Raw genomic sequence first — 70,714 nt, forward strand, 5'->3', positions numbered from 1 at the left:
AAACCTATCTTATTATTCTCAGATGTTAATAGAGAGAGAGTTGAACTCACAACCTCTCCGATTTTTTTTTCTAACTTTATCACTAAGTCACCTTATAATTTCTATGTAAATTAACTACTTGTTTGATGTGAGATTATGTTTGTTTCTAACAATTAGACATTTTTTCTTAGGTAAGAGAACACGTTCATGGAGTCGTGAGATTCCTAGAAAGAAACGTTCAGTGATGTTGCGAGAGAAGATGACATTGAAGAGGTTTCATATATTGCTTTTGAAGATGTCAGAAAATGAGGGGAACCTAGATGAATCATCCACAGAAGATGTTTTGTTGTTGAATGACGCAAGTAACTTCATAGCTACTAATGAAATAGGGCTTGGTGGAGTTCTTCTTAAACCATCTGATAATGTTTATGCATAAAAGGCTTCATTTATGTATTATTCTTAATGTGTTAAAATGACTAGATTCATAAGTGATAATGCTATGTATGAATTTGATCGTATTGCTTTTAAGAAAATTTTGTTGACATTAATAAAAAAATCTTCATGACATTATGAAGTTGACATGAAATGTGTTAGAACATGGAAGGAAGAAACGTAAATGAAGCTTATAAGTTTTAGATTTATTTTGGAATGTGAACATAATTTAATTTAGTGAATGTTCAGCTAACAAAAGTGTAAAGTTATGATTATCTTTATAATTAAAAAATCAATGTATACTTAAACTCATTGTTAGATTCTTAACTATTAAAGACTTTATTTTGTTGTTTTGTATGTTTTAAGAGTGCAAAGGTGATGATTTTATTGTGGTGATATGTAACAAACTCAATCAATTAACAACTAAATATTTTGTTGAATTTAGGTATAATACATATAACAATTTCACCAATTTAAAATTCAATTCATCCACTTTGAATTTCACCAATCAACTAAAGGATAGTATAATATAATATTCACCAACTTCATATGTTAATATGCAACTTTTTCCTCAATACAAAAATAAATATTCAACATTTTCAAAACACCCTCAAAAAGAGTAATCACTCCATAGGATTGTAAATTGATAAACTTATACATCCATTCTAACTCGATTACAATAGTTAACAAGGATAACTTTTCTTGTTTGGAAAATCTTGTAGCTTAAGAAGTCATAATGAGAAATAGGATAACTAGATAGATTATAGGAATCTAAAATAAAGTAAATAATTAAACTTCAGGAAAAGATAAAGCTTAAACATAAAAAAAAAAAAAAGAAGAAGAAGAAGAGAGAATTACAATATTTTTAGAGAAAGAAGACACTTGCTTGAAGTTAGAATATTATAAAGAAAGAGAAAAAAAAACTTAAAAAAGAGAGAGAAAACATGTTTTTCTATTATTTTCCTTTTTATTTATTTATTTTATTAAAATCTTCATGGTATGGGAATGTTGCTGATATAAACTTATTTGAAAACAAAAAATTAATTAAATGCAGGAAAAGAAAAGAGATTTTACAATTAACATGTAAATTTAAATTTTATAATAGTAATTAATATATTCAAAATTAACTTTTTTTTATTTGAAAACTTTTTAATATTAATTTTGTTAAACTTATATAATTTATTTGTTTAAATTTTTAAAAAATTGTGACAATAAATTTAAATTATATTATTTATAAGAGTAATAGAATTAAATAAATAATTATTTAAATATTTTTAATATATTAATTATAATTTGAAATATTATATATTTATACAAATGGATATATAAATAAAATGTAATGTTATATATTTTACTTAAAATTATAAATTTTTTCATAATTTATAAATATATAAAGAAAAGTCAACTTTCAGTACCTGTTATCTACCAACATTGAATATAGTTAGAACTTATCTTGTTCTATTTTATCGTCATTCACTTTCTTATCCTATCCTATCTTAGTTATTAAACGAAGCTAATATAAAGAGTGGATTAAAAAACCCTACTAAACTACTTTTGAAGCCTTAAATTCGAAAATAATTTAATATATTAGTGAATTCAGATGTAAAATTGTAAATCGATATTTAAAAGCTTTAAAGTTAAAGAGAATCTCATTTTCTAAATTATAATATATTTTACAATCTTTTAAAAATAAACAAGTACAAAATAGTAATTCTCTTGGAACTAAATTTTGAAGTCAAACAAAGAGACAAATATAAAATAAATGGAATATAGATGACTCGAATAAGAGAGTAAAAGATATCACTGTTATTAAAAAAACATTTTTATTGAATAAAAATAACACGAATTTGTGGGTGGTTGTGACCATCGCTGTCTACCTCATTACCTCCGCTTCAACACCTTTAAGTTATGCGAGGATTTTTCACAAACATGTGTTATGTGAATGTCATCAAGTGTTGCAAACTAACAATGCAATTTCAAACACTAACTTCGAAGTTCTTGCATGTTTTCTTTTATTGTCTTCCATTTTACATTTATAATATTTACTATTAATTAAGTTTAAGCTTAGTTTATTTTCACAAAATTGATTTATAAATAAAAGAAATAAACACAGGTTTTCTAAATAATGATTCTAATATATATCATGTTAGAAGTGAAATTTAAGCTTAACTTAATCCCACATAATCGACTTATAATATGAGGTTTGCACATGCCACTTATATACTATGAAATTGTCTTATCTTTAGTCGATGTGAGACTTTCAACACAAATACACTTAATAACTTCCTGTAATAGTAGTTTAAGGAAGTTAAAACACTTACAGACTACAAAAACTTCTTGTAATTAAAATAGACGCAAAAAATGAATAATGGTATAAGTAAGTGGTACAATGTGAGACTTAGACTCATATTTGTATTTCCAACAAAACACAAAAATTACAAGACAAACTAATGTACGAAATAAATAAATAAAATACAACAACACTAAAAATAAAATAAGAATTATTCATATTTTATATACGGTAAATTGATCTTTACACGATACATCTAACAAATTTTGATAAAATAAACTCTGATATCATATTAGAAAATTAATTTAAGTCTAACACATCTTTACAAAAAAAGTAAAGATTATTCTCACGGATGGGTCTTTCGAGAGAGAATCACAAGAAGATAAAATACTAATAAAACATAAGTCTAACCCACACATAAGAGATTGACATTATTTCCGACCAAAAAATCCTAAAACAATAAATTTATGAGTATTTATTTTTATATATGGTGTTCAACTCTCTCGTTTATTTAAACTCATATTTAAATTCTCTAACATTATATTATAACTTAACTTTATCTCTTAACTGGTGTGAATCTCAACCAAATAAAATAATATTTAAAAAAATGTTAACACTTATTTTATTTTATTTTTGAACTATTGAACCAACCATCTTAAAGGTGGCTCCCCCACCACCATTTGACTATCTTATGATAAACGTTCTGATTGAAAAACTTGAGACTTTTATCATTTCTTTTTTCTTGAATTCTTGGTCTCAAAGGAGTAAATATGAGATGAAATTCAGCCGAAATTGTGGACTGTAAATTAGAAGTAGGTAGAATTTGTTGGTTGTGAATTATGATGAATTAATTAATGTAGGGTTGTAGGATATTCATGTTAGGAAATGCGTTAGGCACACTTCAAATGGAGAGTTAAAGTTCACGACTTGAACAAAATGAAGTCAACAATGAGTGACAATTTGGAACTTAGTATAGTGGAGTTTAACTTTAACCACTATATCACATTTTCTACATATCAAATTATGGTTCAAGAAACATCTTCTTAACAACATCCTTAACAACTTGAATTAGGGACAAAAACACGGACATAAATCCACAACAATTACGCATCGTGTAGAATACTTCATTGATTTCTGACATGAAACTGGATTTTTTAATGCTGGGATTCAAATATTGGTTAATTTAATCAATTTATCACATGAGACTTTATCGTGTGAAGTTTATGTTAGTGTAAAAAGAAAGTTTATAAACTCAGAACGAATGAAAAAAAAAATAGTAAAAGTAAAGTTATCCAGATTAATAGATTCGTTATACCTATTATGATTATGATTATAGAAATATTATAACGTAACCATACTAAAATAAATTTTTAGAAAAATATTTGATATAGATAATAAATAAATGTTGTATGTAATGTTTAATAACAATAAAAATTTTGTTGGTAAAATATTTATTGATAAATTTAACTGATAGATCGAAAATATGTCTATAATTATCAATCAATAGTTCATGTTTTCAGACTTTAGACCGTACTTTTTAATTTTATCTCACATTTTGTAAAGGTTATATTTAAATAAATGTGACATAAAATATTTATGATTTTAAAACAGTAGGTTTCGAAATTCTTTAAATCACATGTATAAATTTGTATTTTTTTTTACGTTTAGGTTACAGTTTTTTATGTGTCCAAGTTTAGTTTGATTAAAGCAAAAAATGTTGTAATGCGATAAAAAAAAGTTAGTAATTACTGACCATTTAAATTCATCAATAACATGAATAAATATTTGTTGATAATTATTGATGATTTTTTTTATTAGTAAATTATGCAATTTGGTGTTCATCTTTTTCATTTTTTTTTTATTTTTCTTCTTCCACTTCTTCTTCTTCTCTCACCATTGTTGCTGTTGCTATTATGTTCAACACTTTTTATCGACAAAAATATTTATCGATAATTAAAATCTTAAAATTTATTGGTAAAATTTTTTATAAATTTATTTTATTAACAAATATTTTTCTATCAACAAAATTTGAAAATAAATATTATTTGACGAATTCTTTTGATCATTAAAATTTCATCATGTAATATTTTCTTGTTATAATATATAAGAAAACATGAATAAGAGTTTTAATCTCTATAAAAAAACTATTTCATTTACAACCAACATTATAAATTCAGATAGTTACTCATCTTAAACTGAAAGCATACGTAATTAATAAGAACAAAAAATGCCTTATTTTATTGAATTAAAGATTAAAATGTATAAACTTTTATAAAGATACACCTAAAATCTTAGAATGGTCACTCTATTATTCCATTTTGTATTTGGAAATAAAAGTCTCACTAAATTTAGATAAAATTGACCATGTTTCTCCGCAAATGTTTTCAGATCTTGATATTGGAAAAAGGGAGGATATTTTTACTTTTGGACCACTCACATTAACTTTTATAAATTTTTATTCTTGTTGGAATAAAACATGAACTTCTACACGAGATTGGTTTTCTAAAATTGAAGAAATTTTTTGACAACTTTTTTCATTCTTCTTTTAATTCACTCTCTATATGCTAAGTTGGTTCTCTTTCCTACTAGAAGCATGTGTTAATTTTACCATTCAAACCTTTTGTGAACCAGATTTATTTATTAAAGCAAATTTTATATATTTTGTTTGTAGCAATGGGTAAGTATACATGAAATTTATTAATAAATATTTTCAAAACTCTTCTTTCCATTGAAGTAACAATACCCAAATTGTTAATATTAATCCAACTTGTTTTTTTTTTTGTTATTCTTCAATCAAATTTAACTTTTTATTTCAAATAATTTATTTACCTAATAAATATTTGTTAAATGCAATCTAAACTATTAAAAGTGTATATATATATATATATATATATATATATATATATATATATATATATATATATATATATAATATGTGCTATTTCCATATATAAAAGAAGAATTTTGAGATAGAGAAATATGGGATGTGGCAGTTTTTGGTAAGTTTCAACTACCTCTTATTTTTTAAAATTGAAATTTCTTCTTTCTATTCTTTTCATAATTAATGATACATTATACTGTTAAATAAGAATAAATCAGCTTATTTTTTATTTCTCAAAATTTAAATTTTTCATTCTCTTTATATGGTCAATGATAAATGACTTATTAAGTAATATAATATATAATTTTTATATTAGTACAAATTTTGCAATGTTATTTGTTAGATTATGATTGTTTCATGCACTTTTATATAATATACATAATTTGTATAATTTCACAATTTAATATAACCTTCTAATTTTTGGGTAAAAATATATAATTTTATAATTATGGCCCATGATTTGTTTATTGGGTGTGTTAAACTTTTAATTACGGCGACAGTTATACTTATGGCCATTGATTATAATTACTGTTTCAAGTTTAAAGTTTCCAATTAGTTTGGATATGTGTTTTTTATTAAATGGTGCAAATTACAAATTTCTATAATTTTAAAAAAATTATTTAAAATATATTATAAACTTTTTAATGTATATTGAGTTTCTTACAAAATTTGTATGAAATGAGAAAAAAAAGGTAATAACTACACTCAAAATCACATGTCTAGGTTTAAACTTGCATTACGATGAGAAACTGAAAATTTTAACGTGAATGTCAAGTTTTAACTGAAAGTAAAACTCATTATACCATTTGGTTACAAATAATTAAATATTATTTATTAAATTAAAAGAATAAAGATAATTTCCTCTGATCATATATATTTTATTATGAAAATAATCAAGTATATATATATATATATATATATATATATATATATATATTTTTTATGAGTTGTATGTTGCACTAAAAAGGTAAAAGCAGACAAAGACTTTTCATACTTCTTTTTCAATTATGATTATTTAAATACAAATTGTACTATCAATGTGATTTATCATGACATGTGAAAATTTACAATAACTGTATTAAATACAATTTACAAGGTTGAACTTTAGTCGGTTTATCATATTTTAAATTGTATAGGTTATACTTCTTCAATAATTGTATTTTTTTTTATGTTATTAGTTATATTAATTTAATTATTTTTTAATAATTCCAGATAATATTATTTATCTTTATTCATTAATTTTTTTTTATTGTACAAAACACTTTATCCAAGTAGTTCCTATAGTATTTTTGAGATACTACAGTAAATTAAGTATGATAATCATTCAATAACTCAAGTAAAATAAGTAAATTGTGAAATAACTATGGTTTGTTTGAAAGAGAGAGGGTAAGAAAAGAATAAAGATAAAGGAGTAGAAACTAGGATTTATAGATTAAATAAAAGGAGTGAAAATAAATAAAAAGGTCACAGATTTGATACGATAAAATATTTTTTACTATATATTACTATATATTAATATAGCAATGGTAAATTATGTACTTAATTTTTGTTGAGTATAGTAACCATAATGAGGTTTTGCAGAGACATGTAGGTTTGGTGACAGATTGTGGGACAAAGGAGTCTGCTACGCTATTTATTTATGAGTAATGATACATTGACACCCCATTTTTACCACTTTCATGACTACCTGACGTGGCAGCAACATTTGGAATTTTATTTTCTTATTTTTTAACAGAAAAATGAAATTGGCATTCAGAGGCGTAATTTCTCGCACAAGTGCGTGTTGTCACAGCCTTTTCCCACTCTTCACACACCAGCGCAAACGATAACATTTTTCATTTTTGAAAACTCTCCACCACTCCACCGCTTCTCCACTCTCCCCAAATCTCGCAGTTCCTTTCCCCAGTTCGTCGAAAGTGCCCAGTTCCAGTTCCCTTCCCTGCACCCGTCACTCGCGACTGACAGGGAACACTGAATGGAGAGGCCAGTTCCCTTCCCCGCACCACACAGACACGAAACCGGCGCCCCACAACCATCGTCCCGCACACCCACACCTCTGGTGGACGTGATCCCGCAACCGCCGCCATACATAACCCTTCCCGCACCAGACACAGTTCTGCTCCACGACTTCAAATCCCTTACCGCTCCACAAATCCCCTCCCGCACCTGAACCCCAAACATTGGTGGACTTTTTGGAATTTATCATGCGACTCAGTGAAATATAAGTTGTAACCCAGCATAGACTTTTTGGACAAATTACTTGTAGGATATTTTTAATAAAATAATAATCCCAGGGCATTGGTGGACCCCAGTTTGTTTCCCCCTTTCAAGGCAGACAATATTTAATTTCTTTGACTCAGTGCATATATGTTATAAGTGAACCCCAAACATTGGTGGACATTTGTGTGACAAATGCTGCTCCACTCAAACTATATAAATCTGTTAGAATGTGTGTGTTCAAAAAGTGTATCATGCGTTACAGCTTATATTTCACTGAGTCGCATGATAAATTTCAAAAAGTCCACCAATGTTTGGGGTTCACTTATAACATATGCACTGAGTCAAAGAAATTAAATATTGTCTGCCTTGAAAGGGGGAAACAAACTAGGGTCCACCAATGCCATGGGATTATTATTTTATTAAAAATATCCTACAAGTAATTTGTCCAAAAAGTCTATGCTGGGTTACAACTTATATTTCACTGAGTCGCATGATAAATTCCAAAAAGTCCACCAATGTTTGGGGTTCACTTATAACATATGCACTGAGTCAAAGAAATTAAATATTGTCTGCCTTGAAAGGGGGAAACAAACTGGGGTCCACCAATGCCCTGAGATTATTATTTTATTAAAAATATCCTACAAGTAATTTGTCCAAAAAGTCTATGCTGGGTTACAGCTTATATTTCACTGAGTCGCATGATAAATTCCAAAAAGTCCACCAATGTTTGGGGTTCACTTATAACATATGCACTGAGTCAAAGAAATTAAATATTGTCTGCCTTGAAAGGGGGAAACAAACTGAGGTCCACCAATGCCCTGGAATTATTATTTTATTAAAAATATCCTACAAGTAATTTGTCCAAAAAGTCTATGCTGGGTTACAACTTATATTTCACTGAGTCGCATGATAAATTCCAAAAAGTCCACCAATGTTTGGGGTTCAGGTGCGGGAGGGGATTTGTGGAGCGGTAAGGGATTTGAAGTCGTGGAGCAGAACTGTGTCTGGTGCGGGAAGGGTTATGTACGGCGGCGGTTGCGGGATCACGTCCACCAGAGGTGTGTGGGTGTGCGGGACGATGGTTGTGGGGCGCCGGTTTCTTGTCTATGTGGTGCGGGGAAGGGAACTGGCCTCTCCATTCGGTGTTCCCTGTCAGTCGCGAGTGATGGGTGCGGGGAAGGGAACTGGAACTGGGTGCTTTCGACGAACTGGGGAAAGGAACTGCGAGATTTGGGGAGAGTGGAGAAGCGGTGGAGCGGTGGAGAGTTTTCAAAAACGAAAAATGTTAACATTTGCGCTGGTGTGTGAGGAGTGGGAAAAGGCTGTGACAACACGCGCTTGTGCGGGAAATTACGCCTCTAAATGCCAATTTCATTTTTCTGTTAAAAAATAAAAAAATAAAATCCAAATGCTGCTGCCACCTCAGGTAATTATGAAAGTGGTAAAAATGGGATGTCAATGTATCATTACTCTTTATTTATTTACTATGTAACCAACCACCCATTAAGTGTGTGTGGCCCTCACTCCTCCATTATAAAACCACCCTTTCTTCTTTCCATTCCCACTCACTCACCACAAAATTAATCAAGAGATGGCTCTGGGAAGAGGCAGTGCAGTGGTTCTCCTACTCTCTCTCTGTTTCTTGCTGCTTCACTCTCACATGGCTCATGCTGCCACCTACACAGTCGGAGGTACCGGTGGTTGGACCTTCAACACTGTTGCCTGGCCCAAAGGCAAACGCTTTAAGGCCGGTGACACACTTGGTTCGTTTCCCACCTTCCAATTCTCTACACCAGATTCGTCTCTGCATATTTCAGACAGTTTTTTTTCTTAAAGTTTTGTGTGAAACATGAAGCACCGACAACCTTTTATGCATGTTTTGTTTTTTTGTGTGGATGATGCAGTGTTCAGATATAGCCCTACGCTTCATAATGTGGTGGCAGTAAACAGGGGTGGGTATGATGGTTGCACAACTCCAAGAGGGTCGAAAGTGTATACTTCGGGGAACGATCAGATCAGACTCGCTAAGGGACAGAACTACTTCATCTGCAACTTTGTGGGTCACTGTCAAGCTGGGATGAAAATTGCCGTCACTGCTGCTTGAGTTTGTGTTAACTTTTCGATAACTATATATCTCAGTGCTTTCCTACTCCTACAATTTGTAATGTAATGCAAATTGGAACTTATCTCATAACATAGGTATGTGTTCGAAGAAAAAGGGTAGCTATCTCTGTGCTCTCTTTTGTGTATCTTTTACTTATTATCTGTTTCAGAATAATGAATCATGTCGCCAATATCATATATATCTCAAAACACCTTTTAAATAGATATACTTATTCAATCCTTTGATGAGGTAAGATTATATAGTTGTGACTCTGGCCTTTTTAGAAGGTTGACCAGCCCATTTTTTTTCAATGATTTTTAAGATAGTTATATTATAAAATTTAACATGTTTTTTTTTTTTTTATCTTATATTGAAATTTATGATTAAACAAAAATATCAAATACATTTATGTTGTCGGTGCACTTTTTCAGATATTTATAGATCATGTAATTCAATTCTGTCTGAAATGTGAATTTATATATGTTCTTGAAAAACAGTTTTAGATAAGTCTAATTTAATATTTGACCATTTCGATGAGCATATCCAGTATGGTAATCTGGACCCTGTTGACACCGCATAAATTTTATTTTCTATTCTACTCTATAAATCATTTTTTTTTCATATTCAATCATTTAATATATATTTAAATTAAAAATTTTAATTTCATTTTAACTAAACAATTTACTTTAAATATAATATTATTAGTATTCAAGGTTGTTACATGAACCTAAGAAAGAGTAAATATTAAGGGGTGGTTCGATAGCGGATGCAATAATAAATTCAACATCTAGTAAATTTCGTTCTATAAACTATTATTTTTGAAGATGATATCATGTTAAGAAGTGAATTTTAAATCTAACTCAACTTTAATATACCGATTTATAAAATAAGGAATGCACTTACTTATATAACTTACTTATTTATATATATATATATATATATATATATATATATATATATATATATTGTAAATTAACCTTATCTTTGGTTGATATGAAACTTCAAACACTAAAATCAAGAAAAAATCAAGAAAGATTGAAAGAGATAAAAATTCACATTTAAAGAAGATATTATTAAAAATTCAATGTAAGTTAAACATCACAAATTAAATAAAAATAAAAAAATAAATAATATATTTGGATTAAAAATGGTGTACTAAATTATTCTATATATTTATTCCCATCTCATTGTTATTGTATCAAATCTCCTTGTTGAAAAAACTTACATTAAAGATTTTGTTGATACAAACACGGATATGTGACACTCATCGTCATGTGATATCAATACTGTCATGTGACACAAACACTCACATGTGATACTGACACTCAGTGGTGGATCTTCACTACAAAATTTGGAGGGGCCAAAACAATATAGTTATTTGATTATTAGATTGGATCAATAATATAATACTTCAAAAAATAATTTATCTAACTGAACAATTTGATCATTAGTACAATACTTCAAAATATGTAAAGAAGTAAAATCTATCTTATTTTCATCTTCACCAACAACTTCTCTTCTATCATTTTTAAAGAATGAATTTATGGTCTTATTCCTCGTCAATATACTTTTAAAAAAATTAATATTAAAAAATAATTTATCATAATCTAATGAGAAATTGAGAGTCATAATTATTTTATAATCAAGTCATAAAATGGGTTTGAAAAAACACATAATACATTATTTTTTCTTCTATATTCATAAAAAAATGAATATACAAGGTTCATGAAATAAAAAATAATGTTAATAACTATTAAACTAATAGTTCATTATCAAGTGAGACAAAAGAGTTACCTTTTTGTCTTCAAGGAAGGAAGAAAATAAATGACAAATGAGAGCAAAAGTAATGAGTTTGTATTTAACTTCTTTTTTTTCTTCAAAAACAAAAAGGAAATATATGAGGCTCAAAAATGAGTACAAGTTTAAGAAAACCTAAAAGTATAATGAGAAATAAAATAAATATCTTAATAAATATTTGTTTTAATTACTATTTTGATTTTTGTTTCCAAAAATGTAAGTTCGTCCTCAAATTGATTTAGTCTTAATTTGGTTTCGATTTTTTAGTCAAAATTTGACAGTTTTTTACAAAAATAAAAAATAAAAAAATAATTAAACCTAAATATTTTTACTCTTTATTATATTTAATTTTATATTTTATTATTTATTAACATTAAGTATTATACTTTATAAAAAAATTAAAAAGACATAATTTAAATTTCTATCAATTTTTAAAATACATTATTTATAATTTAAAAAATTTCAAAATTTCAAAAATATATAATTAAAAAAAATCATAAAATATATACATAATTAAAAAAAAATCAAAAATATTTTGGAGGACCAAGGCCCTCCCTGTTACATATATAATTCGTCACTGCTGACATTGTCATATGACACCATCATTGTCAAGTAACATAACAATAACTTGACAAATGGTAAAAAAAATGAAAATAATCAAAAGCTAAATAAAAAGTAAAAAATATAAATATAAATAAATTGGAACTACTACAACATGTGACATGTACACATAACATTAATAATGTTAATATAACAAAAATAACCTAATTAGATTATTTTTGCAAATGGAAGAACTTAATTAAATCAAATAAAAATTTGGAACCTAATTAAATAATTCAAACAAATATGAGGATATTTAAGCCTAAAATAAGAAAAGAAATCTTTAATTAAGCAACACTAATTACTCTTTATAAAATTTAAATCAATTATATTCACCAATAAATCTTCATAAAATATTTTGTGATATCAAGATAGATGTATAAAATTTGGAAAATGATACTATGACTTCCATTTTTTTGATTCTTATCATTCATTCTCTGATATGATTTAATGTGAACCATTGATTACTGTCTTTTTTTTTTTAAAGAATCAATGACTCATACTCGATCACGTTAAGAAATAAAAGAAGTCAAGAAATAGAAATTATAATATCACTTTTCACACAATTTTTTAAAATATATTAAAATTAAAAAAATAAAAATATTGGGGAGGGGGGAAGCCGTCGTATGACCCTTTTAAGCTCCACCATTGATTATGTTTTTTGCCAATATTTTTCGTTGTTGTTCCTTATCTCCGTTTTAGATCAGGATAACCACAGTATAGTTTGTGGGAACTTTCAATCAACATTTTCTTTTTCATGAACATGATGATTAGGATTCAGTTTTTTTTTTTATTGTGTATGGAGAAGCCTTTAATAAAGAAAATATAAATTATACTTTTCTTATCTCTATTATTTAAAAAAAACAAGTCGTTGGCAATACAACAAAAATATAAATTAACATTTCAATCATGAGGTACAATTTTTTAATTTACACTTTTGAGAAGAGTCAAAACACACAATTATAACTGTAAGTGGATATGTTTGTCTTAAAGTTCATCGTATATTCACATAATAAAGATCGTGTTTTTAAAGCCTTGGTGGGTTATATATATTAACCCTAAAACTTGGAATTTATGTGAATCAACTCACATCACAACTTAATTTTAGGCTCAACCCTACATTTTTTCACATTACACGGATCCACCTGTGATTGAAGCACATGTATCTAACTATAATGATAACTAAATTAAAATCATTATGACTCTATAGGGCCAAGTCTATTATTTCTCTCCCAAATCAAAACCATTATGACTCTGCTCCAATCCATGTTCTTGAGTCATCATTTTGAGCCATAATAAAGGCCCCAGCATTTCTCAACCACCCCATTACAATTTCCATCATCTTTTGCTATAAAACCATGTTCTTAATTCTTATTATTAACACTAAGTGTTCTTCTTTCTTAACCTTTAGAGTTATATTGCAGTTAAAAAATGGCCCTGGGAAGAGGCAGTGTAATTGTTGCTCTAACACTGTCATTTTGGTCGGTGCTTCACTGTGAGATGGCTCACTCAGCCACCTACACAGTTGGAGATGCAAATGGTTGGACCTTTAACACTGTGGCTTGGCCTAAAGGGAAACGATTCAGAGCTGGTGATACACTTGGTTAGTTTCTTTCGATCTTATTTTTTTCTGTGAAATAAAATGTCCAAAAAAATTCGTTGGGATAGACTCTAACCTGATTCTGATACTATGTTAGAAGTGAGTTTTAGCATAATTAATCAACTGAAATAAGAACTTTTCATCACAATATTACGTTCTAACTATGCATATATGTGTATTGTAGTTTTCAACTACAGCCCTGGGACTCACAATGTGGTGGCTGTAAATAATGGTGGCTACAAAGCATGCAAGACCCCAAAGGGTGCCAAAACCTATAATTCAGGAACTGATCAGATCAAGCTTGCGAAGGGACCAAACTACTTAATCTGCAATTTCGTTGGTCACTGCGAGTCTGGCACCAAAATTGCCATTAATGCTCTCTGATTTACCATTCCACAAAACTGCACTATCTTATGTGCTTTCAGTACTGTTGTCCAATTAAAATCTCAGGTTTTACTTGACAGACAGCACAAGATAACAAGTATTTTATGCTTTATATTTGAGTTTTATCTTTTTTAATTTCAGATTTCATCTTCTGCTCCTTTTCGATTTAGTTATCGTTCACTGCAGTTTGATACTTACTTCACTGTCTGATTTCATAAAGGTTTTACTTTGTTTGCCTTGATTATTAAGCACTTTAAATACTTTTTTTTATTAAATACGTTTTTATCTCTTAACTTTTAAGTAAATTTTGAAATTAGTCCATTTCGAAACTTTGGACTAATTTAGTCTTCTATCTCTCGAAATACGTAGATTTAGTCATTTTAATCAAATTTTGTTAGGTTTATTTGATGTTTCGTACACATTTCAGAATTGTATTTGAGTTGTTTATGCTGTTTGACACATTTTGACTTTAATGTTAAGTCAAATATTATTATGAAACGCGTTTGAATTGTCAAATAAACTTAACAAAATTTGATTAAAATGACTAAATCCACGTATTTCGAAAGATAAAAAACTAAATTGGTTCAAAATTTTAAAATAAATTAATTCCAAAATTTATTAAAAGTCGACGGACAAAAACATATTTAGCCATTTTTTTTTCAATAACTTTACTCATCTAATGTATAAAATAAGCTCACAACAGTTAAGTTGAAAAAGCAAAAAAAGAAATTAAATCGGTTAGCACATAGTTAATCGAATTATAGTCACACCTTGTTTTTTAAAATTTTGGCACTCCTTGAGCTAAGTTTGATAATAAATTTGTTGATATATCTATTTTCCTTAAAAATGGACTAATTTCTGTATCTATTCACTTGTAAAAGCTATATTATTAGATAATAATATGACTTTTTTTTAAGATACTTACAGTAAAAATTGAAAATTTTATTTGGATAAAACCATTTATAGTTGAATGGCACTGCAAATTTCGTTTACACAACCTACACATTAATTATTTCCCACAAAAAATTAGTTAAATTAAAGGCTCAAACAGTTTCGTCCAAATTTTTTTAATTTGCTTGACGTTATTTTCTTTTTCTTGATGGAAAAAATCCCACCCTATAATATTGGGAACCTTTACGTTTTACCACCAAATTTTATATAAAAAAAATAACATATGGTATTCATACACGAGAAATATTTCAAAATACAATAAAATTTGACTAAATCTTGATAATTAAATTTAATTAGAACGTAAGGACTAAAAATACAATAATACAATTAATGCAGACTATGAATATTTGCAAAAAACAAAGTTACACGAAACAATATAAGTTAATTGGCACATCCAATGTTAAATATAAAGAGATTGACCAATGGGCCCAAAACCCAATAACTAGCTTGATCTTTTACGGATACTTCTTCCTGCACCTCCATATGTTATTCCTGTGCCTCGCAATGCAAACTGAAAAGATAAATTTGCCCTCATCGTCTTCACTCCTTGTATTAAGAATCCAAAACTTTGTTTTCGGCACTCGAACAGTGACTTTTGCTTTTCACACCTCCATAATTTTATTTTACACCTACATTGACCAAACTACCGTTAATAATGTTTAAAAGTTGTTTTGTAACACAAGATTAATAATTGACTCATTCTAAAGATATTTCACGATGAATAAATATTTATATATGTAGCTAATTTATAATCCTTGATTTTTTTTTTTCACATACACTCTCCTTTTTCATGCACCTTCCTTTTACATTTAATAGTAAGAGCATTTTGTATTGAACAGAGGGTAGTTTTTTTTTTTTTTTATGTAGAAGGGAAAATAGTTTATGTATCACCAAAATAAATAAAAAAATGTTTAAATATATTTCTAGTTCTTTTAAGTTGGGATATTTTTTCTTTTGATATAATTGTAAATATGAATTTATTAGTCCGGTGTATAATTTACTAAAAGAAATCAATAAATACTCAATTAAAGGGAATAAATAAAAGTCATAGTCCAATTATAATCAAATCACGTCACGCTTAATCAAAGTCATTTCGAACCAATGTCCTTTGTGAGACAATGAAACAATTACTACCATAAGTAATTAACCGTAGCAATATAAATTCATGAGACGTTTTGGGACAGAAAATGGGATGTTTTTCTCTACTCTTTGCAAACAATAAATTTTACAAAGTTTTTTAGTATTTTACCTAAAATGCCTTTTAAAAATAAATAAAAAATACTATATTTGTTTCCTCAAATATAGAATTGTCTTTAGAGTTTAAAATAATATTAATTATCTTTTTGTTGATTATATTCTTAGTATTAACAGTCAATTTTTTGAAAAGAAAAAGCGTATACAACTCTATAAATCTATAAATGCTGATTTTTTTTTTAAAAGGTAAACTTTATATATATCGAAAAAATGTGATTTTTTTTTCAAAAAAAGAAGGTAATATTTCTTTAAGGATTAATAATTAATAAAATAAACTATAATAAACGAAATCATGACTCTAAAGATAAGCTGAATGGGGACTATTGTGGTCATTTGAAAATTGGTACCTAATATAAAATTCATGAACCTGCTAGTGGGGACCAACTTAGAATATCTTTGAGAAGAAAATTGGCAATTGCATAATCAAGTAATCATTTTAAACTTTAACATAAGGAACTTCCTGCCATTAATTTCTTTCAGGCCTGACCCCAGTGTCCATCAAAATGAAAGATGAAGGGTTGGCCCCGCCAAAACAAATTAAATCATAATATCAAATGTAAAGTCATGCATATGCAGAATAAAATAAAAAAACTAGGTAGGGTTCATCTATACATTACTGTTATTATTACACCGTTTAAGAATTGAAGTTTATAACGATTTAAATATATATATTTTTTTTTATTTATTCAAACGTCTTTTAAAGATAAAATCGTAACAATTTATCCGCACTTTAAAAGAGACGATAGTTTGAACGTACATCAGATTTTGAGTGCATTGCCTTGTATTTTTTTTGTGTAAGTTGAAGTGCACTGTATAATATTATAAGTAAATATATGTACTGGTATATATATATATATATATATATAGCTATAATGAGAAATGAAAACTGTTTATTTCTGGTTTGGAAGAGTGAACAGTGATTCATTGTTGCATGATATGATGATGATATGTGTCAGGTCCAAAGGGCACTAATAGATTCCTCTCCCATTGACAAAGAATTGGTGGTTGGTGCTGCTATGCTATGTGAGTGCAGGAATTTGGTTTCCATTTGAAAACACTACAACTCATAATGGTGGCCTCAGAACAGCATTGCCAAGTCTAAATTAATCATACCCTAATGCTTCTAGGAATCCAATGCTGCAACTGCTACAACCCAATGGAGTTTCAACAACTGGAACCGCATGCAAATATCCACAACACTTTTTCAGTTTAGACCATTGAAAAGGTCCAACATTGCCATCAAAGCCAAGACAAAAGTTTAGGACACTAACAAAAGGGGAACTTAAATAAAACATTTACTTATTCACGTTCAACTTCACCTTTGCTGGTTGACTTAAGCTAACACCAAACAAATAAGTTAAGTCACTTACTTCCACCCCTATAGATCCTCTTTACTGGGAAAAATAAAAGCAAAAACTAAGTACCTTATGTTGTTCCTTGTAGAAAAGTTGCATGTTTCAGATAAAGAAGGAATAATCTGCAAAAATGTAAACGGAAACTCATTAGGCTGAGACATATAAGAAGTTGCAGACTGCAGATATTCTGAGAACAAAGTTAAAGGAATCATGCTATGAGTGTAAGTGAATTAACATGTGCATGATGAGAAAAACTATGATCATGCAGAACTCAGAAGGAATAATATGATGGAGAATTGAGCCTCCAGGGTTTCTTAGATACGGATTCACATAGCCCGTTTGGCTTTCTGGCCACCTCCGATTATTAACACTGATGGAGGTGGACAGAATGCCAAAATGGCTATGGAACAAGACCTCTGAGAAACCCTAGAAGCTATATAGAGCAAAGAAAAGCAGAGGGAATGGAAATTCTGGGTGATATTTGAAGATGATGAGATGAGAGATAGGTTTTGACTAAGCAATGAGGAAGGAATAGTTTTGTATGATGAGTTTTGAAATGGGAGTGGCCTTTTGTAGAAAGGTGTAGCATGCATGGATCTGTTGGAATATTTTGGCCTTTGGGTGCTTCTGTTGCTTTCAAAGACTTTGAATCCCTTGGTTTTCTTTAGAGAAGTTTAAATTGCTGCTATATATATATATATATATATATCTGCTTAGGTGTTGTACATTTATGACAAAAATATGGTCTACTCTTTTTGAATTAAGACTTTTGTGCCCTTAGAATGCAACACTCTTTGCTTCTAATTATATCTTGAAAATGGTTAATTCTTTGACCTTGGTTGTTATGTTGTAATTTGCTTGCACTGTGATTTCACTATGCTTTTTTGACTTGCTTCCAAAGGAGGAAGCAAAATGGGCTCGCCATGTCCCCCACTCAGTTTCTAATTATTTAATTTGTCACACACTAATTTTTTACTAGTTTTTGTATCATTTATGTTGTAATTTTTGAATATAATGAGTTTAGTATATATTTTGAAATATGTTAAAAACTTTTTTAATATATCAATGCAACAAAAATAACATCAAATATCTAATAAAGAATCTATAATTCTTAATGTCAATATAGTTTAAATAATTTATATTAAGGAAAATTATACTTTCACTTTCATCCTTTATCATCCTTTATTTCTTGACATGATTTAGTGTGAATCGTTGATCGTATCAAAAATAAAATGATATATTAATTAATGATTCACATCAAACCACATAAAAAAAAGTAAAAAGTGAAAATAAAAAAATTGAAGTCATATTATATTTTTTTATGTATTAAAGTTTTTACTATAAATACGTCAGTTAAACTATTAAATTGGCTTGATTGAATGATATTTGGTCAGTTTTTGGAGTCTGAATGTCTAGACATAATGATAAGAAGTGTTCGGTTGGTATATATATAAAATAAAATATCAACCATGGAAAGAGCATGCACATATATATTCAAAAGATATATTAATGTGAATGATTTAAATTTTGTTGTAGTAAATTTTCTTTTAGTTTTAAAATTGTCTCATAATCATTTTTTCTATTACATAATCATGACACACTTTTATGGAGTGTAAAACATTCTCATTCGTTTGAATCATATCCCTTTACGGCTAATTTTACTCGTTCAAAGGAAAAACTAAACAAGGTTTTTGTCTGAAATGCTGGTTCACCAAAAATGTCTCGTGGTTTTTCAAAACAGATTGGTTGCCCAGCTCTTAATATTAATGGGTAACAAAATAAGACAATTAGATTAATAAGATTAATATATATGTTATGTTATCGATTTTCCTTTAATTATAATACCTTAAACAAGTTTTTTTATAGTCACTTCTAAGACAAAAATAAAAATTGAAATGGATTTATGCATTAATTCAAATTAATTTATGTGTTACGTTATAAAAAACTTTTATATAACTTTTTAAAAGTTTTATGTTTAACTTAAAAAATTCTAGTTTGACGAAATACATTCAAAATATCAATTTTATTCTTTAAAATATAATTATTTATTAAATATTTTAAAATTGATAGTTACTTTTACAAATTTTTTTAAAAATCGTCTATCTCTACTTCTTTTCTTCTTCTTTATTTATCGACAGTTATTCTTTCATATTTATTTTTATATATTTCACTTTATTTTTAATAAATATAATTTTATTTATATTAATTATCATCACCTACTACTATAATATCACACATATTTAAAAAATACATACACACAAACACAATAATGTTTGTGTTTATGCTAGTATAATATAATATGAATAGAATGAGATCATTTTTATTTTACATATTCCTTTTTTAATTATGAATATAATATCGGATTGCAAGTCATATTTACTTTTTTATTCATTCCTAAATATTAGTTTTAAATTGTATAACATTATATAATATCTTATTTAATTTAAAATACTTTATTTAATATTTTAAATTATATTGGTAACTTATGAATTACATCATAATCTATTGTAGAATTAAAGTTTCTTTAAACTTAAGTAGGTTCAGCAATTTGATATGGCTACTTTGGAGAACAACCTTTTGGATCTTTTCCCAGTATTTCTTGAAACAACATTGAGCATTGTTCATTGTTTTTATGAAAATCAGGGTTATAAACTGAACCATATCACATAATGAAAGTGTTACCCTATGGAAGACAACAAAATGTGGTAACAGATCTTAGTTCATAAGGTTGCTTCCCCACCAATGTCTTTTTTTTCTCTCTTTTATTGCAGGTCCCATCCCATGATAAAAGATGCGTGATGTTCCATTTCATTAAATATTGCATTTCTTTTGAAGTCTGAATTAAAGAGAAAGGTATCTTCGTAAGTTTAACTCTGAGTATGCTACTTTTGTATATGCAGTGTTATGGTATTGTAGATGCGGAAGCACAAGATCGTAAGAATGGAAAATTAAAGAAAAGTAAGTAAAAGAACAAGAGAGAAATAACACACAAGAATTTACGTGGAAAACCTCTTTTGAGTGTAAGAGAAAAAATCACATGACGATAATGAACAAAGTTCCACTATGAAAAGAAGAGTACAAAACTCTTGAATGGGAACAAGAATTCTCATCAAAATACACTCAAGAGTATATTACAAAGTGTGTCTCTCTAAATATTTTTTTATATATTTCTTCAAGTCATGGAGATGTTATTTATAGGCTTCAAAACTGAACCAGTTAATAAGTCATATGAAAAGTTTTCAAAAACTGTACTAGTAAATAGGTCATCTGAAGAGTCTTCAAAACTTAAGCAGAGTAATGATTAATAATCAGTGCTTAAATAACTAAGTAACGTGTGGTAATAGGAATTGAATGAGAACCACATATTCTAACATTCATATTAGCTTCACATACATCCATGAATATACAAATTGAACTTTTTAGAAATTGTTTTAGTATCACCTTTTTTAAGTAATTGAAATAAAATTCAATAGTTTTCTTAACTTATTCTAATTAATACCTTGTTATATGGAATGCCAGAGATAGGAAGTTATAGCAATTTTATGTGGTTAATATTTTGGATCTTTTTCCAAAATGTGGTACTATGGCTTGAAGCAATTGAACATTGTTAATTCTTTCCAATGAAACGAGGGTTATAAATGGAACTCTTCTACATATTCAAAGTGTTACCCCAATGGAGACAACAAAATGTGACAACACATCTTAGTTCATAAGGTTGCTTCGCCACCCAATGCCCTTTTCCCTCTTTTCTTTGCAACTGCAGGTCCCATCCCATGATAAAAGATAGCTGATGTTCCACTGCACTCAAAATATTGCATTTCATTTGAAGTCTGATTTAAAGAGAAAGGTATCTCCCCATAAGCTGAATTTTGATATATGCTTCTTTTCTGTATGTGACTCAAGTCTAATTCATATAAGATATTGACACTATTTTTAATTTAATAGCTCGAGACATTGAGTTTACACCACTGTAGTTTGTTGTTATGGTTGTGTTACTAATGTTGTTTTTATTAATTATCTCGAAACATTGAATTTATGGAATTTTTTATATGGTGTTTCATTTTGCTATTTGTATTTCATGTAAGATTTAGACTCACTTTTATTTTAGTAGTACACAAATAGTTCCACATGCATCCATGAGTATACAAATTTTTAAATAAATTTATCAGGTTTTATAGTGTGATTGGTGTCGCCAATTTCATTCAATTGTCTTTTTCTGTTACAACTCGGTTATTAGGTGGCTTCTATTTCAGTATTCTTACAAGAACTGGAAAAATAAGTGATAAAAAATTTGAAGATTCAGATAAGAAATTCTTTACATCATTCATGTGTTAATGCATGAGGAGATTCTCATGTGTTTAGGTGGAAGAAATTACAGTGAGAAGCATCTTCTCTTTTTGTGCTTACAGCTCAAAGAAAATCAATGAGTATAAGAAGTTGTTAAACTGAACTAGTTGATTGCAACAACAAAAAATTCACGCATGCAAAAGAATTTTACAAAGAAAAAGGCCTTCAATCACATAATTGGCTAAGGCATGATCCATAAAGTGAACATGTATGTGAATGGTAACATCAGGATCCACCAGCTCTGTGGTATGGCTTTATAACCTTTTGATCGATTACATGCAACCTGTTTGTCGTGATAGGAGCATGTGGTTTGATTCCTGCATTCAACAACAATAATCAAAAGAAATATGAAAAACATCATGTATAATCCTATGATGTGTTGAAACATTTAACTGTCAAAACCAAACCTACCTCGATCCACAGAATATGACAACAAAATCTGCTTTCGAACATGTTATCAGACTCGTAGGATCATCAAGTGCAAAACTATACGCTGCAGGACACACTTGTTTGAAAATTTTGGAGTAGTTTGAAGGCAAACATGTTGCAGGGTTTCCATAAGTCCCTCTGCAGCAATACTCATCAGTGTTGAAGACATCACACGCACTCCGACAACCAATAACTTTGTCACTGTCCTTCGAAGCCAACTCTGAGGGGCAATTCTGCCTCAAATCTCCATCACACCCAACAGTGCTGCAGTTTCCTGTGCCATTCATAGCTTTCACTACTATCGGTAAGTTGAAGCCATTCACAAGACTAACATCATAGTAATCAATTTCACCAAGGCTGAAGTCAGCACTTGTTGCAGGAGGGTTTCCAGGGCCAGAACAGTTCATGCTGCTGCCACACCCACCAGTTTGGCACTTTCCATTGCCGCCACTGTCAAAGTTGCATCCTGTTCTGGCCCATATCCTCCCACTCCATCCATCAGGAGCAGTATAAACAGTTGATTGTCCTGATTTCAATGTGAATCCATCGCCACTGTGGTTGTCACTGCGTGTTACTCCAGGCCATATTGTTTCCTTGCAGTAATTTACCAAGGTGAATGTCTTGCTGCTTCCACCAAGTTTAGGTGCTGCCAACCAAAACATCAAAACAACCGTAAAAAATGGATTTTAAATCTAACTTAGCCTCACGAAATCGACTTATAGAATAAGGTTTATAGCTATTTATATACTGTAAATCTGCTCGATCTGCTCGATGTAGGATCTTCGACATGTAATAAAAGTTTTTTACCAAGTGATATAAGTGGAACTTCAATCGGAAAACATCATGAGAAACATTTCAGGAATTGTATTTAAGGTCTACAGTATTTGGTGGGAAACGCATAAAGCTTGAAGAAGGAAATACCTGAGGCAATGAAAATGAAGATGGAGGTGAGTTTGAGCAGTGCAGTGTGTGGATTAGCCATGCTCCTTGTGTGTGTGACATTTGATGTGGTGTGAAGGGTTGTTATTTAAGAGGACAGTGAAAGAATACGTGAGGAAGAGAGTTTGTGAACAATACTGACAACCTAAACAAGCTTCCTTGCTTAATCAGACCAAAAATACCTTGCCCGCTTATGTAACACTGATATCTTCAAATTTCATGTTATGCACCTTTACGCACTTTTCACTAATCTTACAAGCATTTCCTTTTCTTTTTTTTCTTTAATTTTCTCCTGTTTTAAGAGAATCAAAGTAACTGAGATATCTCATTTAGAGGATCATGTTTTAACTGACATGGTTGGTCAGATAAAGATGGATTATCTTTTCCTTTTTCAACTGTTTCGTTCAAATTATGGGAAAATGACACCACTTAAGATGCAGAACAATATATAACGCATATACTGCAGAATCGCAGAATTGACATGAAAAAAATTAACAATGTTCAAAATCGAATTGCCCTGAGGGATGCTTGTTTCTGAAGTGCACGTAGGACCTTTTCTTCCTCCGAAAGGAACTTTTCCAGTTAGAACATAGAATCTCAAAGCAAAGCATTGCAAAACTGTGCACGTCATGGATCTATTTGTTCACTCACATTCTATAGCTGAGGTTTCTCAAGGACTTTCTATATAGCTCAATTATAAGAAATCCAAGAAAACTCTCAAGGACTGTTCTGGAACCTTCCATTTCCCTTTTTCTCTCCAAATTTCAGGTTCTGCATAACATTAACTGCAATATAATAGAATCAGTAATGTGCAAAGCTTTTTAAATCGTTCCATAACTTTGATTTTGATCTGAAACGGTTCCTGTAAAGAAAGATCAAGAAAAGGTTACAGTGATGCCTCTATTTTATAGTTTATTGATACAGATAGCTAGATTACAAAATTTTGTGTTCTCAACAATTCATACTTAAATGTTTCAATTTTCGTTAATTTTGTTTAATTTGGTCATTTTTGTTAATATCGTTTAAATAATTAACAGTAATAAATCGTGACGGTCACGTGTTATTTCGTGATTATTATTATTATTATTTTAAAAAATTATTTATTTTTGAAAAAAATGTCTATGTGTCAATCTTATGTCATATATCAAAGTTAATATTTTATATTCAATTTGGTGCAAATATTCGTTATTTTTGTTTAATTTAGTCTCATTTTTTTTAAATAAACCAATTTTGTCCTTCTTCCTATTAAAACTAAATTTAATTTTTATATAAATGTTATAATAATGTTTTTATTAAAATTCACATTTTTGTTAAATATTTTGGTTGAGGGTTATAATTAGTTTAAAGTTAGAACAAAAATTTTAAAGTTTAAATTAAATACAATATTAGTCCCAATTTTCATCTAGTTTGGTCAATATGGTCCTCATTTTTTTTTGTTCAATAAAATCCTAATTTTGGTCAATTTGGTCCTTTTTTTGTAACAATGTTTAAATCATTAATGGAACACTACAGCCTGACACTGTTTGCATTGTGTGTCCAGTATTTATTACGAGACTCATTAATGTATTGTATGAGACAAATTTTAATTTATTTTGAAATGAAAATTGGGGATAAATAGGGAAATAGGGTTTGCAATGCATGAAAGATAGTGGATGTGGGTTTTTTCGTGGCTTGAAGAAAGTGGTTCTGCAAAGTCCTTCATCCCCCTATGTGCGTTGTTTCGGGAGGTATGTCTCTTTTTCAATCTTTTTCTCTTATCGTAATAGTTGGGGGTAGCATTGTTGTAAGAGTTCCTCTCCTGGTGGTGGTTCAAAGGGAATCTGCTTAACCTGATTTGTAGTTGGAGAGCTGGTAACCATGAGAATAATGAAAATTTCAAAGAACATTGGTAAACAATTTTGGGGTCGTCCTAATTACAAGTTCCAACTAATAATATCATTTAATAGAAATATCTATTATTTTGTGTTGAATAACAAAGTGGTTCTTCTAATGTGGTGTGGTGCAACTAATTTAAATTGTGTTGTGAAAAAAATGTTTATGAAAGGATGCTATTATCGCCAGACAAAAGAGGAAGATATTTGATATGGAGAATTCAACTTAGGGTTTCGAAAAAAAGGATCCAATTATTAGTAGGGGTGGGTTGTATTGTTAATGCAATGAACATAGTCTTGGTGTCTTTAATGTTCAAAATTTGAGGTGTTCATGTTTGCAATCTTCATTTTGTTTTGTTATATATGTTAAAAAATGAATAAATGAATTAATGTTTATGTTTTGTTCAAATAAATTTCAATTTTCGTAAAATTGTTATGGTAATCCTTGTTTATGTAGTTCATTGTACAAAACTTGTGAATTAATATATAATAACAATACACCAAATAATTTGCTAAATAGTAAATAACATTAATGTTTGACAAAAATAATACAAAGTGCTTAATGTATTTGACCACAAATGCCTAAGTACATGCAACATTTCCTCAATTAGGTGTCATTCTTCCTTAACTCCCGATCTTCAAACCTTTTTTATTTTCTTTGGTCTTCCCGACAATCTTATTTTAAGTGGGAGTTGAACATCAGGAAAATAAGTTGTTCCCCATATAAGGTGGTCATTTACTCGATAAATGATGGACCCATATGTTTATTGATATATGGATCGTATGAACCAAATTGGTATGTAGTCTTTTGTATTCAAATTTAAGAATTTCATAGCTACAATTGCATTGTAACAAGGCATGGCAGTGATGAGCCATTTCTTGCAATTGTAGTCTTAAGTGTCTATGTTGAGTGTATATTTATCTCCAATCATGGAGATGTGCCTTACTTCAAACACTTTTTGTCCTGACCAGCTGTCAAATATAATAAGTACACATTAAGTAAAAAAGAAGAAGTCAAAGGTGGAATATTTAAAAAAATGTAAAAAATTACATATATAGCTACCTCGGGATCCAATATTTTGTTATATGTGATTCTTTTTGAAATATGTTATGAATCTTTAAGGAGATAGAACCTTATAAAGTTGTGACCTTCAATTTTTTGGTAGCCCACATTTTCATCATATAAAGCCTATTTTCGTTTGGTATGATTATAAAGAGTTTACTTCTTGCATTACCAATGATACTATTGAAAGTTTCATTCATATTGTTGACAAATGTGTCACATATGACATGACCAGTAAACCTAGATCTAGACCAAAACTTGCATAAATGATTAACAGAAATGTTTAAAGGAGAAAGACAAATAATAAGTAAAGTAGTTAATGTCTTGCTGAGTTTAAAAGACTATATTGAGAGAATAACTATGAAATATTTATAATTATCAACATTTACTTCTTTTATATTTCTTATTTATCTTTCTCAAATCCGAGGATGTGTTTGTAGTCACCCTTCATATAAGATTCTTCAATTTTTTGCTAGAATTTTTTTCTTCTAAAATTTACATACAAATATTGCATGCAAAATCTTTTATAAGATATTTTTTGATAAAAAAAGTGTTTTCAATTATTTAATCTATAACATGTTTCACAGAATTTTCCGATCCAAGCATTAATATTTCTGACATTTTCAATAACTCCACAAAAGTTCAATAAAAAACCATGGGGTTAAAAAAAATAATCACCCTTGAAAATTTATGCAATACATAAATAGGTAAATAACAGACCAACATGATTCAATCTAATAATAGAGTTTTACAGAAATGGAAGATCAGATTTATATTTTATTGCCACAATTATTTTAAAGTAAAGGAATATACATATGTAACAATTTTGTTTATTTTATTATTATGTGGAAACAATATAGTAAGAAGAATCGATAAAAATTATTAACTGTCATGATGTGATTTTTAAATAGGTTGATAAGGACAAATTATTTTTAAAAAATTTTATGTATTTTTTAAAATATATTTATGAATATTGATTTTAATATTTTAAAATATATTAACAAAATAATAATATACCAATGTCAACGTATTTTAAATGCTTAACACAGAAAATGATGTGAGGAAATCCGACAATAAATTTGAACTCGATAATCGATAACGACTATAATTAATCCAAAGTGAAAAAGTATATTCAAAAATGACATAATAAACAACTTTAAATTTAACTCATTTTTCATTCAAAAGCTCAAAATATAAAACTTTATTTAATATAAAAAAAAAGCTCATTCTCACTTAAACCGTAAGGCATTAAATACTAACAATAAGTTTATGATAAACTTTGAAGATTAATCTACAGTCTATATCACCCTGATAACTCTGTTTAAGTATTTTAAATCCTAACTTAGTGTTATCCAATACTCATAACTTATTGTCTTCATCGTGGTATTGATAATTTCATATCCTTGCGTTTTATCAAACAACAAAAGAGTTACTAAAAATAACTTCAATCTAAAATTGAACTCTAAACTCATCATAATCAAGATTCTTTAACAGGTTAAACTGTATTTGAACATAATGAATGAGATAAAATAGTAAAATATTGTGAGAGTATGGTTTTCAAATTTCGAAATACCGAATAAAAACCATGTCCTCTTTAAACTCCCGCTCCCTTCTCTATCACTTTCTCTCACTGTTGCCAATTAAGAGAGAGAGAAAAAGGGTTCCTCTATCGCCACCCCATCCCATCCAGATCTTCCATGCTACCCTTTTTCCATTCCTATTAGGTAAGCTTCCTCAATTCACTTCTAACTCTCTTCACTCTTCTCTTTCTCAGTTCTATCTACACAAACCTTTTTTTGTTTCACTTTCTCAATGTTTCATTTACTTTCTATATCATGCTAGATTAAAAATGTCATTTTTCTTAATGCAAATCTGAGAACCTTCGTTAATTGGCATCTGGGTATTCTTCTTCTGCATTCCCATATGCTACATTGGACTGGAATTTGTTGACACGCTGTATTGTTTTTATAGTTAGTGCTTCGTTCAAAGAAGGAGAGATTGTTTCGATGTTTGGCTTCCCTGTTACTAGACAGTTAATCTGACAGCTGAAGTTGTAGAAAGTTGTAAAATTCACCGTTCAATCAGTGTTTTCTTGTCTTGAGTTTTTCGATGTTTATTTTCCTCGTAGGTTGGTCATAGGATGTATGAAATTTGAGGGAGATTGTTGTTTGTGGTTTATGGACTTTTCTAATACTTGTGCATGTCAAGTTCGTGTGTTTTTTTGTTTACTAAAATTGTGAAAAAACAATGTTTTGTTGTCTGTGTTGTGTTTTTGTTATAGTATCTGGGCCAGATAAGGTGGTGTGGTTCATGTAACCAACCACAGATTAAGGTTTGTTGTTGCTGTTGTGTTGTGTGTGGTTTTCATAACAAAAGAGGAATAATGTGGTGTGATCTATGTGGTCAATTTTTCGCTTAATGAGATAAAACTTTTGTTTTGTTGTTGTTGTTGCTGTTGTGTATTTTTTTTCTCATTCAAGCCGAATGATATAGTGTGATGCATACGACCAATTTTAACTGCATCATTTTGATTTTGAAAGATGGTGTTGATTCCGTGCACATGTTGACAACTATCTATTTGATTCTTCATTCTTGTTGTCAGCTATGGATGCTCTCCCTGATGCCATTCTCCAATGTATCTTATCCCGAATCACCAGTGCTCGTGACGTTTCATCATGCAATTGTGTTTCCAAGCGATGGAAGGACTCCACCCCGTATGTAAGAACCCTCTATTTTCCTCGCAATTCATTTGACTCCCCATTGTCTTCTGAGGGTGCTGCTGACAACGTAATCAAAAAAATGGTGTCAAGAGTGGTGAAGTTAGAGGAGCTAATTGTGTATAGCCCCTTTTCCGCTAATGGCCTTGCATCATGGCTCTCATTGGTGGGGCATTCTCTTCTTCAGCTTGAGCTCCGAATGGACAACCTTAATGACAATCGTGAAACCCCTTCCAAATTGGACTATGTTGCCTTTGCTAAGAATTTGGAGTCTCTGAAACTGTGGGGAGTGTTGATGGTGCGTACCCCCAACTGGGATGTGTTTCCAAACCTCAAGAACCTTGAGATTATTGGTGCGAAATTTGAGGATCATGTGCTGATTGCGGTGCTTCACACATGTCCGGTTCTCACTAGATTGTTGCTGCTTGGATGTGAAGGAGTTAGATCCTTATCTATCGAATTGCCATATTTGGAGCAGTGTAAGCTGGATTTTTACGGGATGGGGAACTCTTCTCTCACTCTGATTTCACCCAAAATTGAGTCCCTTGAGGTACAAGGCTGTAGCTGGATTAGGGTTCCTGAAACCAAGCATTTGAGGGAACTTTCCATATCCAACACCTCAGGTAGTTAACTCGTTGTTGTTGTTGTTGTTACTGTTTTAATGTTTATATGTTTGTTGTTGACTGTTGTCTCAATTATATGATATGAAACTATTTGTGTCTCTACTTGTGTTCTTGGATTGTTTGTTCATTAGGAAAAAGGTAGATAGTTTTTTCTATCTATAATTAGTTTGTCTTTGATAACCTATACTGATCTTCTATGCAAAACTTTATTACTTGAATAATTACATTATTTTGGTGAAATTCTAATTTGAGAATATACCAAAAGCATTTATGTTTTTTCCCCTTTATTTCAGTTTAATTAACTTTCCTTTAAATTGATATGGTTTCAGGGAGAGTATACATGGTTGATTTTGGGAACCTTTCAGCTCTGGAATTCCTGTCTATGAGGGGAATTCAGTGGTGCTGGGATGCCATATGCAAAATGTTGAGAATGGCAAGTGAGGTGAAACACCTCTTTATGAAGGTTGAATTCAGTGGGGACTATGATGCACTTCAACCCTTTCCAGAGATTGATTTTGTTGACTTCTTCAACAGTCATCAAAAGCTGCAAAAGTTTGATATCCATGGAGCCATGTTTGCAGCACTATGCCAGAAGAACAGTCTGAAACATGTAAGTTCATAACATCATCATCATCACCCTTCTGATTAAGGGTTCTTGTTCTATATTTCAATTCATCTAATGGGAATATTTCACAGGTGGATTCAGGGTTTGTGATTCCATTTCTTGAGGAGGTTGTGATCACAGTGAGGTCACCTCTCAATGCTGAACAGAAACTGACTACACTTGAATCATTGCTCAAGTACGGGAAAAGTCTTAGGAGCATGGTTATAAAGATTCTGGAGATGAAAAGCTGCCATAGAAGTGTCGAAGACTTTTTTGACGAGATTTGCAGGTTCAGATACATGAACCGTAACGTAGTTAGAATAGAATAAATAAAGCTCACCAAGAAGCTATTATTATTTCTTCATGCCTTCATAATTTAAGACGATTTTCTTCTGAATTTGGTTAACTTTTTTTCTGGTTTACAATTTTGGTGTATTTCATTTGAAAATTGAGTCTTGGTTTAGTAAATTTGGAGAATAAATTTAGCATCCCTTCCATGATTCTAGAAAATTGCAGATGCTCTGAAGATCCTAATGTTTTTCTTTTCCTGTTTAAAGGATTATTATTCATGGTTACATTGCACCATTTTCAATTTTATTCTTCTTTTCAGAGAAAAAAGTTGCATTCATAGTGTGTGCGTATATATTTTGCAGTCAATCTAATTACAAGTTATCATACATATATGTGATTTATTAACTATGATAATAATCACCTTGGAAATTATACTTAATTAGATTTTAGCTACTTGTGGTGATATAAAGTCTTGTACATTTATATTATAATTGATTAAACTTTAGTTTTTTGTGTATTATTTTTTAATTACATTTAGATTCTTCGAGTCCTTATCATTATATTCTACACTTTTTTGGGCCATTTTTTAGTTATAGAAGTATTGGATAAACCTTCCTAAAAAGGTTCTAAAGTAATTGGGTGCAAGACCAATTTTCCACAATAATGAAAAATCAAGGTATCTTATCGTGCACATTGCTTTCATAACCTAAGTCAAATCTTTCTGTAGGAATTGTATTATATTTTAACAACTTAATCATATTTTTTTAGTTCTACCAATAAATTTGGCTAGCACTCTCTTCAAAGTTACGACTTTTTCATAGAGCTTTAAAACATCCTTCGGTTGATTCAAGAGTTTGTCATTTTTCAAAACCTTTTCATTTAGGATTTTTATCTTTTTCTTAAAAACTCGCACTCCTATGAGTGTAGTGTAGGTACTTATTTATTTATTTATTTATTTTATGGAGTCTACAATCTCTTGCTGCACACATTTTCCTAAAAACTTGCGCTCAAATGTCTATTTTGTTAAGTGTCTAGTTAATTATTTCCAATTACAATACATAAAAAGAGTATGGAGTATTATCAAGATTTTATACATTATTAATTATGTTGAAAGGGGATTTGACTCACTCAAATTGAAGTTTTGATGATGTCCAAAATCAAGTAACATGGTTCAACATTCTTACGAATAATGAGTTTAAACCATTCATATGAATAGGTAGTGTATGAATCAACGTAAGTCAAGCCTAAGAGTGTTAACTTAATTGATTAAGATAAGTTTAGAAGTAAGAAAAGCACAATAGTGGATTAGCCTACTTATCTAATCCAATAAGTTGTTCATTGCAGTGGCTTCCTTATAAACCATCTTTGATTGATTTTGAAAACAAGAAGCTACTGATGAAATCATAGAAAATTGGGAGATTGGAAAAACACATTCTTGAGTTCTTGGAGAAGAATCTACTGAGTTTTCATACGCTCTTCCAAGAAGTCTTCAATATGGATAAGCTTTTAAGAGTTCTTACTTGGCAATAGGATTAGATTGTGAAATCTGCATTCCCAGGTGTAACCATTTCATTTACTTTTTTTTATTTCTTAATTATGTATATTGTTATCACTACGTATGGGATGTTCTTGATGCAATTATGTGGAGCATTGCATTAAGGAGTGGTTTTTGATGCTATTGCGTGTAGCATTGCATTAGAGAGTGATTCTTGATAGGGTTATCAAATTATTGATGTCATAGGGTTTTGAGTTATTAAGGAGCATTTGTAATTCTTGTAAACTCTTTGATATAGTGGAAATCTTCTAGCTTGGGTTTCTAGAAGAAAACTGGATGTAAATTCATCTTGAATTGAACTAGTACAAAAATTATTGCCTTTTCTTTTCTTACCTTTACTGTTATCTTTAATGTGTTTGAAATAATCCATTAACACTGTATTAGTTAATTGATTAGAGCATCTGATGAAGATTGAAAACGCTTTCAAGAATTGTCTAAAAAGGTTAAAATCTTGAAATACCAATTCACCCCCTTTCTTGGTTTGTATATATTAGATGTATCATTTTTAACAATTGGCATCAAAGCTAGTTAATCGAATATTAATCGATTAGAAAAATCCTGGATATGGCTAATATATCTCAAACCTTTGTTGAAGGGGCTTCTATTAACATACCACCTTTGTTTGCTGATGATAAAGGTGTGTGGGATGCTATTATAAATGGACTTTTTCAACCAACTAAGATAGTGGGAGGCAAAGTTGTCCCTACAGAATTCTCTCTTTGGACTTCTAATGAAAACAAAAAGGCATACTATGATGTTAAAGCCAAGAACATTATATCTTCTACACTAACCTTGGATGAATTTTGCTGGGTCTCTATTTATGAATCAACTAAGGAAATGTGGGATGTTTTGGAAGTGACTCATGAGGGCACAGATGACGTCAAGAGATCAAGGAAGAATACTTTCATTCAAGAGTATGAAATGTTCAGAATGAAGATTGGAGAAAGCATATGTGATGTTCAGAAGAGATTTACACATATAGTAAATCACCTCTTGACAATTGGCAAAACATTTGATAAGGAAGAACTCAACATCAAAATACTGGCAAGTTTAAGCAGAACATGGCAACCCAAAGTAACAACAATTTCTGAATAAAGAGATCTCAATAGCATGAGCATAGCTGCTCTCTATAGAAAATTGAGGGAACATGAACTGTAGCTAGGAAGACTCAATGAAGAAGAAGATGGAGAGAAGAGACACACCATTGTCTTGAAGATTACTGTAAAAATTGCTCCAAAATCCAACTCAAAAAAGTTTGAATCTGCAGATGATGATTATAACTCTGACATTGAAGCACTAAGACTAATGGTAAAAAGGTTCTCAAAATTTCTAAAGTATAAAAACAAAACTAACAATAATTCTGCAGGAAATAAGAGACCTTCCAAGAAGCAAGAAAAATCTACTACTTCAACATGCTATGAGTATGGCAAAATGGGACACAACAAACCTGAATGTCCCGTCCTCAAGTTGAAGCAAAAATTAGAAGAGAAGAATGAGGTAGAAAAGCACAAGAAAAAGAAAGCCTACATTGCTTGGGAAGATAATGGCTCCAACACATCCAGTGAATATGATGAGAGCACTAAGGAAGAAACAAACCTATGTCTGGTGGCTGGATCAAGTTCCTCCAAGAGCAGTGTAAGTAACTTTAATTCCAATGATGATGAAAATAAATATTGTGAGTTGCTTGAAGTATTTAAAGAATTGCACGAGGAAACCACAAAAATACAATATTCAAATAACAAGTACAAAGGAGAAAATAAATGGTTGGAAAATAAAATAAGAGGAAAACGAAAATCTAAAAGTCAACTTGGAAGAGTTAGAAAAGTTGTGAAAAACTCTAGTTGTAAGTATGGGAAAAGTATGCCAATATGTGAAACTGTCCAAAACAATTAGAAAAAATAGAATACCTAATGAAGACTCTTGCTAAGTTCACCATGGTAAGATCAAATCTTGATGCAGTACTAGGTTCCCATAGGAGTGTTCTTAATAGAGAAAGAATAGGCTATTCTGGCAAGATTAATTTATTAGAGTCCAAAAGTTTTCTTAATATGAGAAAAAGATCATTTGTTATTTGCTTTTACTACTGTGAAATTGGTAATGCATCTAGTTCTTGCTATTTTAAGAATTTTGGGGTTCCTAAAGGAAAGTACAAATAAGTAAAGGAACACTTCAAGCCACTAACATGAAAGGACCCAAATTTAATTGGGTACATGTATCTTCTCTTTAACCTATGTTGTAGTTGTTTCTTGATGCAAGAAAAACAATGTAGTATCTAGATAATGGATGTTCAAGATACATGAAAGGAGATGTGAAAAAATTATGCAAGATATCTTACAAAGTCAATGGTAATGTTACATAAGATGATAGTAACAAAGGTCAAATTTTGGGCATTGCCAAGGTGAAACTTTTCTCTTCTATTGTGATTGAGAATAATTGTTGGTTGAAGTACTTCCATATTTTGAATTTATTGCATGTGTGTTCACTAAAAAGAAAGAAGCATGACTTTAACATACTAAACATAACTTGCTTGAAGTAAAATGTGTGTTTTTCGTGTGTATGCACAAACTAATCAATTAGATTATTCTAATAATCGATTAGATTATTTAGATAACCTATTAAAATTCTGCTTACTCAAAATTGTTGTGTGTATGTTTTTTCTATGTTATAATCGTGTATGCCAAGTTCCAAATCAACTAATCTTCTACTAAATTGGTTAAATTATGCCTTGATAATCAATCTCTCACTTACACTCTTTACATTACAATCTTTGAAAATTTATGATGAGAAAGTGACTATAGGTGTGTTGATTCTTATTCCTAGGGGGAGTAACTATGCATCTACCTTCTAGAATCAAGATTGTTCTTTTATTATTGATTGTACTTTGAGCCAATATGATATAATTTTTTTGTATTTGGTTTGCACATTAAGTATATGATGTTCTTTTTTTTTGGGAAATTGATTGAACAATGTTGCTTGTACTTTGAAATTCCATCTTCCTATCCACACCTACTGCATTTTACTCTGGTACAAAATTATATGATGACATGCATACCATGACTATCACATTCTCTTCATCCCTACTCTTCATTCATGTAAATACCACTCTTCTCCAATGGCCTCTTCAATATTACAGGAGGGTTCTAATTATTGGGAGCAAATGTAAATAACGGTTTTGAATGTTTTTTTAGATGTTTTAGTTGGATTTTCACTTTTTTGCCTCACAAGGTTTAGTGGCTTAGTCTCTCGCATTTTAATCCTTACGTTGCACTAACTTTGTTAGTAATCTTGTACTGTAATACCCTTAACTACTTGTATGCACTCTGATGATTAGTTGCTCTGTACTCCGTTAAATATTTGCCTTACATTGTGTTGATTACTTGTTATTGATGTAGAGTTGATATTGATCTCTGCTTTCATATTCTTTTGTTATCCACTGTTACCTGCATGTTTGGTTCTTTCACACCCCTGTGTTCTTTTTGCTAATGTCAAAAGGGGGAGAAAAGTACTTGTGTTTCTCTTGTAGGATTGGCCATCATAAAAAAAAAAGAAAAAAAGAGGGAGATTATTGAAAGAGGGAGCTGACCCACTTAATTGAAGTTTTGAAGACGTCTAAAGTCAAGTAACATGGTTCAACATTGCCACTAATAATGAGTTTAAACCATTCATATGAATAGGTAGTGCATGCTTAGAATCAATGTAAGCAAAGCCTAAGAGTGTTAACACAATTGATTAAGATAAGTCTGGAAGTAAGAAAAGCACAATAATGGATTACCTACTTATCTAATCCATTAAGTTGTTTGACGGAGTCATTGAACTTAAAATATAACCTCGATAATGGATTAGATTACTATCATAATCCATTAATCTTTGTAGCAACGACTTCCTTCTAAACTAGCTTTGATTCATTTTGAAAACATGAAGCTATTGTTCAAATCAGAGAAAATTAGGAGATTGGAAAAACACATTCTTGAGTTCTTGGAGGACAATCTACTGAGTTTTCATACGCTCTTCCAAGAAGTCTTCAAGATGGATAAGCTTTTGAGAGTTCTTGCTTGGTAATAGGATTGGATTGTGAAATCTCCACTTCCAAGTGTAACCATTTCATTTACTTTTTGTATTTCTTAATTTTGTATATTGTTATCAATGTGTAAGTGATGTTTTTGATGCAATTGTGTGTAGCATTGCATTAAAGAGTGATTCTTAATAGGGTTATCAAGTTCTTGATGTCATAGGATTTAGAGTTATTAAGGAGCACTTGTAATTCTTGTAAACTCTTTGATATAGTGGAAATCTTCTAGCTCAGGTTTCTAGAAGAAAACTGGATGTAGATTCATCTTGAATTGAACTAGTACAAAAATTGTTGCCTTTTCTTTTCTTACCTTTACTGCCATCTTTAATGTGTTTGAAATAATCTATTAACACTAATGTATCAAGTAGGTCGAGTTACAATCGAATCGTGGTACTTGAACTATTACACTCTTAACTAAAAAGAGTTGCACCTTGACAAATGATTGTAGCTTTTGGCCTAGTAATAAGCACTTGATCCTAATAATTGTTATTGTTAAAAATGATACATCTAATATATACAAACCAAGAAAGGAGGTGAATTGGTATTTCAAGATTTTAACCTTTTTAGACAATTCTTGAAAGCGTTTTCAAACTTCATCAAATGACTTTATCATATGACGTCTTTCTTGACATTTAAATGATTAAAGGCTTCTCAAATTTGGATTTGTTGTATAATTGAATTGTAGGATACTTTTACTTGTATTTTCAATTTCAATTAATTTGAATAAAATATATTTGTGCTATTATTAATATCAATGTTTTATTCTATTCATTTTTGCATATTAAATCCCAAGAGTTATAAGAAAATATGCACTATCATGGTTTTCATATTCAAAGCACTTCCAAAATCAAAATTTGTATTTAGTTACTAAATTAATATACATCTATTTCATCCTTATATTTTATGAATTCATGTAAAATATTCACTCTAATAAACAACACATAGAGAGCAGTTACTATATCACATATAATTTATGTGTTATTTTACATGAACTTCGTCCAGAATATTTTACAATAAATTATAATATAACTTTTATTTTACATGAACTTCGTCGTTAAGAACGAAATATTAAGAATAAAACATGATTTTTAAAATAATTTAAGAACTAAAAATATATTTAACGTTTAATAATAACTTTTTCATTATTATAAATCTAAATAAACCCGTCAACGAATTTCTAATGCAAATCTAAAGATCGCCGTAAATGTTGGATATGATCCAAGACAGTAGAAAACATAATCTATTTAATAGAATTCTGTGTTCAATATCTGTTGTGACTTAATTCATGAGCACGAGTAGTATCTGATCAAATGAACCGAAAGAATTTTATGACAAGACAAAAAACAATGCTAATGAATGATATTATCACTAAATTATAGTATTTATAGTTTACTTTCCTCTAGCCAAACAAACAAAATAATATTATCACTAAATTAACCCAAAAGGCCTTTATATCCTCAACAGCAGTAGCAATGGAAACAGTCAAGCTTCAACGCAATTCTCCTTACTGATCTTATCCTACCCAGTAATTCCCTGCATAAAGATGGTAACTAACAACAAACAGATATGATAGCCCACCTTATACCCTAGTTCATTCATTAAAAATCTTCTCTTATCAGCCGCTTTTCATATCCCAATCATACAAGACAATTCATTGTAGTAATCATCCGTGGATGACAAAAGTTAGAAACTCTACTTATGGTATAAAAAAATTCTGTGTAACACTTGAAGTAGTGTTCATAAAAAAAAAATTAAGTATTAAATGTTCTTTGTACCACTAAACTAACAATAGCATAATCTATATAAGCTTCTTCTTCTGGAAGAACCGCTTCAGATACCACAATTGCAAACCTGAAACAGTAATGCAGATACCCAAAGACATAATGCTAAACCATGCCACCCTAGCATTTGTTTTTTCACTCACAATCCTCATCTCAGCTTCCCTGAACAAATAACCCGAAAGAAAAATCATATATATGAAAAGTTTAGGAAGGAAATTGGAATAAACTCTTCATAGGGGATTGATTATGTTGATGTAATAGGAATTACCTGCCCTTGAGATAAAGCAAATTCTCATGGATGGCCTCCACTGCTCCTTCTAGCTTTCTCAGCTCAAGCTCAACTCCCTAGGCGTCAATCACATGATACATAAATTAGAAAAGAGAAGCATTCAGATTTGGATCCTCTCGTGTTCTTATGCTCTGAGAGAGAAAGATACAAAAACAACAGTAGTGAACTCAGCGTTGTTTGTGTGGGGCCTATTACACATTCTTTAGTGTTTTTTGTTCTCATAACTTGGGCGGAACATGACAGGATCCAAATCTTTTCGATTCACATGCAATTACTAAATGCTTTCAGCTTAATGTATTTTAAAACAGTGGCTTGACAGATTTCTTATTATAACTAATGCTAACCAACAATTAAGTTCTATCTACGGGATATTTCTAGTGGATTAGGATTTGTTTTTGTACTAGATATTCATAGCATAGGAAGATTCAAAAAAATTATGCATATCCCTTGGACATTTACCTCAATCTTCTCTTTTCTAGCAACTGAATCCCAGTCCTTGGCTGCAATCCCAATTCTCCAATCAAGGTTTACATTAACCTCACCAACTATTTGATTATGACTATCCACCCAGAAGCATGCCAGGTAGTTTCCAGCCTCTTGAGTAGTAAATGCGATATTACCATGAGTTGTGTTCTCCTTGTGATGAAGATTGTTTCCATATGGTGATGTTACCTAAAGAAAACATATTACTATTAGAAACCAAGAGAGAAGAAATAGACCTTTTTAACAAGCTGAAATTAGAAGGTTGTCATTCAAGAGCCATCCAGAATTACATCTTGATAACAAAGAGACACAAGCAACACTAAACAACATTACTTGGTAGAACTGTAGAATGTTTCGAAGTAAACGTTTTTCATAATTATTCAACCTTATTTCTGTTCGGACTAGGAATTTTTTGTGAGAATTTATGTAGCTAGGGTATCTAACAGAACACAAATTGACAAATTGGTGGTTTTTTATTACAGAATCACAGAATTCACACAATGCAGCAAAGGGTGTGTTATGACTCCTATAGAGATTATTCTCTGTCCAAACATAAATTACGACACATGTAACTCCCTATTGTACCACACTACATACTTCTAACATGACAGATATTATCAGTTCCAAACAGCATTAAAGTCTTAAACTCTGCTATCATCTTTCATCTTGCCAACCACTAAGCATAGCAAGAATACTGCTCTAGGAACCATGTCGGAAGACATTATCACCATTATGTAGGCAACCATATATGTTAAGTCTTTTCGCCTTTCCATTACCACCAGATCTCCAGAAGCAAATTATCATTAGAGACGTCAGGCAAAGAATCAAACCAGAATAAATGGCTATGTAAGAAGTGTCCATCACGAGCAATGTCTAATAGGGGCTGGCCTCACCACCACATTACATCACAGTCTGAGACCATCCCTCTTGGGGCTTAAAGGGCTTGTGAGTCTAGAACCCTCTTCAGGCCCGGTAAATAGAGATTCTAGATTCTTTTCAAATGTGATCGAGGCTCCATTATCCCCACGTCCTCCTTGAATTCAAAATTCTAGATTCCAGAAAGCCCGTAGCCAATCATTATAGAACAGACCCATTAAATAGGCATGATCATTGTGGATCACGTCACGTTGCACATAATTGACACTCACTTGGTGTTTTTGTGAACTTTAGGACTGCTTAGCAAGTGTATTCTCCAGAGAAAACACCTAAACCGTTCAGGCTCCACTCCACAACCATATTCCAAGAAATTTTACGTAACAAAAACTACATTCAACAAAACAATGTACTCGAAATTCATAGCATTATAACACCACAGACAAGTATAACCACGCACGGTGTAAAAGATCATAAAAGATTTCATGATCGACACAAGATAATAGATAATAGGATACAAATTCCTAAAGACAAACATAAAATTAACGTCCACAAATCAAAATAAAAATGAACTCCCAACTAATCAATTAAGCAAACAGCTCCTCTGCAAAGTGTCAAACGTTTTTTCACCTCTCCAAAGTACCAAAGACAGCAATCAACATAGACCACCGAACAATACAACCAGCCAACCAACCAACACACATGATAATTTTCCAAACCGAACAATAATAACAAATCCACGACAAAACATACCCCCCTCCAAAACAATCGAGATTCACAACAGGCACACGACACGCAAATCAAGGAAGCAGATTCACTTGAACCTAAAATTTCTTAACCAAATAACAAATTGGAAAAAAATCAGGAAATAAAAGTTGGCTGGGAAAGAAAGCAACGAGCAATTGAATAAAGACCCAGGAAATAAATCGGAAAAGGGTGTGAGAATGAAAGGGAAAAAGGGTACCTTGACGGCGAGTGTGGGATTCTGGGAATGATCACTGGGTATAACGACATAATCGGCCAAAACGACGACGTTGTGTTGGATTTCTTCAGAGACGCACTTGGTACCAGTGGCGGGCACGGTAAGCCAAATAGCGAGAGCAGAAGGAACCAAATTGATTGAGAAGAAGAAGAAGAAAAACAGGAGTAACAACGTTGACACACCTCTGTTCCGCATTGCGTTGCCTCTTCTCTCTCTCCACAAAACAACAATGTTTTTTTTTTCTCTATCCACTCTTTCGATCTCTTTGTACCATGGAGCTAGCTAGGGTGCGCTTTGGCTCTATAATCTCAATTTTACGTTACTTCCCTCTCGTTTTGTATATTTTGTTAATTAATTCTTATCTTTATTTTTTATCTATCACTGATTAAATAAATTGTACTTTTTTTTGTTTTATTTTAAACTTTTTTTTTATAATGTTGGATCTAACATGTTGATTTAAGATATCGTTAAAAATAATTCAATTAATTAATGTCAATAAAATTGTTAAATTTCTAAAATTTAAAAGTTAAAATTACAAAAAACAAAACAAACTACTTGTGAGTTTAAGGAGACCTAAAATTAATATTTTTTTCAAATGTATATACTTATTTGTGTCTTGTAAAAGTTGATAGGGTTAAATTTTTCAATAACTTCTTTAAAATTTTACATATTTATTAAAATATTTTAAACAACAAAACAATTAATTGATAATCAATTTGTAAAACTGTTGAAAAAATTGGGTCGATAATTGAATAACTGAAATTATTGATTAATAGTTCATTGGTTTAGCTGTCCCTATACTAAAACTAAATAAATAATATTTAAATGTATATTTTTTTAATATATTAAATAATGAATTAATAAAATTATTTAAATTTTGTGAGAAATTAAAAATTGACTTTAGAATAGTGATAGTTTTTATAAAAAGAAAAACATCTTTTAACAAAAAATTTTAATTATTGAAGTTTACTTCTATAAAACCATCATCTCATTTCTAAACATTTTCTTTGGATTTTCTTTTCAATTCTTGTCCCAATCTTCATTTTATTAAAAATCATAGGCGTAGGATCATTTCCAATGAGAAGATTTACATAATCATTCGAAAAGTCGAATATAATAAGTTTTCGCTTTGTCTTTTTTTAGGCATTTTAGTTCTTGGGTTGCATGTGGGATCATGATGTTATGTTTATAACTCTAATTGATGTTTTTTATTGATTGTTTAGGTGAACTTGTGTTATATAGAGCTATAGAGAGCAACAACTTGAGAAAGAGGGTTTGTCTGAGGTGATGGAAGCTAATTTTAACTATTTAATGTTTGATTTCGTCTTATTAATTTTTTATGTCTATGAGATGACAATTGTGTGACCAATTATCATGTTAATGTGTTGTGAGTGAGTTGAAATGTAGGTTTTCAATTTCATGTCTACGTGTATGTTATGAAATTTAGGATTTCATATTGTATGTATGGTGAATGTGATGATTCTGGCTAAGTTGAGGTGTTTCAACATGAAATTTGTATGTTTATGACTTTATGAAACATGGGATGGGTTTTTGGTATTTTGGCATAGTCTAACTTGCATAATTTTGTTGTAGTGTTATGTAAACTTGTTCGACGAATCCCATTGTCGCTAAGTGACGATCAAAAAATAGTTTGGTAGAGAGTTAGAGGAAGCCTACTTGTTGAGAGAGCAAACTCTCACTGAGTGAACGCCAACCACTAGTTTGGTGGAAAGTCATAGGAAGGGAGACTTACTCACTGAGCGAGTTTATTCTCACTTGGCGAATTATCCTAAATTTAGTTCGAGTGTTGGACTCACTTAACGAGACACTTGGTTGCTAAGCAAGTGGACATCCAAGGATTGCTCGTTAACTGAATGTTTGTTCTCACTAGACAAGCTTATAAGTTTCAAATATGCTCTATTTGAAAAGGAAATTATTAAGAGATAAGTTATGTGATGGAGATGAATGATTCAAGGAAGTGTTCCAAGGTCAATAAAATGTGATACAATGATTGAATGTTGTAAGGAGGAAGGATATGACAAGTGAGTCTAGTGTTATGCATTTGCTAAGGACACTTATTTAGAAGTTATCCTTATACTCTACTAGATTGCGTGTGTGTGTGGATTGTTGTTTGGCTAGCTTGGTCTGTTAGATTATTGTTATAGATCTTTATGCCATAAATGTTTATGTATGCTTAAGTTACCATTTATTTACTCTCTTTTGTTTGTTGGTTGTTTGTTGTAATGGTTATTTTTATTAGGTGAGCAAACGAGACTATAAGTGATGGTGATGCTAGTAAGTAGGTTGAGGATGATACTTGAAGTTATGTATTTTGGTTTAATGTATATAGACATATAAGATGATGTAGTTATTTAGTTTTCATGGAAGTAAAAATATGTTGATAAGTTATGTATTTTTATAAATCTTAAGGGTTTGTCCCCACACTATACTTGTACTTGTATGATTATATATGTTTTCTCTCATTTATATGATGAGATTTATTTAGTACTTAACTGGTATGAATTAAAATAGTAGAAATATTATATTTTCTTGATCGTTACAAATTTAAGTTAAAGAAAATTTTAAATTAACATAAAACTATATATTTTAAAATAAAAATATATAGTAAATACTTTAATAATAATAATAATAATAATTTGTTAAAATGTTTTTCATGTTTCACTAAAATTGTAAATATATTACATATCTTACAAAAACATCCCATATATTTTCCTTTTAAAATTTAAAGTCATGTAAATAATAACTATGAAAAACAATTTATATGAATACAAATTTTATCACGTAAATTATGTAATTAAAAACAATATGTTAAGATTGTTATCAACGTTAGATTTTTAATATATAAATATTACTAACATAACATAAAAGAAAATGTATTTAGATTGCAGATAAATGTAAAAAGTAAGTTTAAATTTTAGAGTGACAAAAATAATATAAAAAATTAAAACCCGTCTTTAATGTTTTATTTTATTTTTTTTATAGGAACGTAAAACGTATCTTATTAATAATAGTAGTTTATGAGTGAATCAGATACGTGAGATTTGTTTTTGTTTTTTTCTAATTTCATCATAATATAATATTTGACAAGACTATAATCAATTTTACTGTTTTTTTCTTAATTCTTATTCAAGTTTGTTTACCAAATTTAGTCTAATTGAAAAAAAAAATTTACTCCATTATTTAATAAACTGTTCTTATTGGACTATTTTTGAAAACTATAAGAAAAGAAAACTGAAATTAAAATTTATTAATGATTTAAGAGATAAGATAACAGTTACAAGCACATCGTTAAGATATTCCACTGCTGTGGTTACCCTAATGGATAAAACAACACAAAAAATAGCATAAAACCGTTAGAGCATTTAAAAAAAGCAACTCGCACTGCTTGTTGCTGAAAATAGCTTCTTTTGCTCTTCACATTTTTGTGAATACCACTGTTGATTAAAAAGGCATATTATGCCTTACTTTATGCAGTTCATTAATAAACATTTTAGAATCTGTGTTTAAGTAATTAAGAAACAGATTGGGTTATTTTAATAACAAAAACCATAAGATCTTTTGAGAAGTTATCGAAAGTATTATTATACTTCATGAAAATAACAAAAAGCATTAGATATTTTATATATTTTTTAACAATCCATCAAAATCAAGTTGTGAATAAAATTGCCCTTATATCAGAAAAGTCAAGTCTTTCATAAATGAGAAAGCTCCATTCACTAGCCTTTGATAAATCAGAAGAAAAGGTGTTCCAACGGTTATCTAAGCCTTTTTCACATCATAATAATAATGTCTGTTGCATGAAAAAATTATGTTATCTAACATAAAATGAAGCTCGTGAAATTCTTTTTCTTATAATATATCCAAATAAAAAGAGCTAATGATTATGTCTTATGTTACTGGTTTCACTGTCCCACAAGAATTTACACTAAGATTTTGTCCAACATGTGTTAGGAACCACGTGACCCAACAGTGCCAATTTTTTTTTAACGTTGTAAAAAGACAAATGCTTGTTGTATATATGACTCACCACTGACATCTGCTTCATCAATTCACTCTCAAGAAAAATGGAAACCCTCATTTCCCAGTTCACATTTCTCTCAGATCAACCTTTGCATGACAAAAGTTTTGATCTTTTCACAACAGAAGACCTAGTGAAGCTGTTTGAGATTGAGTCATACAAGGCATGGGTAGCTGTGGAACTACAGAAAGAGGTGGAAGAAGCAGAGGCTATTATGCAGCAAGCAGAGGATCATTTTGATAGGATCATCATGGAAAGTGCCATGGAAGAGTTTAGGTACTTTGAAGAAGAGGTTGAGAGAATCTCAAAAACTGGAGTTGATAGCTTCATTGAAACTGCTGAGAGTGGAAGAAAAATGGAGGAAAGTGATACTTCTGTTGCTTCCAAGAGATACACCATTGAGGCCTCAGTTAACTCAGTCATTTCTTCTAGCAAGGTTCATCCTTCTTAACAACAGGTATTTTAGAAACTATAAAAACATTTAACAATTTATACAAAAAAGCACAAATTAATTTGTAAAGAAGTTCACTTTAATTTTTTTTTTCTTCAAAGAATCTCTATAACGAAACTGGTGCATACATATACAGTAAATTGTAAAATACTTATCTTTTTAACCTTTGTTGCTTTTGTTTCTTCAGTTCCTGTCCTGGTGCTTTTGTCAGAAAAGTGGAGAGGGATTACATTACATCTGAATTTTGTCAAAACAGAGATGAAAATGAAGATATACTGATTATTCAGCAACTACAGAAGAAAGAAGATTAATTATTCTTGTTAAATGGAAATCCATATTTTGTTTTTTTCCGGTAGATCTTAACAAAGGCTCAGCATTCAGGCAACTTAACCTGTGGAAGTTGAGAACTGTATTTTTGTGGTTTTAGCACATTCTGTTCTTGTTTTTTATTACTGCTTTGGTCCCAATTCTTTGACTAATTCGTGTAAACAAATATCTCCTAAATCCATGCTTTAGTTTCTCCTTTACTATAGCAGATTTTAGTGTTGAACTTTTTTTATTACTACTATTCAGTGGAACTTGTTTCCCTTTTTTCTCTCCTTTCCCAACATCTCTCATTCCGACAACCCTCAGAACATGTCGTACATGGTAATAAGAAGAGTATATCAATATGAAAGACAATGGTTATTTATAATGTTTGATATAAGAAATATTTCAGCATTATCAGGAAGTAATGCAAAAAAAGAAAAAGTAATTTAATTTCATTCTTTGGAAATTGAAGTGAATACACATTTGCATGAAGAAATATGTAAAATATAAGTAACAAAATGATTACAAAGAAGTATTTAAACAAAAAAGAAAAGGTAAAATATACATTTCAAGGAGTCTCTGGCTCCGGAAAAACTTTTTTCTCCATGAAATTGATGAAACGTTCAGCATAAGTCTTGGGTTTGACGACTGATATAGTCATAGGATCATATTGCAATGATTTGCAGGCATGCTCAAGTTTCTTTTTCACAGTGTATTCCTGCAATATGTCAATTATGCCCATGTATAGGACAACATCATAAACCTCAAAAAGCTCTACTTCTGATTCCTCCACTTTGTCCTCCTGAACCTTGCGTGTCGCTTGAGCTGGCATGTTTACTCCTAATTGCACTCGTAGCCTGAGTAACACACACACCATTTCATATATGATATGTATCATTGCAATGCAATGCAACACAACAGAACATGTGTGTCAAATGAATCTAATGTGTGTCAAAGTACCATTACTCTTTCTGCTAAGAATTGTTACTAAAGAAAGTGCAGTGAAAGAAGATACTTGTAAAGGTGATAGATTAATGAATATTATTGAAAAAGGAAGCATAGAGAATAAAGTTACAGAAGATACCTTGCAGTACCAGGAAGTAAAAGATCAACTTCCTTGTCACCTATGGAGTATGCTCTCAATGTATTTCCTCTAATGTGGGGTCCAGGTGCAGTGTTGACAAAGCTGGGTTCATGAGCAACCAATAACAAGCCTTTGGGAATTATCAACTGCTCCCCTTGCTTGTGTGCATCTGGTAAAGAAAACCAAGTCAGAAAGAACTAGGAGTCTTCTAAAATCACTAATTTTTGAAGGAGAATTTCCATATTAAGCTCTAAAATGACATCATTAGAAGGTATTTACCATCTTCAGAAGCTAAGCTCAATTGAGGCTGCATTAGTCTGGAAGGTTCAACTAAGGCCTTCAGATTCTCCGGGGCTCTAAAATGTAATCCCAACAGAAGACTGTAATCAATTATGTGCTGAGACTCCAAGAACATGCAGTCTACAGAAATTTGTCTGCACCAGAAAAAAACAGATTTGTATCATAACTAGAAGCTCAGCTTACAGATCCTTCAGTCAATGAGTATTCCAAAACAACTGTCCTGATAAATATATTAGAACATATACGCTTAGCCTATTTGGTAATAATTTTAACAAAACCAGGTGCGCTTACACACCCTCATGTATACGTAGATCTGTCACTGCGCTTAGGCAAACACGAAAATTCCCAGAAAGAAGTAGAATCTTCAACAGCAGTTTCATAACAAATTCAATCAGCCAACACTAATTATATCTAATGCAACACCTCCATGTTGATCACAATTTGGTTTGCCGATCCTAATGTAAAAGTTCAGAAGTAAATCTTTCCAATTTGAAAATATGAACAGAGACAACTTTCATAAATCTGGGAAATTAACCAGATTTTAATCAGTAAAAGCTATGGTAGCAGGATCAAACAAGAAGCTTGATTCAAACTAGAGATAATCCACCATATCTTTGCATTAACACTTTGAAAAATCATTATCTGTTTCAAAAGTGGGGAGTAGATATAGAAACCAACCAGAATTTCATGTAAGATAGTAACTTTTAACAGAAATAGCTTTCAAATAGTAGGAACTCACTTGAATAGGGATTCTCGTAACTTTTTATCCATATGAAATTCATATTTTAGATCAAGATCTTTCAGTGTTGTATTGCTATTAATTTTTTCTTCTTTTGTATATCTTCCTTGAGAAGACCCCTTCAGATCATAACGACGGTGAATATGCAATTCTGTGCAGAACATATTCCCCATGACCACAAAGCGCACCTAATGAAGAGAGAAGGAAATATTTATCCAACAGCAACACCAACCAATCCTTTTCTCACTTGCCATAGTGGAAAACAAGGATATTTATATATGTAGTACCAATTAAAAAGAAGCTAGAGATGGATATTTGGTAATACCTTTTTCCCACCTCTTAGTGTTATTCGATGGAGACCAAAGAACTTTGTAATAAGAGTATTCTCATAACTTCCTACGTGATGGTAGTACTTGGGAAGCATATTGAGCATAACCTACAAAAAAAGAAAAAGTGTATTTACATAACCATGAACTTTGGAATTTTCACTTAATTGGGTAAATCAAGTTCATAATTTATGGTGAAAGATGGAAACATAGGCAATCATTAATTTCTCCTTAGAAGTGACTTTTTAACAAACATATGAACAACTTTTTACCAGAAGAGCCCATCCTTTGATGAGCCATTTTGGAATTGGATTAACTTTGCCTTTACTTGTGATTAGGTTATAGGCACTAGAACTAGAAGTATTTATGGTGTCTACGGAACTACAGGAGTCAGAAAGATATCCATCATCTATTTCAGTCTAGAAATATTTTTTCACCCCAAAAACATGTCTATCCAGAAAAGGTGCATTATAATGTGGCCTTCTTAGATATTTTGGCAGTGGATTTCATGAACTTTGTCCTTGAAAATTGTCATCAAATTATCTTTCCTCCATATAACAAAAAAAATACTTCTCTACAGAAAACTTCCATCCAAATGGCTTAAGCAAGCCCTTTTGGTATGGATTTCGTTGAATCTTGTCCTTAAATTTTGTAATCAGATTAGTGGCACTGTCAAGCATTACTTGTCTTGTGGGGTTGGGTAGCTGGTACCAATGGAATTGTATATCACTCTATTGTGTATATGCCCTCTAATATGCTTATGTATACAACTTCAGAACTCTTAAAAAGTTGAACTCATATACCAGTTGTTGAATTCAACACAAGACGATTAATGCGAAAATGTTCTTGATCCATGAAGGAAGAAAAATGGGTGATTGCAAACCTTTAGTTCATATTTTTTCAGTGTCTTTATCACGAATCTATCATCTTGAGAAAGAAAGAAGATGCTGCCACTTTTTCCAGGTGAAGATATGTCCCTTAGACCAGAATCACCACAAATGGACATCATGTACTCTGCAGCATCTAATTTGAACATCTCTCTCAAATTCCTGGAAATATATGCTAATGTAATTATGCAAAGAAAGCACAAGAAAAAATTATGGGGAGGCATACATAAATCAAGCACATGAAACCTTCAATTCATTAATGGTCAAAATGCTAATTTAAAAATAAAGGGTTGTTTATGTTGATTCAGCCAATAAATACATCTTGAAATATAATGTGCTTCTTAACCATAGCCTTGACTGAGCACTCTTTCACTCTAATATACCACCATAATCTCAAATTCATATTATCAAGAATTCATGTATATTGTTTTGATAATGACAATTTTTACATTAAAATTGGTCAAATTCCTTGTTTTATTTATACCTAAGGAAGGGGTTGGGCTAAACTTTCAACATTGATTCTCCATTTGGGAAGTTCTTCATAGGAAATAAATTAAGATGTACTATTAGTTTTATAAGCTAACACACCAAACAAAAATTTAAGAGAAGCTAATGCTGTCATGTCTTACAACTTCGAAATTAATTGATCCCACTGTAGCCATATGGAAAAGGTTCCAATAAATTATGCTAAACATACAATACAACTCTTCAGGTGTACATGTAGTTAATAAATACCTGAAGACCATAGGGCAATAATCCTTCCAGTAGAAATCTATAGAACAATGTGGAGGAGTCAGCTGTGAACCCTCCTTGGGAAAGTACATCCTTATCCTAGCTCGATCTCCAAAATCAGATGACCGAACTTCACGTGCAGGCACTGGTGTGATCTTTCCAACAGTGTACCTGAGAATTCAGCCAAATTTCTTTAATCAAACCTTGATATTGAACAAAATCCCAAATGGAATAAACCAGACACATTAACATTGATATAAAGTAACAACAAGTATAATGCAGCAGAAAGAATGGTGATAATACTGGCAACAGATACTATATCAATTGTTTAGAAATAGGTTAGAATGGAAATGTTAGATCATGTAATTTACCTGATGCCAAGCTGCAAATTAAGCTTCAAATAATAGCTCCGGCGGCCCCCAAAAATATCAATCCATGAACTCTTCTTAACCTGCTTCACACTAAACTTATTCTGCCGTTTGTTTTTATGTGGCATTTCTGAATAATGCCTAATTCTCTCCATATTTAGAACTCCCTGCATATATTCCCTTTCATAAACCAAAGAGGGTGATAATGAGGTCTCAGATTGACTTTCACTCAAGGTCTGTGATAACGAGGATGAAGAGTCACGACATATGCAATCTACAGAAGGATTGTGGAGGCTAAAATTTGAATCTAATGATGAAGTCCTATGTGATATTTGACGTGAACTTTTTGATCTACCACTGACTGAAATCTTTTCAGAAAAACTGCGTGTAAACTTTTGTTTTGGAGGCTTATGATTTTCTGTGTTAGATAACAAACTACTATCATCACTGTTAAGAGAGCACAACTTCTTCAGAGATGGTTGTTTACTACCAGCAGGATAGAATGTTCCTTTTCCATCCTTTAGGCCCTTACTCCATGTCCCTATATAAAGCCCCCCATCTGCAAATTTATACACTCCAGATCCTTGTTTAAGTCCATTTAACCAACAACCATCAAAAATATCACCATTAGACCACTTCATAACCCCTCTTCCATTTATCTGACCACTTTTCCAATTCCCAATATATACATTTCCATTCTCCCAAGAATACCTTCCACACCCTTCACGAATTCCTTCCTTCCATAAACCATCATATATATCTGAATTTGAATATGTTTTCCGGCCAATCCCATGATGAGCATCCATCCTCCACCCTCCGGTGTAAACGCAACCGGTAGAATGTGTAAAGGTGCCATGACCATGAAGGTAACCCCCAGAGAATTCACCCTCGTACTTTGATCCTCTTGGCCATGTAATCACTCCTTTCCCCGTCATTTTCCCATCTACCCAATCACCTTCATAAACTGCCCCATCTGACCATGTATACTTTCCTCTTCCATGGGGAAGTATGCCCTTCATTTTACCAATGTAGACATCCCCATTTGGAAAGGACTTCTCTTCAAACCTATACTTTACAAGACAGAGACAACATATGCAGACACGCAGAACAGAAAACGCTTAATCAGAACAACATAAAATATACACAACACAAGGGCATAAATGAGGCAGAGAAGGAGTGTCTATGAATATTACCTTTCACTGTCCTCCATGTCTAGCAGATTCTCACCGATTTATTTGGATAGCTCCAATGAAGATTCTATTTCCCTTAAAAGGTTAAATGTATCACTCACTGATATAATAAGGAAATTCATCTCTGCCTTCAGCGCCTTTATGACACTATTGTGCCCCGTGGTGATCTCTGAAACAGGTACAACCACCATTATCAGTCTTAAAATCAACAGTACAAAAAGTCACAATAAACCCTTTAGCAGGTTTCTACAGTGAAGAATGTTTTGCGGAATCTTCCCAAAAACACAAAATAACAAGAATAAGGAAAAAAGAAAAACTCTTCGCTCCTGTTCAAAATTGTTATGGTATGATGAAGCTAAATATTTGGAATTCAGAAGCTTGTAAAGGGAGACTTCAACCACTGCTGGTAGAAAGGTAGTGAAGTTGGTTAATAATGTGCATTTACAGTATATCGTTAAAATATTTCTCCATTGGTATATTGAAGATGTTGATTACGATGCAGTACTTGTTTCAATCATATACTAACAACAGAGAACCAACCTTTCTTTATGTACAATTTTAGTGAATAAAGAGGGAGGCAAATATTGCATAATTTGTTTCTTTACTCTCTCATTACTTGCTAAAATTAGAATCACGCAACCTGCAGATAAACAACGCATAACCCATCTTCATACTGAATCAATACCCCCATTAACATACTACGAATCAATACCCCATTTGCATTTCACCATCTGCATAAAACACGTAACTCCGCTTATATTCTTCCAGAAACACTATCTGGGTCAGTTTAAGTAAAAGGGCATCCAATCCAGCAAGAGAATCTGCCATTTACGCGACTAAACCACAACGCACCACACAAAATCCTAAATTCCACCACCACCACAAAAATTGGAGATAAGAACAACTTGACTAACCTCGGATAGATTGAAGCGGCAACGATGAATACTATCTTGTTCTGTGAAGCAAAAACAAAGTGAAACGAAGAAGAAGAAAAAGAAGAAGAAAAAGAAGAAGAAAAAGAAGCAGAAGAAGCACCCCACCCCAATAATCAAAACAAAACTGAACCCTTTCTAAAACAGTTTGAGACAAAGCTCACGAATCCTTGTCCAACTGCCTCAGCCGGCAACTACCCCACCACCCGAAGAATTGATTACTCTATAGAATAGTTGCAACTGATTATACCTCCAGCTACTATATATGTACTGTGCTCAAATAGAGACACATCACCTCTTTCTCTCTCTCTCTCTCTGTCTAAACTTAGAGAGAGAAGTGAGAACAGTAAACATGAAACGAATTTAGCTCGTATATTATGACTTTTGTTCTGTGCTTTAACTAACAAAAAACATAAGCACTGTACTATGTAATGGGTGTGTTTGTCCTTCCCATGCAATGCAAAGGGGAAAAAAAAATGCCCCTTTTAATTTCACCCACCTGAAAATCCTACGGTTCGGTGTGGGCACACACAGTTTCAAGTTTCGAATCTCCAACACGTGCCACTTCCTTACTGCATCATACCATGAACAAGAGTAAAAAAAAAGTACAAAACAAGTGCTGTAACATTATTCATGTGCTAATTGATTCAGATTTTGTATACTCCAAAAAAAAAAATTGAAACTTTCGGAAATAAAAGTGCAAACGATGTTAAATTATTTAATGATTACCTAAAGGGTTTTTTTTTTTACACAGTCAACTGATGAATTCAATCATTGACCAGGAAATTAATAAATATAACATTTAACGTAATTTTTATAAAAGTCATAACGCAAATTATGCATGTTAGAAAAGTTAAATATTAATTATATAATATATATATATATATATATATATATATATATATATATATGTAGGACATGTCACTATAACAGGAGAAGACATAAAATTGTGAAATGTATTACACAAGTGCTGGTGATGCAAGGTACCAACAGTATCCCTCACGAAAAGGATAATGGCCCACGAACACTGCAGAGTTTCCTTTCTATAGACATTAAAATATTAATTTCATCTAAAATGTGTGTAGAAAAAACATACCTGGTTTTAACATCAACATTAATGATTGTTTTCTCTATTCTTGGTGTTTTATTTTAGATTTAATATATGTTACTTCGTCAAAATGTAGGTTTAATTTTTTGAAACTTTGAAATGATAAACTTTTCTTGGTCTTGAATTTTCCATTTTAAGATGAAGTGGTTTAATTAAAACGTTTTATGACAGAGTTACGTGGGTTCTGGAATTTTGGTCCCACTTTGACCAAAAATTAGGGTTTGTTTTCCCTCTGAAACATGTAACGTGGTCACATGATGTATTATTGGCATTTGGCATCCAACGTAGGTCTACCTTTCTCAATTATCAGGGAATCAAAAACTTGTTAATAACTCCATTGTTAAAAAGAAAATCACTTTACCACATCTCAATCATAGTATTAAAAATCTCAGCATTTTCTTGATGATGCATCAATATCAATCCACCACTTGATGATATAGGTCAAGAAAGAATTACATCAGCAATGAAGTATGAAAATGTCATATGGGCATGTGCATCAACATAAATGCAAAAGTTGAATAACGTGGGAACTTAGAGTTATAGGTAAATCAATTTTACCTTAATTTTGTTTATTTTAATTATATGTATAACGTATAAATGCATTCTAAGGTTAAGAGAATTATTAGTTCTTTTGATATATATATATATATAGATAGATAATCTACTTGTTTTAAATATCAAAATAGTTTTTATTTTAATTAGAGTTTCTATTTTAACTAAGAAAGTACTCTTTCTATCAAAACATCTGTAATGTATTATTGTTCAAATATATTGTTGATTTTGAACTTGTGTTGTCGCCACATAAATTTAAGAATTTTTTAAAAAAAAGTCATGTCAATTTTAAGATTTTTACGTATAGACAGTGACAAATCTTAAAAAATATTTTAGAGGTATCAAGATAAATGTATAAAAATTTTGAAATATCAAATATATATATATATATAATATTAAAATTTAAAAAAAATGTATATATAGCAAAAAAATAATATTTATTGATAAACTCAGTTAAGTAAGTCTTGGATATTACAAATGCTCAAACAAGATTATATCAACAAGTTGCTTCTTCTTTTTCTCCAACCTTTTATATTCTCTCTTGTAATTAATACAAATATTAAACAACTCGTGAAGAATAACTACTTATACATACAATACAAACAACTCGTTTTAATTTTTGAAGCAACTTATAAAATCACATGTCACATAAAAAATAACATTTTTTTTCAAGAAAAACACACAATTAATATAGTTAATCATCTTTAGATACTCTAAAATTATTAAAGTACATGTTTATTATATTGTTTGGAAAAGCTTTAAATGAAGAAGTTGCTTCAACCAATAATATATACTTGTATAAAAATGTCATATCATTATTCTTTTCATATATCTTTCAATAATAAAATTAGAATGAAATTCAGACTTTAAAACAAACTTTATATAAAATACATTAATTAATTCTAACATTATTATCTTGATAAAATTAAGATTATTAAAACAATATAAATATTGTTTATAAACAATTGGACTGTAAATAAAAATAAAATAAAAAATCGTGCATGAAGAATAAGTGCATGCAGAGAGATTCTTGCCCTAAGGGAGAGGTAGGAAGTGGGGCTATTGTACCAAAGCCTGCCAAACATCTGGAACAAATAATTAATTAAATGGATTAATTAATTAATTAGTTTGTGCCCCAAACTTCAAGTCACGTTGGAACCATTATTATTATAATTAAGACAATTAAAGTGGCTAATCATGTTTAGATGAATTGTGTTGTGACAACCTATGTTATTAATAATTTATTACATGGTGATTCAGAAAGTTAGTTTGCAAATATATAAATTAAGAGTCTTTCTCTATCAATACATAATCCAAGAACCGTCCATGTAGCTTCGCATCTTATTCTTCCACCATGCATGGCTTTCATAGGATGCAAAGTTAACAAAAATATCTTTAATTAATTTATCCACTAATTAACAATATCATAACAAAGTGTGTGTATTATGTGTCACCTTATTCTTTTTTATCGGGTGCATACATAAAAAAAATATATTTTATTAATTTGCCAAATAAAAAAATGCAGAGTTATCGAGAATATCTTTGACCAACTCACTAATTAATAATTTCATGCCATTGAATTTTTGCCTCTCATTGTTCGGTCTATGAAAGTTATAATAATAGTACATTTGTTGGTTGAATTTAAAAAAAAAAAAAAACAAAAGAGGAAGATATTTGTCTCCTGTTTTAATTAGCATGTGTGTTTTATGCTATGTAAAGATATTTTTAAAAAATGAGGTATATGCTTCAATCATTCACAACAAATAAATTTGGAAAATTACATATTGAAAATGTAATACTACTAAAATGCATATTTAATTAATTAATTAAATAGATTCGAAACCTAGAATAAATAATTAACATGATATCCATGAACCTTCTAGTTTATCAAAATGATACATCTTTCAAGAAAATGTAGTCAAAGACATGCATTTTTCACACCCTCTTTTTGACATTTCCTTAATTATTTTTCATATTGCTTCCTATCTTGAGATAACCCTTTTAATTGTAAACTTTCACGGACCATATTGATGTATACAATTCAAAAGTATGATATTTTCAATAATTTGTAAACAACAATAACAATAAAAAAAAGAAAAACGAGTTAATAAACTAATACAAAATTTATAAAGGGATAATAAACAATAATAATCATAATAATAATAATAATAATTATTATTATTATTATTATGTCAAAGTAGTATATATTCTCCCTTTATTGAAAGCAACACGAATATTTTGCACTTTTGTGTCGGGTGGAAGAGGGTTAACAAAGCTACTTTGGCCCTTGATTATTTAAAATTAAGTGAATAAATTTGTTTACTTGTATTTTATACTTTTTTTTAGTTTCGAAAAACTATTTTATAAAATATTCTAAATAATAATATGAATACTAAAAATATGATAGTAGAAAGCTAAAATAGTTCAAATATATATTTTTAATTAATTAAGTGGAAATTTTCTTAAAAATATATATTTTCTTAAAAGAAAGTTAACACACAATAATTATTACTTCACTTCTCCAGACATGCCCCACAAAAGAGAAATTGTGCACAACTTAATATATATATATATATATATTTTTTTGGTAGCTTGCCTCCAATGTATATAATTTATATTTCTTTGTCATCCCACGTGCCAAAGCAACCTCAGCTCAAAGGTGACATTTTAATATTATTTTATATTTTGACACGTGTTCATGTTATTTCTAAAAGGTAAACGTATTTATCTAAGAAAAGAAAAACTCATAAGTTTTTTTTTCTAAATCTTTTATTATTGTTTATAATTGTTTGTGTGTTAAATCCATAATTACATTACTCGAATCCATAATTACATTACATTACTTTAATAAGTGTTGTTGAGTAATTGTATAATGTATTGTTTAATTTTTAATTGTTTTCGTTTTCACTTACTTAATCCATCATATTATACGTTTTCTATTTCAAGTGGGAAGGAAACGAACAAAAATATATTAATAATAAATCTTACGATAACAGAGATATCAGGGAACGCTTTTTCTTTTTATTTTATTTTCTCATTATTCGTATTTTTGTGATAAATGTAAATTAGTTTGTAATTTTTATGCAACCATAAGTTATTATAAAAAAATATTATAGTATTTCAACATCAATAAATCTAGTTCGTTTACGAACATAAATCATAATAAAATATAAATATTAATTTATGAGAGATTCAATGAAATACATTTATTAATTTCTGTTTTTTAACTCTATTTCTTAATTTTTCTTTTCCTCTCACACTTTTTTTTTATGGTTTAATATGAAAGAATTTCATGACAAGAGAGATAATTCCTAATCCCTTTAATAAACCAACATCAATTAAATTGAGTTAAACATTATTTTATTTTATTATGACTGTTTTCCAGAATAACCAATTAATCCTTAAATTTATTAAATTATATTTAGATTCATCATAATATTTCAAAATAGTCATATAATAATAGAATTATTTCGTCATAACACGTGATTTTCTTTTATTTTATAAATAATTTTCGTCTTTAATAATTATTGATTTTTAATTAGTTTATCGTGATTTTTGTGTCTCCTTAATTTATCTATGTAAAGTGTTTAACCATCGTTTTTCATAATTATAAAATCCTAAAAAGGATGAACCTCTTCAATGAATTTATATGAAAGAAACATAGGTATTAAATGATAAAAGTAACTACAATTCTTCAAGGAATCAATCCATAACTAATTTCATTAGATACGTCTTTGTATCCTATGATAGATATATTAAGTTAAGTTTAAAAAAAAAAGTCATAGGAGATGAAAAGTGTTTATTGTATAATTATATAAAAAAAAACAGAAAGAAAAAGGTGAAAACATTTAACCCAACAATTAGAAAATTAAAAAGAAAACTTAAATCTCGAAAACTCTCTTTCCCAAAAGAAAGCATATGCATAGGTATTTGTTTATTATGGGAATCAATAGCTGGTGTTCATTCTTTTCCTACTCAACAAAGGCATCTCATTCCTTTTTTTCATACTTCCATTTATGCTCATATTTGACTTTATATTGTTCACCAAATAAATACTTTTTAATATATAAATTTATGTCATAACTAAAATTCACAATAAATAAATATCTTTAAGAAGTAAAAAGATATTTTAATTTATACTGTACAATTTGAGTTGTACTATAGACTTATCTTTAATTAAAAAAACTTTAACAAATTATTGAGATTCAGTTGAGAGATAGAGTCGAAGGAGAGAAAACAAATAATTATATATGATTAAAAACATAAACTATGAAGTTATTATAGTTTGAGATGACTGAAAGGAATTTTTTTCCCTAGTTCCTATAATAGTGTACGGAGTGATAGGTTATATTTTTTCATATAGGTTATGGTTATAGACATGGGCATGGTTATGGCATGGGCATTGGGAGATTGTGATTCCATATGGTTATATGACATTAGTCTTACACATATAAGACCTTAGACACCACTTTTACACCAAAACCTTAAGGCAATGTTGTTATGGGTCTTTATTCTTATATAGTGTTTAACTTTGTCTTTTTCTATCCAATGTGGGACTTTTTGACTCACACTTGGACTATTCCCAACATCTCCCCTCAAGGGTGAGTCCCTTGTTTTTTTTTTCTTTTTTCATATGATATATTTCCCTTCAGGTGTATGAGTGACCCCTTTTTTGGTTATGGTCATGCGGTCAGTCACTTCGGTGACCCCTTTTTTATGGTGGTTATGGTTATGCGGTCAGTCACTCCGAACCATCGGCTCTGATACCACTGATAAGTTATATATATTTTTCATATACGGTTATGGTTATAGACATGGGCATGGTTATGGCATGGGCATTGGGAGATTGTGATTCCATATGGTTATATGACATTAGTCTTACACATATAAGACCTTAGACACCACTTTTACACCAAAACCTTAAGGCAATGTTGTTATGGGTCTTTATTCTTATATAGTGTTTAACTTTGTCTTTTTCTATCCAATGTGGGACTTTTTGACTCACACTTGGACTATTCCCAACACGGAGTGAGAAAAGAATAAGAATATATAAATGAAAAAATAAAAAATAAAGACTGCATTCTCATTCTCCACTTACAATTTCTAACTTATAATACACGCGTATACAAATTTTAATACATTTTTAAAGAATATTTTGGTTAATTTTGGTCAAACATTTCATATCAAAAAGTGTAGAGCAACATGATTAAAAAAATATATTTTAGTATTAAAGTTTTGCACGAATGTAATTTGTTCGTGTTAAAAACTTTAATTTATTTTCATCCTCAAATTTTAAAAAATGAATGTAAATAATTTTTTATCTCAATTCTTTTAAATTTTTTTACGTATTAGATATATTTCTTGTTAATATTTCAGTTATTTATATTATTTGACACGTTTTTATTTTAAAATCAGTTAAAAAATGCGCTTAACATATAAATTTTTTTTAACGTGATTAAGTCAAAATGACAATATCCATTAATTTTTTAAAATTTGGGATTAAAATATATCAAAGTTTCAGTTTTATAGATGAATTCAAATTTGAAGTTAAAAAATAGAACTAAAAACAGATTTAACAAAAACAATTATTTAATTTCCTTTAACTAAAAAAATAAATATTTTAATTCAATTTAATAAAATTTAATCCTTAATTTCTATATTTTCACTAATAAATATAAAAAAACTTTAATTTCATGTCTTTAAAACAACAAAGTTTATATTTTTTTCAACAAGGCATATTAAATTATTTTATATTGCACACACAATTCATTTTTTAAGGTTGAAATTAAATTACTTATGGAAAAATTTTCAACTATTATTGGCATGCTTTAATAAATAATTTTTCCCCAAACATTAAAGTTTAAAAAAATGATTTTGTTTATATGTTCATTTATCATGCTTTCGTGTTTGAAGATAATAGATATAATTAAAAAATACTAGAGTCTATAAGGATTTTGGTTTGATATGCGTCTAATATGTTTTTATGAATCAAATCATCTTGATATAAATTCCAGGTAACAAGAATAATAAATAACTGTTTTTTAACCTAATTTAAAGTTTCACAACTAATACAAAATTGATGTGTAAAGCGTTTATATTGTAGATTTATTTGAGAAATATGCTCCATTTACTTAATTATCAAATAGAAATTCATGCATCTTTTTCGATAATTGCATTTTTGTACTTTTAGATGGAAATGAAATGTTGTGGATGGAGATGTAATGATTTGAATATAAATGGTTAAGATGAATGAGAATGTTGATGGAGATTGATTAAATAAGTGTTTGAGAAACAAAAAACTTTAAGTGCAAGAAATGTAAATGCAATAAAATAAATTATCAAGAATAGAACAAAAGTTCATGAAAGAAATTTACGAAAGCAATGATCAAATTGATATAATCATCATAACTATATTTGTCATTATTTTATTCACATTGTTTTCATAGTATTATGTTGAAAATACATTTTGTTATAATAATTTTGACATAAAATTTGAAATACAATTTTTTTTTAAATCATTTATCTATATTTTAAAATCTTGAACTTTAATAAATAAAGCTACTTTCATAAAAATTTTAAATTTCAGTTATTCTTAAAAAATTACATAAATAAAATATTTATTGTAAGGATTTTTAAGTTCTGTCTAAAATTTCCTCTAGAAATTCCTTATCTAAAGAGACTAAACACTAAATTTGCATACAACAATAAAAAAAAGTAAAGTGTTGTTTTGTGCCAAAGTGCGATTAGATAGTTTGTTAGTGATGTTAGTTGAGTGATACTAGGTGTTGGTGTTAAGTGAAAGTTTGTAAGAGGATTATGTGTGTGTTAAGGTGTTGTGGCCGAAAGGGTTAATTACTTAAATTAAAACACTCAATTAAATTATATTAACTACTCACATAGAGATATAATTTTTAAGGTGTTACATTATCTCAATTGCAAAGATAGACTTTGTGAAATATATCCACAAACTGGTGGATGTCGTAATCGATAAAGTTAACTATCCCGAAATAATGGTATGGATAATTTTCTTAATTTTACATCTTGGGAACAAAATAATTTAAAGTTAATAAATAAATAAATAGTAAATATAAATTTTATTGTGAAATGTATTCAAAAACTTGCTGGAGTGTTTAAATTACAAAAAATTGTATTTGTAATGCACTCTTAATATTTATGGAAATGAGAATAAAAATAACAATAATTATCTTAAAAAAAGCGATTCAGTAAAAAGAACAACTAGTCAGCGTTCAATCGCTTCATTCGTATTATCGCAGTCACTCACTCACTCTCTTCACTCTCTTCACTCTCCAGAGGAACCACTATGGGAACGCTGTACCCGAACCCGATTATGCCATCCGAAACCCGAATTGGGTGGGTCGGAATCGGCGTAATGGGCTTTGCCATGGCCTCTCGCCTCCTCTCGGCGGGCTACAGTGTCACCTTCTACGCCCGTAACCCCTCCCACCCCAACGCCCTCGCTCTCCAATCCCGAGGCGCCACCCAGGCCCAGTCCCCGGCCCAACTGGCCCAACGCTCCGACGTTCTCTTCACCATGGTGGGCCACCCGTCCGACGTCCGCACCATCGTCCTTGACTCCATCCTCCCAGCCCTCCGCCCCAACTCCGTCACCGTCGACACCACCAGCTCGCACCCGGAGCTCGCCCGCACAATCTCCTCCAAGGCCCGCGAACTCGGCGCCTGGGCTATCGACGCCCCCGTCTCCGGCGGCGATGTCGGCGCGCGCGACGGCACTCTGGCGATCTTCGCGGCGGGGGAGGAAAAGGTGGTGGAGTGGCTCCACCCTATGTTCTCGGTCCTGGGGAAGGAAACCTACGTGGGTCCCGCGGGGTGTGGACAGAGCTGCAAGATCGCGAACCAGATAACGATCGGCGCGAACTTGGTTGGGCTGAGCGAGGGCTTGGTTTTCGCGAAGCACGCGGGGTTGGACTTGAAGCAGTTCGTGGAGGGTATCAGAGAGGGTGCTGCGGGTTCTAAAGCGTTGGAGATATTTGGGGAGAGAATGATCGAAGGGGATTTCCGACCAGGTGGGTTTGCAGAGTACCAGGTTAAGGATTTGGGAATGGGAGTTGATGTTGTTGAAGGAGCCGAAGACGATGATGTTGTTGTGTTGCCTGGGGCTTCCTTGTGGAAACAACTTTTTACTAGTATGGTGGCCAATGGACAGGGGAAGCTTGGTACGCAAGGGGTTATCTCTGTCATTCAGAACATCAATGGGATGAATCAATGAATCAAAATCCCTGTTCTATGTAACCAAATAAAATGCTGATGTTGTAGAATGCTTAAGGTGGAGCAAGTGTGTTGTGTTTTGTTTAAGGTTTTTGGTTCTTTGGTTATGGTGATTGTGTTTTTTATGTGCCACTTATCAAAATTCATGCTGGTTTTAAAACTCCACAGAAAATGCTGATTCTACTGGTTTTGCTTCTCTAGAAAACAAAGTCATCATAAGGTATCAAATTCATGAGTGGTTCCTAGCAAATACAATTACAATGCATTGACAGAACAAGTTTTGTTGGGTCCTGACTACAAGAAGGTTCTTTATGTTTGATTCATTGGTGGCAATTTTTCCAGTTCAGCTAGGGCTGTTTTTTTTCTCGTGTTTATGGTCAACTACCAAAAAAATTGAAGATAAAACAAACATATTTCACACTCTCATGATTAATGCATACATTGAATTAAAATTTATTGAAACAACCAACCTCCATTCTAAAGGTTTCTGGGGATTTTTGTTCTTCACCCGGTTTAGTAGTTCCACACAAATATATTCGATCGAAACAAAACATCCTTTTGAAAAATTCAATATTTTCTTGAAGAGTTAGACCCAATATATTAAAAGCTTCCAGAATGAAGAATTTGAGTAAGAAATAAAGGAGTGACTTGTATTTTATAATGAAGAATTTAAAATAGTATCACGCACACCCTCAATCATGCATTCTAAATACAATATTATAATATATTAATAGAAGTTATTCTAAAATATTCATTTCAGAACTTCATAATTATGTAAAATAAGTAATATTTAGGAAGTTTCTATTAAGACATTACTAAAATAAATACTTTTAGAAAAGTGTAGTTTTCTAAAAAAATAATGACATTTTTATTATTCTAATATATATGCTTTAGAAAGAAAGAATACTGAAAAAAAATAAAATTAAAGGATGGAGATTGTTCCGAAATTTATAATCCAATCCAACACAATATTGAAATAATATTCAGTCAAAATGTCTTTCAAATTACCTTTCTATCAAAACCTTAACCCTAATTCTCCTTTCCCCTCATTCACTGAGCCGCACCTCTTGCAACTCTCACACTTTCATTTGAATTTTCCTGCACTTCCTCTTTCATCCGTCGATTTCTGCAGGTCACTCCCCTGTTTTCTGTTTTTCGTGCTACCCCCGGTTTCTCAGTGGTGCACTTCCATGTCGCGCCTCTTGCTGCAACGGTTGCTTCATTTGAAAAGGTATGTTTTAAAAATATGTACAGAATGTGAGTTGAAGGTTTTGTTGAATGCTGTGTCATATTGTTTTCTGGAATTTAGTGGTAGCCAGAATGTGCAGGGGAGAAAAGGGTTTCAATTTGTTCCGAATTTTTAGTTTTCCATGGCAAATATGTTGTTTAAGTTAATATAGAATAAAAGAGTAAGAGTTGCATCATTTATTCTGTCTTTATCATGTATTTATGGAAGTTGTATTTTTAAGTACAAGAAAATAAACAATAATAAATCTAATTGAAATAAAATAGTAATAAATATGGTAAACTAAAATAAATTTAATAGTTAAAGAAAATTCCTCCATAAACTACGATTACATATAAAATTAATAATTCATAAAAAAATTAATAACAATAGAATAACTTTTTGATTTACTTGTTTAAATTATACTAAATATTTTTAAAAAATATTGGGAAAGATAGTTTTTAGAGTTATTGTTTTTATTATATAAAGTTGAGATGAGAAATATAAATTTAAAAAGAGATTCAAATTTCTTTATTAAAACAAAAAATATAGAAGTTAATTAAAATTTAACTAGTTAAATATGTTTTTTATTTTTTTATTTTTACTGAATTTTTAAATTAGTCAATTTTAAAATTTTAAACTAATTTAATTATTTATTTTTAAAAAATTTTAAAATTGGTCAAATTTTTTAAAATAAACTAATTTTAAAATTCAGGAAATAAAAAACATATTTAAGCTAAATTTTAACACAAAAAAACACACTTTTTTAAATAAAAATTAAAATTAAAACCTTTTTGAAAATGGTGAGTTGAAAAGATATAATGAATAAAGAAGGAAAACCTATTAATTAATATTATAATACATAATACATAGAGAAAATTAAGAGGAAATTCTTATTCTTGAATTTAATTATTTCGAATTTTAATAGAAGTATTGGCGGGAAAATTGTGACTATTTCAATTTTAATTTAATTTTGGGTTTGAGTTCGTTTCTGTTCTTGGTTTGCTTGGGTTCGTAATTTCCACTTGTATACGAAGGGTTTGAAACCTTGAATTCGTGGTGGCTTTTGGAGCGGAGGAAGAAGATGGCGGCATCGAATTACGAATACCCGAGGCTACAGCGGCCGGAAATAGTCACAATCTTAGGGCAGTTTCAGATCGCCAATGTGACGGAGCAGGAACTCGCCAAACCCAACCCTGACTTGATCTCCGACCTCTACACCCGCGTCCTCTTCCACCTCGACGTTTTCCTCGAGTATATCTCTGTTTTCTCTTTTCCTCTTCTTCATCGCTACATTCCTCACTCACCTTCTCCTTCTCCTTCTTTTTTCGCAGGGAAGACAACGAGCAACTCGACTTCGACGCCCTAGAGCATCTCGAAAACCCTGATTTACACGTTGAATCTGCTCGCGCCGTCAAACTCTTCAACAGGATAAAGGAGGTTCTCACCGACATCGAATGCCCTCGCAAATTCACCTTCGCCGATCTCCTCGTGCCGGATCCTCACCGGACCGATCTCTTCCTCGGCGCTCTTCTCAATTTCTACCTTTACAGGTCAGTCTCTTAAGCTTCCTTGCTCGATTAAGCGAAAACCTAACTGTCGTTGATTTTTTCCATCCCAGGGACACGAAAATGAACATAGTATCGGAGATCGTGAACGAATTTAACGCTCTGGAGGTGCAGCAAGAGGAGTTGCAGAACACGATGCTGCAGGTCTGTGCTGGATATTATTTCATCTCATCTCATTTTGTAACTTGTTTATACTGAGTGAGTGTGGTTTTGATGCAGTTGGAAAGGGAGATTGCGGAATGCAATGAGGCGAGGGAGAGAGAAATGCCTCTTGTTCAAGAGGAGGAGGCAAAAGTTAACGAGTTGAAACAGTCGATTGTGGCACTTAACAAACACCAGAGTTCGTTGAGGAGTACTTGTAGGAAGTTGAAAGATAGGACTGCGGAAATGGATGAAAAGGTCAGTTATTATTTACCATATAATGCTCTTTGACCAATAATGGAAGCCTAGTTGTTGAATCTTGTATGTCTTATATTGGTGTTTTTGGATGGTGTGTGAAATAAACAACGGCAGAGGAGTAAAAGGTTGAAACAATTTGTATAAACGTGAAGAGCTGAATCTTTGGATTATGTAGCTTGTAAGTGTATTGTGAGCTGCAGTTTGTGGAAAACGTTAGTTTTTAAGGTGGTCTTTCTCTGCTGTTAACATTCAGCAATTCACGCTTTAAACGGACTATGTTTAGTTTAGTTGGATACAAATGTTTCTTAATTTGTGTAGAGTATAGACGTTGGACATGGCTTTGGTTTTAATTAGTTGAGGCTATGTAGGTCTTTACTTTTTCTATGTATTACATTTGTGATCTGACTGTTTAAGCATTGTTTTCAGTTTGGTGTTGAAATTCCTACCTTGGTCTACTTACTTCAACCCCATTGATCGTCAAAGTTTGACTACTTGGTGCATATATTATATAAATACTTTCTCATACTATTTTCCTTTTTCGTAGCCCAGATTTCTAATGCTGAATTTACATTGGTACAAAGTGTTCAAGAAAATGCAAATCTACGTTCACAGATCGCCCAGTCACCTGATAAAGTACAGGTAATCTTTTTTATTTGGTTCACTCCTGTAATTGGTAGCATGGATATCCAAATTAATTCATTTTTTTCTTCTTATATTCCAATTATAATCCAAGTTAATTGGTTTTAATTGTGTTCTTGGCTACAAAATTGTGGCATACTCAGAATTTCTCCAACCAATTTGCTTGTATAAATATTATATTGCTGATTAACTGGCTACCTTCGTGTTGATTCCCCACTCCACATTTGATGATCTTCTAATTTTTGAGAACGTTGTTGTCAGTTTTAAGCTTTTTTCCTTTTCCTGCAATTTGTAGTGGATTTTTACTAACGGTGGAAAATATTCTATTGTAATGCTTGGTTTAGTTGTTTGTGTTCTTTGATAGAGTTATGAGTAGGGATGGTAAAAATATCCGTGCTTGCGGTGTATGCGGATAAAATCTGCTACATGTAGTAAGTGATACTTTAAACGGTATCCACAGGTAACAGATAATTTAATATCTACTTATAAATAGGTTGGATGTAGATATCATACTTTCTGTACCGTTTGGGTATCCATTACCCGTAAAAAATTAAAATATAATTTATATTTTATTAGGTTAAATTTAATTAAAATTTGAAATTTAACTTATATTTTATTAGGTTATGTTTAATTAAAATTAAAATTTAATTTAATTTACATTATATTTTAATTTTTTTTGTAATTTTATTTTAGATTTTATTCAAAAATCTATAAATTATCTACTTTTAAATATCCATGAGTGTATGTGGATACTCGTAAGTTTTGTAAAACCTCGTAGATATTTTTAAACGACTATCTGGGTGGTAGCGGGTCATATTTTCTTTTGCATGTCGGATAGTGGATAGGCATTATTCATGCCTAATCTAATCCATTGTCATTTCTACTTATGAGATTTTTGCTTGTACTCATGTAAATTTACTCGTTTGACTTGCCATGAAGAGAGCTTTAGAGGAAAAGAAACTAGCTCGAGAGGAGGCAAGGAACGCCGAAAGATTAGCAAGGCAAGCTTTTCACGAGAAGACGACCGTTGTTGAAGTTGTTTCCAAGGTATTTTATCGGCATATAGGATCTTTTCTCATTCCCTCATCACCTGTACTTTAGGTCACAGTACACTTCTATGCATACTTTACATGTGAATAGTGTGCACTTGTTGAGAAGCTTAATTCACAGAATTTTTGTTGCAGACTAGGTCTATTCTTATCGCCCCTTCTTCCACGTTTCATTATCATAGCAGTTTTAATCAAGTTTATTTTACGATATTTTGTTCCTTGGATGTTGATCACTTTATCGTTTATCACTTTTTTAGGTGTACAAGAAAATGTCAAAACACTACAAGCTGATGCAGGATATACAAGAACAGGTAAACATACTCTGGTCAGTTGACTTCTTCCCTAGCATTTGTCATAATGATTGAAAATCTACTGGGGAATAATTGTTTTTTTTTAATGGAGCTTAAAATGGAATGGTTAGAGATATGAATCTATTATGGACTCCTTCACATTCCTTCAAAGATTATTACGATGCAAAACCTTGTTTAATGTCAGTTGTATCTTCTATAGGTAAATTCTGGTAAATCTACTGAAAAGGAACTTAAAACATTGAAAGCTAAAATTAGCGATGATGAAATGTTGGAGAAGTCACTTGAGGCTAGACTGGTTGAAACAAAAAGTAAAGGTACCTTCTAATCCAAACAATGCCGTGTTTCTACTTATGGCTTCATGGCTTAACAGTTTTAGTATAAGTGATGGTAACATTTACGAAACACAAATCTGCAAAAACTGTCTCACATAAACTGCTTTTAAGGTTGCATATTTGTTGTGTTTTGCCTTCAACTTTTTTGACCTGTGTTTCCCTCCCCAGTTGAGCAGATGGAAGAATTAATGAAGCAAACGGAGAAAGAGTGCAATACTCTGGGGGAAGAAGCCACTAAATATTTAAGCAATACAAAATCAGAGGTGGAATCTAACTCTTCTACTATAGAAACAAGGCAGAGAAATGTGGAGGCTGTGCTATCTGAGGTTGCATTTTTTAAGTTTCATGATAAATGGATATAATAGATGAAAGAATGAATATTTATTTCTCTTCTTCTATGGTCAGGTGGATGCAGTAAATAGTGAAATTGCATCAGTAAAAGAATCTGCAGCAGTTGAAGTAGAGCGGTTACGCCGCAAATGTGAAGAGTTAGTTGAGGCGGTAATAGGCCACTTTTTATATTCCGGAGATGTGTTATCTAATCATCATGGTTGGCTTAAAAATCTTCAAAATTGCATCCATAGTTCCTGCATTGAACAAAATTTTTAGAAGTTGGTCAATAAGTTACATCTTCTTTCACGTGAACTCTACTTTTATTTTACTGTTTATTTTTTGTGATTTGAGTAGCTTGAATTAGAAATAATGGTGTCATAATGAATGAGAAATAATTGAATTATCGCGTTTGGATTTTTGCAGTTTCACAAGTATGCAAATCCGATTGCAGATGTGATTGAATCTGGGCAAAAAAGACTCGAGGCTACTCAAGGAGTTGGATCTGACATTTGAGTTTCGGTTTAGTGACGTACTACACTTAATTACTCTACATAGTTGATTTGTATTTATGTAATTTTGGATAAAAAATTTTCAAAAAATTGAAAGTATGTGATTCTGAATGATATTTTTTCTGTTCTAGAAGAATTTAAAAAAAAGAAGAAAAATTTAAAATTCTTAAAATATGGAGGCACACTTAGAAGAGCGGGATTGCTGGGTTCATTTCTTCCTGCCATGCTTATTTATTTTTTTAGCAGTTCTATAACCTCTAAGCAAAAAAGGGTATATATAGATTGAAAAGTTGAAGTTGTTCGATAGGTGGCGCAGATTCCAATCAAAGTTGTTTCCACTATCCCATGGCAATGAAATAGTAAAAATATGTTTTTAAAATCTGTATACATTTTGGAAATTTTAGTTGAATATATTCAAAATTTCCACATTATTACGCATCTTTTTAACATTGATAAAAAGTTTATATTTTAAAATACATCGAAAATATATAATTTATAATTAATTTTAAATTATTTAATACATTCCATAATAAAAGTTTTTTATTTAACTACTCCAGGTTGTTTTCCATCTTCGAATTTAAAACTTTGAACGGTTAAAGAAATATTTTCGTGGATCGATATACTTTGATTAGAAAGAAAATGAAAAGCTCTTCTGGTTTTTCTTAGAAATGGATTGAAAGTTGCATATTCCATTTTTTTAAAATATTACTTAAACTAAATATCAAAATTAAATAATTTTATAAATATATATTATTGATAAATTACATTAAATTTGAAAATAATTTTCAAAATCATGTTTGTTGGTTATTAATTAATCATAATATTAAAATAGCGGGTTTTTTAATTTTTATTTGGTTAATGTGAATTTAGCATATCATCATTTTAGTTATATGTATTTCACAATTTAATTATTATATATATATATATATATATATATATATATATATATATATATATATATATATATATATATATATATATAGTCAAAACAGAAAATGTAATGTATAAGTATCTTAATATAGTCCTAGAACATATAAGACTATAAAAGTATAACATTTATACAACCAACTAAAAGGACTAATTCTAATTTTAAGCACAAACTACTCACTTACAACAACTCCCACTCTCTCACTGAAACCTTCTATCAACTTAAAAAATGACTCCTCAACCTCTAAAGGTACCTCTGACACTGCAATCACATATGCTCCCACCGAACAGGTGATCATCGGAAAAGAAAGACAAATAACACAGAAACACAGAATAAGGGTAAGCCAATGACATTGGATCTCTTGGTGGCTTGCACCTGTGCGTTGTTCCCAAACTCTATAGAGTTTCAAGGGGTTATCACTCAATCACTCACAAGGTAAATTTCCTTCGCGCCTAGGACTTGATCAAGTCCAGTGACTAAGACCTCTTGCTACTCCTCACGACATAACTCATTATGCTCTACGTGAGCCTTAATGATTATTAGAGGGTCAGGATACCAACCAATACTAAGTCCTTATGTCATTGCATACACTAAAATACCACCATATAGAACTTCTCCTTGAAATTTCTTAAACATCATAACTTCGCATGCTCACACAACGTTTCATACCAATCATCATCTTATATACCTATAATAACATTTTTATCTCAATTCATATCAATAAGGAGTATAGAAAATTCAAGTATACACATAACATCCAAAGTAACCACAACAGCCAGAATAGATAAATAGAGTAATTGACATTATACATGAAATACATCCAAATGGTGAAAACCATTTCTCTAACCACATACTTAAAAACAAAGATCCCACCGATCAAAATGAAGACTCAAGTGTCTAGAATCAGTTGTTGAAATTTCAGCTTAATTCAATGGTTAATGAAGCAAGAATCTTCATTTTACCAATAAGACACAATGCTGAAAAAAGAGTAGCGCTCCGCACCAGAGAGTGGCACCCATCGCTGATCAGCTCGCAAAAGACAGCACTCAACGTTGCTATGGTGGGGCTTAGCGTTGATCGGCTTGTAAAATCCAGCGCTTAGCACTACCATGGAGAGGCTTAGTGCTATATCAGATATCAACAATCACAAATTAAGGTTTTTGAGCAATTTGTACCTATCTCATTACTCCAATTGGTACTTCTGCTATAGATATTGGTCAAAAAAAGTTTTAAATTATATTAGGTAGCACTAATTAGATTCATGATCCAACAACTCCATCTTTCTCAAATACCCCCATTTCAAACAATACAATCAATTTCAATTCAATCATTTAAAAGATCAACATACCACAATCACAAACATCAATAATTCATCATAGCATATCAGAGACTTC

At 30.7% G+C, this 70,714-nt stretch overlaps 9 protein-coding genes and 1 long non-coding RNA gene across 14 annotated transcripts; 6 read left to right on the top strand and 4 right to left on the bottom strand.

Moving 5' to 3' along the window:
- The first annotated feature begins 9,300 nt into the window (after nt 1–9,300).
- Nucleotides 9,301–10,101, top strand: LOC114176940 (basic blue protein-like). Its single transcript, XM_028062146.2, has 2 exons — nt 9,301–9,565; nt 9,707–10,101. Exons 1-2 carry the CDS (start codon nt 9,394–9,396, stop codon nt 9,904–9,906), a joined length of 372 nt encoding a protein of 123 aa, XP_027917947.2. The 5' UTR covers nt 9,301–9,393; the 3' UTR covers nt 9,907–10,101.
- A 3,531-nt stretch (nt 10,102–13,632) lies between these two features.
- On the top strand, nt 13,633–14,562 carry LOC114179046 (basic blue protein-like). Its single transcript, XM_028065243.2, has 2 exons — nt 13,633–13,906; nt 14,088–14,562. The coding sequence occupies exons 1-2, from the start codon at nt 13,735–13,737 to the stop codon at nt 14,285–14,287; spliced, it is 372 nt and encodes a 123-aa protein (XP_027921044.1). The 5' UTR covers nt 13,633–13,734; the 3' UTR covers nt 14,288–14,562.
- Nucleotides 14,563–17,362: 2,800 nt separating this feature from the next.
- On the bottom strand, nt 17,363–18,489 carry LOC114177165 (uncharacterized). Of its 2 annotated transcripts, XR_003603103.2 has the most exons (3): nt 18,083–18,489; nt 17,917–17,969; nt 17,363–17,663 (listed from the first exon to the last, which is right to left on the bottom strand). It is a non-coding gene; the product is annotated as an uncharacterized LOC114177165 (long non-coding RNA). The 2 variants fall into 2 exon arrangements; XR_014993592.1 differs by having other exon boundaries at nt 17,917–18,489.
- Nucleotides 18,490–22,145: 3,656 nt separating this feature from the next.
- LOC114177164 (pathogenesis-related thaumatin-like protein 3.5) lies at nt 22,146–23,695 on the bottom strand. Its single transcript, XM_028062419.2, has 3 exons — nt 23,545–23,695; nt 22,606–23,269; nt 22,146–22,511 (listed from the first exon to the last, which is right to left on the bottom strand). Exons 1-3 carry the CDS (start codon nt 23,603–23,605, stop codon nt 22,376–22,378), a joined length of 861 nt encoding a protein of 286 aa, XP_027918220.2. The 5' UTR covers nt 23,606–23,695; the 3' UTR covers nt 22,146–22,375.
- A 4,435-nt stretch (nt 23,696–28,130) lies between these two features.
- On the top strand, nt 28,131–30,940 carry LOC114177055 (F-box protein At1g10780-like). 2 transcript variants are annotated; one of them, XM_028062282.2, is made up of 4 exons: nt 28,131–28,220; nt 29,099–29,836; nt 30,166–30,446; nt 30,533–30,940. In XM_028062282.2, the coding sequence occupies exons 2-4, from the start codon at nt 29,101–29,103 to the stop codon at nt 30,767–30,769; spliced, it is 1,254 nt and encodes a 417-aa protein (XP_027918083.2). In that variant the 5' UTR covers nt 28,131–28,220; nt 29,099–29,100; the 3' UTR covers nt 30,770–30,940. The 2 variants fall into 2 exon arrangements, with proteins under 2 accessions (XP_027918083.2, XP_027918084.2); XM_028062283.2 differs by lacking the exon at nt 28,131–28,220 and adding an exon at nt 28,250–28,396.
- Nucleotides 30,941–37,949: 7,009 nt separating this feature from the next.
- On the bottom strand, nt 37,950–41,048 carry LOC114176172 (transmembrane emp24 domain-containing protein p24delta4-like). Its single transcript, XM_028061119.2, has 4 exons — nt 40,746–41,048; nt 38,885–39,097; nt 38,405–38,481; nt 37,950–38,298 (listed from the first exon to the last, which is right to left on the bottom strand). The coding sequence occupies exons 1-4, from the start codon at nt 40,956–40,958 to the stop codon at nt 38,154–38,156; spliced, it is 648 nt and encodes a 215-aa protein (XP_027916920.1). The 5' UTR covers nt 40,959–41,048; the 3' UTR covers nt 37,950–38,153.
- Nucleotides 41,049–44,814: 3,766 nt separating this feature from the next.
- LOC114177677 (uncharacterized) lies at nt 44,815–45,780 on the top strand. The gene is made up of 2 exons (XM_028063132.2): nt 44,815–45,259; nt 45,441–45,780. The coding sequence occupies exon 1, from the start codon at nt 44,849–44,851 to the stop codon at nt 45,251–45,253; it is 405 nt and encodes a 134-aa protein (XP_027918933.1). The 5' UTR covers nt 44,815–44,848; the 3' UTR covers nt 45,254–45,259; nt 45,441–45,780.
- A 204-nt stretch (nt 45,781–45,984) lies between these two features.
- LOC114177676 (phosphatidylinositol 4-phosphate 5-kinase 1-like) lies at nt 45,985–52,499 on the bottom strand. 3 transcript variants are annotated; one of them, XM_028063129.2, is made up of 11 exons: nt 52,229–52,499; nt 52,103–52,143; nt 51,192–51,357; nt 50,002–51,063; nt 49,634–49,801; nt 48,895–49,060; nt 48,011–48,121; nt 47,686–47,873; nt 46,926–47,080; nt 46,647–46,815; nt 45,985–46,419 (listed from the first exon to the last, which is right to left on the bottom strand). In XM_028063129.2, exons 3-11 carry the CDS (start codon nt 51,206–51,208, stop codon nt 46,131–46,133), a joined length of 2,325 nt encoding a protein of 774 aa, XP_027918930.2. In that variant the 5' UTR covers nt 51,209–51,357; nt 52,103–52,143; nt 52,229–52,499; the 3' UTR covers nt 45,985–46,130. The 3 variants fall into 3 exon arrangements, with proteins under 3 accessions (XP_027918930.2, XP_085527329.1, XP_027918932.2); XM_085671203.1 differs by adding an exon at nt 51,729–51,919 and having other exon boundaries at nt 52,103–52,499; XM_028063131.2 differs by having other exon boundaries at nt 50,002–51,068; nt 52,103–52,499.
- Nucleotides 52,500–61,030: 8,531 nt separating this feature from the next.
- LOC114175842 (putative 3-hydroxyisobutyrate dehydrogenase-like 2, mitochondrial) lies at nt 61,031–62,114 on the top strand. The gene has a single exon (XM_028060670.2). It carries the CDS (start codon nt 61,102–61,104, stop codon nt 62,026–62,028), a length of 927 nt encoding a protein of 308 aa, XP_027916471.1. The 5' UTR covers nt 61,031–61,101; the 3' UTR covers nt 62,029–62,114.
- A 2,131-nt stretch (nt 62,115–64,245) lies between these two features.
- On the top strand, nt 64,246–68,506 carry LOC114176587 (kinetochore protein). The gene is made up of 11 exons (XM_028061669.2): nt 64,246–64,506; nt 64,587–64,805; nt 64,874–64,964; nt 65,040–65,219; nt 65,769–65,858; nt 66,798–66,905; nt 67,165–67,218; nt 67,418–67,532; nt 67,719–67,876; nt 67,956–68,051; nt 68,307–68,506. The coding sequence occupies exons 1-11, from the start codon at nt 64,337–64,339 to the stop codon at nt 68,394–68,396; spliced, it is 1,371 nt and encodes a 456-aa protein (XP_027917470.1). The 5' UTR covers nt 64,246–64,336; the 3' UTR covers nt 68,397–68,506.
- Nucleotides 68,507–70,714: the final 2,208 nt, after the last annotated feature.

This window comes from Vigna unguiculata, chromosome 3, assembly GCF_037176805.1.
Source record: "Vigna unguiculata cultivar grain cowpea cultivar isolate G323 ecotype 2 chromosome 3, ASM3717680v1, whole genome shotgun sequence".
Lineage (NCBI taxonomy): Eukaryota > Viridiplantae > Streptophyta > Magnoliopsida > Fabales > Fabaceae > Vigna > Vigna unguiculata.

Bases quoted from the DNA above. Each gene is read 5' to 3' on its own strand.
- LOC114176940 (XM_028062146.2), top strand. From the start codon at position 9,394: ATGGCTCTGGGAAGAGGCAGTGCAGTGGTTCTCCTACTCTCTCTCTGT. The intron at 9,566-9,706 runs GTTCGTTTCCCA...TGGATGATGCAG, and splicing joins TAAGGCCGGTGACACACTTG to TGTTCAGATATAGCCCTACG.
- LOC114179046 (XM_028065243.2), top strand. From the start codon at position 13,735: ATGGCCCTGGGAAGAGGCAGTGTAATTGTTGCTCTAACACTGTCATTT. The intron at 13,907-14,087 runs GTTAGTTTCTTT...TGTGTATTGTAG, and splicing joins CAGAGCTGGTGATACACTTG to TTTTCAACTACAGCCCTGGG.
- LOC114177164 (XM_028062419.2), bottom strand. From the start codon at position 23,605: ATGGCTAATCCACACACTGCACTGCTCAAACTCACCTCCATCTTCATT. The intron at 23,270-23,544 runs GTATTTCCTTCT...TTTGGTTGGCAG, and splicing joins CTTCATTTTCATTGCCTCAG to CACCTAAACTTGGTGGAAGC. The intron at 22,512-22,605 runs GTAGGTTTGGTT...TGTTGAATGCAG, and splicing joins GTCATATTCTGTGGATCGAG to GAATCAAACCACATGCTCCT.
- LOC114177055 (XM_028062282.2), top strand. From the start codon at position 29,101: ATGGATGCTCTCCCTGATGCCATTCTCCAATGTATCTTATCCCGAATC. The intron at 29,837-30,165 runs GTAGTTAACTCG...ATATGGTTTCAG, and splicing joins TTCCATATCCAACACCTCAG to GGAGAGTATACATGGTTGAT. The intron at 30,447-30,532 runs GTAAGTTCATAA...AATATTTCACAG, and splicing joins AGAAGAACAGTCTGAAACAT to GTGGATTCAGGGTTTGTGAT.
- LOC114176172 (XM_028061119.2), bottom strand. From the start codon at position 40,958: ATGCGGAACAGAGGTGTGTCAACGTTGTTACTCCTGTTTTTCTTCTTC. The intron at 39,098-40,745 runs GTACCCTTTTTC...TGTTTTCTTTAG, and splicing joins ATCCCACACTCGCCGTCAAG to GTAACATCACCATATGGAAA. The intron at 38,482-38,884 runs GTAAATGTCCAA...ATTGACGCCTAG, and splicing joins CTAGAAAAGAGAAGATTGAG to GGAGTTGAGCTTGAGCTGAG.
- LOC114177677 (XM_028063132.2), top strand. From the start codon at position 44,849: ATGGAAACCCTCATTTCCCAGTTCACATTTCTCTCAGATCAACCTTTG.
- LOC114177676 (XM_028063129.2), bottom strand. The intron at 47,874-48,010 runs GTATTACCAAAT...TCTCTTCATTAG, and splicing joins CACTAAGAGGTGGGAAAAAG to GTGCGCTTTGTGGTCATGGG. The intron at 47,081-47,685 runs GTGAGTTCCTAC...TTTCTGGTGCAG, and splicing joins TTACGAGAATCCCTATTCAA to ACAAATTTCTGTAGACTGCA.
- LOC114175842 (XM_028060670.2), top strand. From the start codon at position 61,102: ATGGGAACGCTGTACCCGAACCCGATTATGCCATCCGAAACCCGAATT.
- LOC114176587 (XM_028061669.2), top strand. From the start codon at position 64,337: ATGGCGGCATCGAATTACGAATACCCGAGGCTACAGCGGCCGGAAATA. The intron at 64,965-65,039 runs GTCTGTGCTGGA...GTTTTGATGCAG, and splicing joins TGCAGAACACGATGCTGCAG to TTGGAAAGGGAGATTGCGGA. The intron at 68,052-68,306 runs GTAATAGGCCAC...GGATTTTTGCAG, and splicing joins GTGAAGAGTTAGTTGAGGCG to TTTCACAAGTATGCAAATCC.